This window comes from Primulina eburnea, chromosome 4, assembly GCF_022965805.1.
Source record: "Primulina eburnea isolate SZY01 chromosome 4, ASM2296580v1, whole genome shotgun sequence".
Taxonomy (NCBI): Eukaryota; Viridiplantae; Streptophyta; class Magnoliopsida; order Lamiales; family Gesneriaceae; genus Primulina; species Primulina eburnea.
The window spans coordinates 644130-705077 of NC_133104.1; the positions used below are offsets into that span (position 1 = coordinate 644130).

Genomic DNA, 60948 nt, shown 5'->3' on the forward strand with positions numbered 1-60948 from the left:
GCTCTCATACAAGTATCCGGGTAACCGACTACCCGGGCCACCTCGAGAATTGCACCACACTCGAGTATGATTGATACATGCAGTCTAATCTGTCAGAACAACTTGGGCTTGGTGTGTCCTAGAAGCCATCAGAAGCTAGAGTATGGGCAACCGACTTGTCATACTTAGTAGGCGACGCTGGAATCGAGGTAACTACCCATTTTCTACTATAAATAGCATTGTATGCATATCATTTAAGGGGGCTCTGAAATCTTTTAACTCTCAAGCGTTACACATATTTTCTCTCAAATATTGCTTGTGTTCGTCTGAAAACCTGCTGACTTAAGTATTGGAGTGGCTACGCCGGACACCCCTCCGGCGCCCATTCACGAGTTCTTCTCTTGTTTGCAGGTGCTATCACAACCGTTATCTTCACTCAAATTCCCAAGCACTATAAATTATTGATTTGATCTATTGGAGCTTCCTTACCCGGCTCATCCATTTCAACGAGATCACGTCATGTACGTATGTTTTCTTTTTGTGTAATACGTACTTTGCATATTTTAGAATTTGATGAAAATGATCTTATGTTTTCTTTTCCCTTATTTTTATCAGATTTATAGAGTGATTTTACGTTGGAAAAATTGCTTTAATACCTAAACTTTACCTAGCACGGATTTTGTACGTAAATAATTACTTCCAAGTGCACAGATTTCCCACATTAAGCTAAGTGTCATGAGTTCATTTCCCCTGTGGTGATGACATGGTGTGTAATAGTACTTATGGAACTTGGCAAAGTTCTTAGTCCTAGAGATGATCAACATGGTCCTCAAGGTTAGGTCAGACTTAACAACTCCAGAGACTAGGTGAGTGATATAAACCTCTCGAGGGCACAAACTTTGTTCCTAAACTTTGCGCCGCACAAATTTTGGGTGTAAATGACCTTGAGTACACAGGTTTTGCACGGTAAGTGCACATGAGTTCATTGTTTCCAAATTAAACGTTACAACACTCATGATATAGACGACTCATGGCTGGCAATGGGATTGGTGAAGTCAATGGCCACAGAAATCTAACTTCAAATGAGATGGGATCATCAGATTTAAGGCATGAAACTGCTGTTGAGGATGATTTGCCGAAATATGATTGGGAAGATCACAGGGCTCATCAGCTTCAGGCACTCTTGATTAAGAATCTGCATACAACATTCCAAACTGTAGTTAAAAAAAACCGGCCAGTGACTCGACATCTCGCAATGGTGGTGACGTGGTGTCGATTGTACTGATGGATTGAGGAGTTTAGAAAAGTACTTTGTCCTAGAGATGATCAACACGGTCCTCAAGGTTAGATTAGGTCAGGCTTAACAACTGCTAATGAATTTTATGAACCTCTCCCATGGGACATATTTTGTCCCAAAACATTGTCCCACATGAATTTTGCACGTAAATGACCTCAAGTGCACATGTTTTTCACGTTAAGTGCATATGAGTTCATTTTTTATCCCGTGGTGGTGAATAGTACTGATGGATTAAGGAGCTTGGCAAAGTACTTTGTGCTAGAGATGAACAATTTGGTCCTCAAGGTTAGGCTATACTTAACAACCACAAAGGCTATGTGATGTTAGCTGATAATTGACATTAACCTCTCGAGGGCACAAATTTTTTACCTCAACTTTGCACCGAACTGATTTTGCAGGTAAATGACTGGAGTGCACAGATTTTGCAAGTTAAGCGCACATGACTTCAATTTCCTCAAATTAAATGATGCAGCTAGCACCCATAACCTTATCGTGCACTTCCTGAGAAATTTCTCCGCTTCACCGGTGAAGAATTTGCACAAAAAATGCACAGAAATTTCTCTTCTACACCGGTGAAGAATTTGCACAAAAAGTGCACGAGTCCATGTTCTCCAAATTACATGTATGTATTATTTCAACTGGCCGTGTCTCTATTTTTATTATATAAGAATAGGAGATAGAAACGTTAATCTTGAGAAGATATAAGGCATACAATTGTAGAATAATATATTATTTTATATTATTTCAAGAGATTATAGTCTTAGCATGTTCGATTTTGTCATAGGTGCTCTTTCCAACTTTTTTTCTTTGGTTGGTCATCAAAACTGCTAAATTGGTGCATATGGCATACTTAACATGGTCGTCTCATATATGTTTCAAAAGTTGATAAATGTACAAAACCCCATCTATTTTTGAATAAATTAATCCACAAATAAGAACCATTAAACAATTTCGACTTACTATCCCCAAAGCTTAAAACATGATTTCAAAAACACATGGTGTAGCTTAATTTATGCCTAATTTCCATGTTATTTTCATTACGTTGGCATGACCTGATATCTTTTGAGATCCAACGTCTTGTTTCTTCACAACTCGATACGATGGTTCGGTCCAGCTTTTTTTTCCGAATTGTTGTAGGAGATGAGAGCGGTTTATCTAATCTCGACTACTTCTTTGAGCCCTGGACCGAATAGGTTAGCTCGCATATCCAGGATAGACTGACTATTCGTACAAGAACTTGCTTGTCTAAATTGAACTTATTTTGAGTTTGAGTGAAAATGTAGCCTTTTTCTTGGAACATGGTTTTTCGATCATATACATGTCACTTTACGTTTTAGTTATTTATGTTATCAAATTTCAATATTAATGATATATTTTTCGAGTTTTGATATTTTATACGAGTAGTGTTGTTGTAGCACATTGAAAACGTAATTAAAATTGAAAAAAAAAACATAAATGACCAAATTTTGTAGAAGATTTCATAGTCTCATACGAAACAAGATTATTTGAAAACGTAAAAGGCAAATACATATAACAATCAATTTATTGATTATTTAATTTGACATATATAAAAGAAAAGCATCTTATGGTATTTTTACGTATTTAAACAGATATATTACTAAAACTATGGTATAAACTAACAAATCTCGTTCCTTTCTTTTTTTGGGAAGAAAAAATAATTTTAAAAATCTACGAAAAAGCAGACTAACAAATCTCCGAAAAGAAAATCAACAAGTCTTTTATGCATATATTTTAAATTAGTTGTAACACCAATTATTTCAATTTTAATTTAACATCATTATAATGATAATGGCCCTTATTTTATTTAAATTCAGTACTCAAGTACTTTATCAACACACAAATATATTTACACAAATATATTTGAATTGCGAAATAGAAAATTCTTAGTATGAAACTTATCATGAATTACGAAATAGCAAAATCTTATAAAAATAAAGAGTAGGTCTCTTGTGAGACGATCTCACGAATCTTTATCTTTGATACGAGTCAATCCTACCGATATTCACAATAAAAAATAATATTATCAGCATAAAAAGTAATATTTTTTTATGAATGACCCAAATAAGATATTTATTTCACAAAATACGACATGTGATATCGTCTCACACAAGTTTTTGCCACGAATCGTACAATTTTTTTATTTTAATTGATTTATATATTTTTTGCATAATAATCAAATAAGGGTCTTTTCCTCAAATTTATATTCTATGAAAATCCATATTCTTCTATTTTTTACAATTTCGCCGTCTTTTCAAGAAAATCTTCAATTTATTTAGGCTGGTGGGGTAAAGCTTTGCAGCTTTGTCTGGGGAGAGTAACCTTGGACAATTACAATTCAACTTCATGCAGCAAATATAATATAATCTAAAGAAAAAGGAGAAAGAGTACAAAGTAAAAAAATTCAAGCTTTTTGTTCTGTGTAAACAGCCAAATCGTCCGCTTCTGAAAAAAAAAATCCGTCAAGAATCGAGAGCTTCTTGTTCCAGTACGTTGTGCTCTTTTTTTCCTTGCGTCTACCTCTTGTTTCTCTTTTTGTCTGTGTTTCTAAGGGCCATAGTTCAGGAAGTGTCAGTCTCTGTTTTGTGGATAACAAATTCTAAAAGATTTGATTTTTGGCTTCTTGTTGGTTTCTTGCTCAATTTTATCGGTGAATTTTTCTTTTCTGATTTTTGTTTTTCTGCGTTGAGTTTGTCTTTTAATGGGTATCAGTTGTTCATATCGTTTCAGCTACAGGGCTGAGATTAAGTAATATCTTTGAATTTGCTTACTCTTAGATTTTCAAGAAAATTTCTCCCTTGAAACTCCATCTACTGTTAGCCAGCCATTCTTGAAGCTTCCGGGTAGATTTTAAAATTTTTGAGCTTTGGCACATTAATCCCACAGATTATTGTATCTAAAACATCTCGCTATCCAGTTGCAGATGTTGAGTTGAAGTTTCTTTAACGTTTATGTTGTGTATTCCTTTAATCTCATGCGTTCTTTAAATTAAAAAAAAAAATTTGTACATCTTCAATGTTATTCGACTTAAATTTGCTTGCTTTTTCCTGTTAGAGAATCGATTTTCAAGAATGGAGCAGAAAGATAAAGGGAGCATTTATTCCCCTGATTCAGTTCTTGAACAATTCTGGAGAACTGAGGAATCTCAAACAGATTCATCAAAAACAAGTACTTCGGAATCAAAGGAGGCTCAAAATGACGCAAATTCGGTTACACCGCCAACAAGGTTCTGCGCGTTGTTGAGGGATAAATCAAGAAGAAAACTAGCTTCGTTGAATCCCTTGGCAAACTTCAAACTATCAAAGAAATTTAGTGGTAGTATTAGTTCCATGGTTGAATTTACTGGCAGCCCGAATCCCCTAATTGACTCCAGTTTGCTGTACTTCAAGCCTCAATGGAAGAACTTTACATTGTCCCAACTTCAAAAGGCAACCAGCAATTTCTCCCGAGGTTTTGAGTTAGTTTCGCTCAAGAAAAAGAACTGTTCAACATGTCTGGATATGATATAGAAGAAACTTTAACCGACATTTGTTTACACATATTGTTTTTTTCCTTTGAATAGGGAATTTGATTGGAAAGGGTGGTTATGCTGATGTTTACGGGGGACGTTTACCTGGGGGACGTCTTGTAGCTGTTAAACGGTTAACAAGAGGGCCCTTGGGAGAGAGAATGCTCGATTTTCTATCCGAACTCGGGATAATGGGTCATCTGAATCATCCAAACACTGCTAAAATGGTTGGATATGGGATCGAGGGTGGATTATTTCTCATCATGGAGTTATATCCCCGTGGAAGCTTGGCTTCTATGCTTCAGAGTTGGTTCATGATTCTTGGATCAATGCATATTTTTCGTTCTCTTAAGTTTTTTAGCACGCAAGGACTAAATTGGTTTCTCTTCACTGTTTCCAATTTAAATAGGTTCCAAGGAGAAGCTGACATGGGATGTTCGCTACAAGATTGCGCTAGGAGCTGCTGAAGGGTTGCTTTATCTTCATGAGGGTTGTCAAAGAAGGATCATTCATAGAGATATTAAAGCTGCAAACCTATTGCTAGCGGATGATTTTGAACCTCAGGTATATTCCCCAAAATCCAAAGTATGCATACAGTGTAGGCCTAAAAATAGAGAAAATTGCATATTTGAATTAAGTTGTATGAGTGGATTAACATGAGGTTCTTTCATTCTAGATATGTGATTTTGGCCTTGCAAAATGGCTCCCAGAACGATGGACTCACCTTACAGTTTCAAAATTTGAAGGCACTTTTGGGTAATTAGAACCTAAAGTTTTTTCAATTTTGTTTATCCATCTTAGAATAATGATTTAAGATTGCCCATAATCCTTATCTCTGAAGGTATCTGGCACCAGAATTCTTGATGCACGGAATAGTAGATGAAAAAACAGATATTTTTGCCTTTGGAGTGTTACTTTTGGAACTCATCACAGGCCGTCGAGCCCTTGATTATTCAAACCGAAGCCTCCTTATATGGGTATGGCAGTTTAATTTTTTTAAAGGGTTGCTGAATATGTAGTGTTTTTTTTCATGATAATATTCTGATTATTTGCTTCTGCCAGGCAAAACCACTGCTCATGAAGTGCAAAATCCGAGAGCTCGTGGATTCCACACTCTCTAACAACTACAATCCCTCACAGATGAATCTCATGATTTTGACTGCCTCTCTCTGTGTGCAAGAGTCTTCCATTAAACGCCCTCGTATGCGCCAGGCAAGCACATCAGTTTCCCTCGAGTTCTTACAAATGGAAACAACAAGAAACAGAAAAAGCAAATAATCCTAGGATAATCTTCACCATGGTTTCTTGACTATGTTGTCCGAATAGTATTATATCAAACTCGGGCTTGGATAGTTTTAAACTTAGTATTGATTCATCATCTTCGATGTAGGTTTTGCTGCTTTTAAAAGGACGTTGCGGCGACCTGGAGTTGGTCAGAAAATTTAACAAGCTTTCAAGTTGGAAGAAGTATTATGAAGAGCTCTTTAGTGCAGAAAATTTGCAACAATTTGTTTGATTCCTTGTAAATATCGAGAAACTTTGAAATTTATAAAAACAAAGAAGGTTTAAATTATGCATTGGCTCACAATTTCTTTCTTAGAATTCAACATCCCTTTTCAACTGATAAATCTTTAATTTAAAGATAGATAGATAATAGATGGACCAATGGGCTAAATCTTGCACTGATTCCTAGTACTATTTCAAACGGTCGATTTTTCACTTTGGGCAACGGTCCCCGAATCTTTTGGAGTATTTAATTGATCCAAGTCCAAGTAGTTGTGCCAAAAAGTCAAGATTCATGGGTCATGTAGATTGTAGCCCAATAATTTAATTATTAAATAAAATTGAAAATATTATAAATTTAATTTAAAAAGAAATAAAAGACATAAGATTAGGGATAATCAACATCATCAACTAACTTATTGATAACATGAGGTTCACTAATACCCAAATAGATTTTAAATCAACTTCATCTTAAATCATGCAATTTCAAATACAGACCTCACGGGTCGTATTTTGTGAGGCAGATCTCTTATTTGGGTCATCCATGAAAAAGTATTACTTTTTATGCTAAGAGTATTACTTTTTATTGTGAATATCGGTACGGGTGACATGTCTCACAAATAAAAATTCGTGAAACCGTCTCACACAAGACCTACTCATATTATTGTTCCAGTCAATATGATGGATTCTGAATTTCCAAGTCATTTGAAATATCTTTCCAAGTACATGTAAACTGAGGCTCTCACTTGCCATTGAACATCAGCCCAAAACAGTGGTAGTTACTAGTCATGCTTAAGGCCAACATGTTTTAACTAAATGAAATTCGGCCCAGACAACCAAACACCATGGGCTGGATCAAACCAAACCAGGGCTGACTATTCAAAGCCCAAAAATTGGGATGACATTTTCTCCTCTCTTTTATTTATTTATTTATTCAACAAAGTTTTTTATTAATATTTATTATTTGTTTTGGAGTCATTAAATAGTTTACTTTTACAAGTAGTAAGTGTTTGATGTTCCGTCACTCTCTTGTGTAAAAATGGGAAAGCAGGTGTAGGTGTGTATGGCTGGATGAAAGAGACACACATTCGATGTACTACTACATCTATAAGAATCCCCAACTTTTTTTGGACAAGATTAAATAGATAACCATCGACCTCGAGCTTATTCCGTATCTACTCAAGTCGCCTAGTCAGCAAGGTGATCCGATCGATCGTCTTACTAAATCATAAATTTAAAATTAATGATCGTCGATGTATTTTTCCGACATGAGTATAGAACAAAAATATAATGCATTAGAAATTTAGATGAATATTTTGGGTTTTCAATCTTGGTCCATTGGAATGAGATTTCGGCTCTAAATGATAATGGGTTGCTAGGGGGGTTGGAGGGTGGTGCCCTCCACACTTATTCACATGCGATTTATCTCACTCGATAGGACCATGTTAGACAAATGTAATATAAATTTATAATTATCCCTCTTTTATTAATTATTAGTTGTGTTAAATGTACATAATAATATAATATAATACATATATATATAATGTAAATATAATGACAAAACCTGAAAACATATTAATGTAAAAAAGTTAATATTCAAATTCAACTTTTATTTAAAAGAAATTTTGAAAAGAAAAGGATATTTAGAATATATATATATATATATATATATATATATATATTATATTATATTAATTTCTTTCTTTAGATTTTTTCTATAAATAAAATGGAGAGTATTTATCTTCGTTCATTAAAATGACCAAAGTGATTTTTTAAAGAGTCCATGCATTATTGTGTAAGAATTATTTCGAGGTGTTCGAGTTGGTGGAATAACTAAGTGCTTAGCTAATAATTAATTATGAGTTTAATTCTTCTTACAAACATTTATCGGGCACTCCTGTTGCATAAAGTTTGTCAAATGCAATTTCCTTGACTATCGTGGTTTGCAAACTTGGTGCTTTAGTTTAGATATTTACCTAGTGTGTATCAAAGAGCGAGTTCCATCGTCATAAAAAAATATATTTTGCTTGAATATATATTTTTGTCTAGATATATTAAAACATGAAAATTAGTATTTGGATGGAACAGAAGACTTCTATTGGAAGTCACGGAGTATGTGTCATAGTATGAAGCAAAAAATATTTGATTAACTATTTTGATATGTAGTAGCAACATAGTAACATCGACTAAATCCAAACATATGATATTTACATTATACATGTGATCCGAAATTCAAATGTGTTATTTCCGACTACATGAAAATGCAAACAATCAAATGGATCTAAAACCGTAGGTATGCACACACACACATACATAGAAAATTGATTTTTTCTCGAAATCTTCCAATTAAACCCGGACGAAAAATCGATTTTGATCGAGATATTCTTTAATATCCAAAACATAGCTTACCACAAGATCAAAGAAAACTAATAAGTTATTAATAGATGGTATATGATAATTTGATATAATTTTGAATGATTGATCTTATTAAGCAAAAATTTTTGTGAGACGGTCTCACGGGTCATATTTTGTGAGACAGATAACTTATTTGGGTCATTCATTAAAAGTATTACTTTTTATGCTAAGATTATTACTTTTTATTGTGAATATTGATATGATTGACTCGTCTCACAGATAAAAATTCGTGAGATCATTTCACAACTGTATAACCACCAATTAAACTGTTAATAAATACTGACCGGACTGAAATCGCAACCATTGATTCTGCCTGCTTTCACACGCTATCATAATTATCCACCTATTATAGTCACTCTTTTTCTGTACTTATTTATTTGGGAAGCCACCTCTTTACTTTTTCTTTTTTTTTTTGGGAGAAAAATAACACAAATCAAGTAATATTAAATATCAAGGATAAATAATAATCGATCATAATTATATATATATATAAGCGATTATAATTTTAAAATAATTAATGAAATATTAATATATTGAACTGATGTTGCCACCTGAATTGATGATTATGGCTAACTTGCCAGACTGAAAGGTAAAGAATTAAACAGTAAGGAACGAAGGAGTGATGATCATGAGTTTTTTTTTTAAAAATAATTTCTTATATGAATTAATATTTAATTGATTTATTTATCACAGTAATTTTTGAATGATTAAATTTTGATAAAAAAATTTCCCTTTTGTAAACATGAATTATCCCCGATTTTTCATACTTTTTGTTGATGTTGATGACAATTAGTTTTGTCCATGTATCGCTCGGAAGAGAAAAGATTTTGAGAAGAATAAAGATAAGGCAAAAACTTGTGTGAGACGGTCTTACGGGTCATATAGTGAGACGGATCTATTATTTGGGTTATCTATGAAAAGGTATTATTTTTTATGCTAAAAATATTACTTTTTATTGTTAATATAAGTAGGATTGATCTATGATCCGTGAGACGGTCTCACATGAGACTCACTCGAAAGATAAATATGCTAAAGAAACGATTAAGATAAATGTATCAAAATCATTATTATATATTCAACTCAACTACACATGAAAAAATTAAATATTATAAACAATATGATTCCCCATACAAAAAACTAACTTATTGCATGCTCAAGCATTAAATTAAGAAATCTTCTCAATCTATTTTATTTAATCTCATAGACGTACACATTTTGCTTTATTCTTGGGTGGGTGGAAATTGGAAAGTTGATTAATTAATTGGCAAAAAAAAAAATTTATAGTTCACCAACATTTTACTATAAAATCTAATTGATGTGACCACTAGTTACACTTTGTAATACATCTTCGTCAAGCACAAAATAATACATTATCAATTATTTAAATTCTAGGCATGCAAATTTGTCAGCAAACCTTGTGTAATGTAGCTATTGTTTTGTGGTGGGTGGTTTTTTAAATGTGTCAATTTTATAAGATAAATATTTTATTTTATTATGAAAAAAAAAATTTCCCATAAAATATTACTTATTATGATAAATATAGGTAAGATGAACTCGTCTCCCGGATGTACATATATATATATATAGAATTGACTGATCTAATGGATATATGTGTGCGTGTGTGTGATCGCCGGCTTGTTATATACACTAGCACTCAAACTCAAGCACATATATTGTGTATTTATTGGGTGCAAAATAATAAAGTATAAATTCATATGTGATAATTTAATTCTTAATATTTAATCTCTAATTAATGTCAACAAAAAATATTTTTCTATGATAGGAATCAAATTAAAAGATGATGAATATGATTAAATAAGAGTAAAAATTAGTTTTTAATATTTGTTTTTTGTACTTTTTTACAATTAATGATATGGAAAATTTTAACTATAATTTTTTAGTAAGTTTTAAATAAAGAGTAGGTCTCTTGTGAGACGGTTTCACAAATTTTTATATGTGAAACGTGTCAACCCTACCGATATTCATAATAAAAAATAATATTCTTAGCATAAAAAGTAATATTTTTTCATTGATAACTCAAATAAGAGATCTATCTCATAAAATAGAATCTGTGATACCGTCTCACACAAGTTTTTGCCTTAAATGAATTATGTTATGAATTGAAACTTCATTAAAATCATGTGTTTTTCATAAAAAAAAATTGTAGTGTAAACTACACTTTCTTACCCACACACATTAAATAAAAATTAATAATTATTAAGATGTTGTTTCTTTAAAATTGCTTAAAATATATTTATATGAAAATCTTATAAATTGTAATGTATCAGTTTTTCAAACTTGTTAAAATGTAATCTGATAAGTCATTTTTTTTACTTCCTACCAATGAAAATTTATCATTATCTTTTATGAATAGGAATTTAAATATTTAAAATACATATGTAATTTTTTACTACATACTAAATTATACCAAATTATTTGGATTTTGCTTCGAAATTAAAGGTTTACAAAAACCTAAACAAAACACCCGATTACATATTTATAATTATTTGTGTTTTAATTCAATAACAGATAAATAAATAAATAATCCACCTACCAAATAGAGACACCGGGTTTTGTCTCGTGGTTGCCAGCAGAGCAACCAAAGCGTCAAAAGGCAGCCTCGTACGCTTCCACATAGGTTCGGACAACCGTTTGCCCACCCTAACCTCGAAGTTTACAAAACTCCAAGAAAAAATTAATGAATAACACGTTCACCTTCGTATCACAATCACTATCTTCCCCCACACAGTAAAGGACCCAAACGCTTCTTGCCATTGTCAATTTCCCCATTTTTCTTCACCTTCTCCCACAAGCCACACGAGCCCAATAAAAGAAATCATATTCTTGATCTTCAGCTATCGCTTTTTCTTGTTGTTTGCTGCTTTCATATGAAGTTTCTTTACTGCATTTTCTGTATGTTCTGCAACTTTTGATGCTGTCTCGTTTAAAGCTCTCACGTCTCCTCTTCACGATAAAGGACCACTTTCAGAATTCTTTTATAAGTCCCTCCGAATATTCTTCTCAACAGTGCCTGAATCTGCAAGAATGAAGTGTTTTCAGAGTGGAAATGGCTGCTTCTGGTTCATGTTTTTGGCCAATTTGGTTTTCGTTCTGAAATGCGGTCTTCTCGCGCATGCAATGTTGAACCCGATCGATTTCTTGGCGCTGCAGAACATTCGCAAAAGCTTGGAAGATTTGCCGGGGTCGAATTATTTTGCTTCCTGGGATTTCACTTCGGACCCGTGTGGTTTCGCCGGTGTATATTGTGACGGAGATAAGGTGGTTGCTCTCAATCTCGGCGATCCCAGAGCCGGGTCGCCGGGTCTGACGGGTAGACTTGACCCGGAGATTGGGAAACTCTCATCGATGACAGAGTTGACCGTTGTACCCGGTCGGGTCTTCGGCTCTCTGCCGGATACCCTGTCTCAGCTGAAGAACCTGCGGTTTCTAGCCGTCAGCCAGAACTTCATCACCGGAGAATTTCCGGCGAGTCTCGGCCAGCTCCAGGGACTTCAAACCCTTGACCTGAGCTTCAATCAGCTCACCGGGAGTATCCCATATTCCATCGGAGCCCTTCCGGCGTTATCCAACATCATCCTCTGCCACAACAAGCTATCCGGTTCAATCCCACCTTTCGTCTCCCAGTCGCTAACTCGAATCGACCTCAAACACAACGATTTATCCGGTTCGATTTCTCCAACCGGACTCCCTCCTTCCCTCCAACACCTTTCGCTGTCGTGGAACCAGCTGACCGGGCCGGTCGACGTGCTTCTGACCCGATTAAACCAGCTGAACTACATCGACCTCAGTAAGAACCGGTTCATCGGCCCCATTCCCACCGAGCTATTCACCTTCCCGATCGCCAACCTCCAACTCCAGCGAAACCAATTCTCCGGCCAAGTTCGTCCCACCAATCTGGTCACCATCCCGACCATTGATCTCAGCTTCAACCGCCTCTCCGGCGAAATTTCACCGATGTTCTCCACGGTTCAGAACCTGTACCTGAACAATAACGAGTTCATGGGCCACGTCCCGGCCAGCTTCGTAGACCGGCTATTGGCTTCCAACATACAGCTACTCTATCTGCAGCACAATTACCTAACCGGAATCGAGATTAGTCCGACGGTGGAGATTCCTGTAAGCAGCTCTTTGTGTTTACAGTATAATTGTATGGTGCTGCCCTTGCAGACCGCCTGCCCGCTGAAAGCCGGGAAGCAGAAAACAAGGCCAACATCTCAATGCATCGAGTGGAAAGGGTGAGTGGGCAATTTAGTCTTTTAACACCGGAGGTGGTATATGTTTTTGTTTTTTGGGTTAATTGATTATTATTTGTTCTTACATATATGGCTTACTTTCTGTAATTAAGTCTCTTTTATCAATCTCAACGTTACAATACATACATTTTATTAAATGTAGAATTTGAGTAGTCAGTCAGGACAATAACTTCTTTCCCCCAAAATCACGTAATTTGCTTTCTCACCCTTCACCTTGTTCTCGGATTTGATAATGTATTCGTATAATTGTAGAGAAAAGATTTGTAGTAATTGAGTCCCAAATCTAAAATTTTACGGCTAATTTTAAGTTTTTGATACCAAGTGAGCTAAATTCGTCGACACCAAAGTGTATACAGCTTTATAATATAATATCATAAAGCATGGATCTCTTGTAGAAACTATTTTGGTTCTTTTATGTAAAAATCCAAAAATATCCTCAATTTCATTCGTTATTAAATGAATACATTACTTCTTGTTTCCAATGATATTACCGAATATCATATATGTGTCTGGCCACAAGGACATTCGCGAGTTGTCCAAAGTTATTTTTAAATCTGTAAATTTAATTTATTTTTTTTGGAGCCAACAAGTTGACAGCGCAATTCTTTCATTACAAATATAACACTATCATTCTTTGAAGGAGTTAGGTTCATTGGCTTGTATACCAAAATTGTTTCATCACAAATATAACACACTATCTTTCTTTCACTCATAGAAGGAGGGAGCCCTATGTTATAATTTTTCTTGTTTCTACGTATTGATTAATATGATAAACCTTCTAATTACTCCAAACCTTCTCGTAGATGATGTATTTTTGTTTCTTATGAGGTGTGTGTGTTTAAACTTTAAAGAACTCAATCCATGGTATTTATAAGCCTCTCATATCATCATTCATCAATGAGTGATCGCGGGATCTCGAGAGTCAAAAATTGGGCGCATCTGCGTCTCAAATTTCAAAATTTGAGGTGGCGTATGCACAATTTGTCAAAAAGTGTAGTCTATGACCGTCTCCGCTGCCGACACGATTGATTTTCCCTTGTTTTATTGTGTGTGAGTCGCAATTTGATTTGTTCAAATTCAAATCTTTATTATATTCTCTCACTTAGACCATACACATCTCATTCATCATAAGATAACCAAATACATGAATCATGATTATAAGTCTTCTAAAAACGAGTATTCTTCCATGTATTACAATACATCATATATCTCAAATCTATATGACTTAATGAATAGACCTTATGTTTATTCGAGGTCCAAATTTATTAATATTTATCAAATCAATGAATGCGTACACAACAAATATGATAAATATCACATTAGAGTTTTTTAATTTGTTCTTACGAAAAATTACATAAAAGAACGCAATTTCATATATCCTTTCTGTAAGATACTTAAATTTCAATGGTGGCATGTTAGTCGAATGATCTACAATTATCAATTCAGTGCTAATGTGTTCGATAATTATTTTCTTATATTTAACATGTTCTCGTATGACTAAATATTCAATGTCGATGTGCTTGTTTCAACTATCACTTTTGTTATTTTTATCCATAAAACAATAGCTGAATTGATTTAATATATTCTTAATAGTACAGATATAGAATTCATAATTCTAAACATCGAAATGAAACTCTTCAACTATACACCACGTGAGGTTGTCTCAAAACAAGCTACGGACCTAACTTCCATAGTGGAAGTAGCGGTCAATGTATGTTTTGCACTTCTTCAAGATACATCTTCACCAGGTAGCATGAAAAATATATCATGAAGTAGATTTTCGTGAATCAATGCAGCCAGCGTAGTCTGAATCAAAGTAACCAATTACTTCCAAATTCTCAATTTGTTTGAACATAATCATATAATCTTTGGTCCCTTGAAGGTACATTGTCACTGTCTTTGCAGCTTTCCACTGGTCTAAACCTTATTACTCTGACATCTTCCGAACACCACAACAATAAATGCAATGTCAAGTCTAGTGAAAACATGAGAATATATCAAACTTTCGACAGAAGAAGCATAATGATTGTTTTTCATTTGTTTCCACTCTAGATCATTCTTTGGGCATTGACTTAAATTGAACTCATCGCCTTTTACAATGAGATCCATACTTGGTGAACAATCTTTCATCCGATATCTGTCTAAAACCTTGTTGATATAGGTTTTGTGAGACAGACCTAGAATATCTCGAATTTTGTCTTCATGTATTTTAATGTCAATGACACGAGATTCTTCGCACATATATTTCATATCAAAGTTTTTAGAGAGAAATTGTTATACTTCATATAACAAACCCATGTCATTAGTTGTAAGTAATCTATCATCCACATATAGAATAAGGAAATAAATCTTACCCTCACTGAGCTTCTGGTAGTTACATTGATCCATGATATTCTCTACGAATCCGAATAAAGAAATAACATAATGAAATTTAAAATACCGTTGACGGGAAGATTTGAACTTACATACCAAGTGTTCACCAGTACTTGAGAATAATCATTCAGGTTGTTTCATATCAACTTCTTTTTTTAGCTCTCGTTGAGAAAAGTCGTTTTCGCATCCATTTGTTGTAAATCTAAGTCAAAATGTGCAACTAATGCTAGAATGATACAGAGAGGATCTTTCATAGATACAGGAGAAAAAGTTTCCTTGTAGTCGATTCCTTCCTCTTGAGTGAATAATTTTGCAACGAGTCTTTCTTTATATCTTTCAATGTTGCTTAATAAGTCTTTCTTTGTTTTGAAGAATCATTGACATCCAATGAATTTTACACCGTCAGGAAATTGAACAATATATCATACTCCATTAAATGTCATAGAATCCATCTCTTCTTTCGTAGCACCATACCATAGTTTTGACTGATTTCAACTCATGGCTGGTAAAAACGTTCTAGGATAATTTTCGGCTCCATGTTAAAATTCGATTTTTGTAAATACATGAAATAATCACTAGATATCGCTAGTCTTACTATTCTAGTAGATCTCATTAGTTTGTTTGTTTGATCAACAATTTCTTGTTGTTCCTCCGTCATGACCCATATAATAAAAAATTAATATTTTTATATCAAAAATATTGATTTTCATGGTATATATTGGTCGGATAGACTCGTTTCATTGATATAAACATGCAAGACGGTCTGAGAAGAGATATACTCTTTTATTTTACAACATCTCGAGGTTAATTGATATCTTATTAATTCCATAATTACCCTTATTAATCTACAAAAAACTCCTCAAATCACTCCATATTTTACATAGAAAAAAATCTGAACAATAATTTCGTTTTAAATCGAACAATTATTCTAAACTAAAAATAATTTCGTGTTAATTGTTTATAATTATTGATCAAATTAGAAATAATAATAACACATGCAAAGCATGAACATTTTTTACTAGTATATATATGTGTGTGCGCGCTTGAATAGTTCAAACGCGGACCCGACCTGTGTAATGTAATGGATTAGGTTTACTCCTTCCAACTTAGAAATGCATTACTTCGCCAGCACAAAGTAGGAGCTGTGTTACCGCCACCCACCTGATACTCGCCGCTTCCTGTGATCTGGATCGAAGCGATGGACGATGCGGCAACGAAGAAGAATTATGTTTCTATTTCGTGGACTAAAATTGATTGATTTATTTTCTCGGATTCTTCTTCTTTTGTGTTATATTTTAGCTCTGGATTTTCTTCCTTTCTCCATTTCGCCACCAATACATGTTCTTTATTTTTCCATTTTATTTTTCATCCATCTTTCTACTGCCCAAGTTTAAATCTTTGTTTTTTTGTTAGTTCTCTATTCAGAATGTTCACACTTCGTTTTTTTACTTGTTAGCTCAGGCTTAGTTGGTTCTTTTGTACAACTGCACAGGTGGCTGGGATTTGGAATTTGGAATTTGGAATATGTAACACGATTAAAGATTCAAGCGGTTGATCGAATTTCTTGTGGATAAACTGAGAATTTTCCGTTGTAATCCAGAAACACCGTCATGAGGAATAAACATTTTCGCGCATCGAGGTGATTTAGCTGGACTTGAATCTCTCGGTTAAGTGTAAGTGAGCAATTAGTCAGTGCTAGGAATCATTTGATTCGGCAAGTGCAGTATATCTTTAGTAAATCATTGAATATTGGTTTTGCCTTTCCGGATTCAGCTTTGATGGTCTGTTACCTGTTTTAGAACTGTCCGAATCCTATGGCACAAAGAAGAATAAGAGAAACAGAGCCAATTGTTGAAAGTATTATCGAATTCAAGTCGAACTCCAATATGTTCGAATTTTTTGTAAGTCGAACTCGAACTCAAATTATTTTGTTTGGTAGTTCGCGAGCCTCTCATTAGTCTTGTTTTCGAGCAATAGTTCGAATTATTCGCGAACATGTTCGAATATTTCGAACCGAACTCGGGCTTTAATTTGAACCAAATTCGAGCCAAAAGTTGTAAAACTTTCGAATTGAGCTCGACGAATTCAAGTCTTCAAATTTTCTTCATATTCAACTCGATTCGGTTCTTTTTGATCTCCAATCTCTAATGAAGTCTACACCATTTTTATATTACTTGAATTAACATGTGTACCCCATGAGCGTACGTAACTGGTGCACATGATCTCTACCCGAAAATAAAGGCTTACGCTCCATTAATTCCATGAAGATGCACCACAATGATCCAACATCAATAACAGCGGTGTAATCAGATGAATTTAGCAACAGTTCAGGAGGTCGATACCACTTTGTTTGTCCATTAAATCGATAAAGCAGGGAATTCTTGTCAACTAAGTTGCATTTAGAACATAATACAAACACCTACAGTGCAAGCCTTAAGAACATAATACAAAGTACAAACACCATAATACAAACACCAGTGCAAGTTTGCAACCATATTTCTAATGAAACCCATAATTTCAAGAAATACAATCCCAATACACAATCACACATTGAAAGCTTAGTAGTTAAACTGATAATGTAATCCAAGAGATAACTTACTTCGAATTGATTCAACAAATAATCGTCAAAGAATCCATGTTCCAATTACCTATATGAATGCGAGAAACACCAGATTTCAATTAGATTTCAGATTTCATTGAGATTGACGCTAATAGATTTACGATACGAACTCAAGAAATCGGAGAAAAAGAATGCCGGTAGATTTTTAATAAAGTAGTAGATAATTGACCATTCTCAATTTCAATACAGTAAAAGGAAATCGAAGTGTCCAAATTAGTGTGGTATTTCAAATTCTCAAAGTCTTGAACAAATACAAATCAAGCATCGACAATATAATAAACAAATCATTATATTTATTCTTACAAAAATTTCATACCTGATTTCAATCGTCGCCAACTTCGTTTTCATTGTCGTCATCTTCATTTTCATTGTCGTCGGCTCCATTTTCATTTTGAAAATACACATTTTCCTATATATTATTATTATTATTATTATTATTATCATTAAAAAAGATGCACATAAAGATTGACTCAGAAAATATGATTATCATCAAGGACTTGCTTGAATTTGATTACAAGAAATAATTTTTGTCCAAATAAATATAATAATTTGTTTCGACAATCTTGCTGATAATCACTCTCTGAGCCAATCTTTATGGTCGATTTTTTTGATTATATATATTTAATAATGATAATAATAAAATGTAGGAAAATGTATACTTCCAAAATGAAAACGAAGCTGACAACAACTAGAATCAGATATTAAATTTTTTTTGCAAATAAATATATTAATTTATTTATGATCTTGTCGATACTTGCTTTGTCTTTGTTCAAAACTTTGTTTGAGAATTTGAAATATTGCTCTAATTTGGACACTTAAGTACCATTTTATTGTATTTTTTACTTGAAAACATGTGTTTAATTATAACTTGCATGTCTTCTTATAGTCTATCGCATGTACTCATATTCAACAAAAGTATTTATTTGTTTATTATTGTGTCAGTACAAAATTTGAATTTGATTAAAATACTACATTAGGTTGGAGGAGACATATCATTTCTTGTAATCAAATTCCATCAAGTCCTTGCTGATAATCACTCTCTGGTAGAAGTACATTATCCATGCACTTTATGACCTAAATGAAATCTTGAATTGTGAAAACTTTTTAAATATTGATCACTCTCGTGAAATGTTAAAATTTAAATTCTCTGTTTTTTTGCATTTAATATTTGCCTTCCAAATTATTGTTTGATTAATATATGTTTATTTGCTTTTGATATAGGATAATGAGATTGCTGGTAGAAAAAGGAAAAAGAGACATGTTAAACGAGTGTACAGACACACGGCACACCAGATTTTCATTTAAATATTTCCACTTTTGTTGAAATAAGTTAGGTTGCATTTTCTATTTGATGTATGTATTTGTTGGTAAAGATTTCAAATTAAAAATTTACAAATTGACATGAGAACATGAATCATACTTCTCGTTGTATTCTTATTCTAATTTTTGGTTCCCAGACGTTCTGTTTGGTGCAGCAGAAAAGAGGAAGAAGGCATCTGACGAAACTTCGGAATTGTCTAAATTGAGGTATAATTAAATTTTTGTCAGTGATTTTGAAAATGATATAATATTTTACTTATATAAATATATATTATTTTTTTATCAGAGTTGAAATCAAGAACAAAGATAGGATTATAAGAAAGAAGAATATAGAAATCAGAGCAGAAAAGAGAAATATGTATTCAGGGATACCAGATTTATATAAATTTGCCAAGATGATTACAACAATGAAATTAGTTTTGGCAAAGCTACATCTGCAAAGCAAGCCAATGAAGTTGATAGAACTTCACTAAAAAGGCAGAAAATGGTGTGAAAAATTTACTGGGTGTGCTTGATGATGCTACTCTTGGTGTTGACCAAAAAATTATAGATAGCATGGTTAACATATTTTTTCTACAAATGGATGAATTGTTCTTGAAGCACACAGATGAAAAAGTTTTTATCTTCTCTCGAGATGCTGAGTAAATATTTATCTAAAACTTTTCTAATAAATTTTTTTATATTACCTCATACTTGGTATTTTTATTTGTGCAATTGGAGAAACTACGAACGGATTTGGAACAACACTGCACGGAAAAGAAGGCACTGATAATATTATCATAATATTTAATATTATCATTTTAGAACTAATTATGAAATTAAATAAATTATATTTTATTTTCTTCTCTACTAATTCAGGAAAACAGATTGAAGAAAATTGTACAAAACTGATAGATAAGCGCTGAAGCTAAAGAGGACAATGCCTTTATTTGAACTCCCTCTCTTATGCGTTAAGCTCAGACTATTGTAGTTTTTTAATCCTTCCATATAGACTTACAAGTTTTAAAGACATTGCTAGAATATTATGGGACTATTGAATACATTGTGTTGTGTTGGCTTTACCGAAACATTTTCGAAATGGGAGTAATCTGACCTTGCGTTCTTCATCTTCACTAACAAATTTGGTAAAGCCAACACAATGTATTCAATAGTCCCGTAATATACTAGCAATGTCTTTAAAACTTGTAAAGTTTTTATGGAAAGACTAAAAAATACAATAGTCTGAGCTTAATGCATAAGGGAGAAAGTTCAAATAAAGACATTGTCCTCTTTAGCTTAAACACTTATCTATCAGTTTTGCACAATTTCATTCAATCTGTTTTCCAGAGAATAATATATAATAAAATTTATTTAACATCATAATTAGTTTTCAAAATGATAATATTAAAGAAAATGATAATATCACCAGTACCTCTTTTTTTGCGCGGAGTTGTTTCAGGATCGTTCGTAGTTTCACCAATTGTAGAAAAAAGAGCACCGTAGGAATAATAAAAATAATAACAAATTAGAACTAAGTATGAGGTAATATAAAAAAAATTTGCTAGAAAAATTTTAGATAAATATTTACTGAGCATCTCGAGAGAAGATAAAAACTTCTTCATCTTTGTGCTTCAAGAACAATTCATCCCTTTGTAGAAAAAATATGTTAACCATGATATCTATAATTTTCTGGTCAACACAAACATGAGCATCAACATGACCTCAATAAATTTTTCACATCATTTTTTGCCTCTTTGTGAAGTTCTATCAACTTCATTGGCTTGCGTTGCAGATGTAGCTTTGACAAAACTAATTTCATTGTTGTAATCATCTTGGCAAATTTATATAAATCTGATATCTCTGAATACATATTTCTTTTTTTTGCTCTAATCTCTATATTCTTCTTTCTTCTAATCCTATCTTTGTTCTTGATTTCAACTCTGATAAAAAAATAATATATATTTATATAAATAAAATATTATATCCTTTTCAAAATCATTGACAAAAATTTAATTATACCTCAATTCAGACAATTCCGAAGTTTCGCCAGATGCCTTCTTCATCTTTTCTGATGTACCAAACAGAAAGTTTGGGAACCAAAAATTAGAATAAGAATACAACGAGAAGTATGAATCAGGTTCTCATGTCAATTTGTAAATTTTTAATTTGAAATCTTTACCTACAAATACATACATAAAATAAAATGCAACCTAACTTATTTCAACAAAAGTAGAAATATTTAAATGAAAATCTGGTGTGCCGTGTGTCTGTACACTCGTTTAACATGTCTCTTTTTCCTTTTTCTACGAACAATCTCATTATCTTATATCAAAATCAAATAAACATATATTAAGCAAACAATAACTTGGAAGACAAAAATTAAATGCAACAAAACAGAGAATTTAGGTTTTAACATTTCACGAGAGTGGTCAATATTTAAAACGTTTTAACAGTTCGAGATTTCATTTAGGTCATAAAAGTGCATGGATAATGTACTTCCACCAGAGAGTGATTATCAACAAGGACTTGATGGAATTTGATTACAAGAAATGATATGTCTCCTCCAACCTAATATAGTATTTTAATCAAATTCAACTTTTGTACTGACACAATCATAAACAAATCAATACTTTTGCTTGAATATGATTACATGCGATAGACTATAAGAAGACATCCAAGTTATAATTGAACACATGTTTTCAAATAAAAAATACAATAAAAAGGTACTTAAGTGTCCAAATTAGAGCAATATTTCAAATCCTCAAACAAAGTTTTGAACAAAGACAGATCAAGCATCGACAAGATCATAAATAAATTAATATATTTATTTGCAAAAAAAATTAATATCTGATTCTGGTTGTTGTCAGCTTTGTTTTTATTTTGGAAATACGCATTTTCCTACATATTATTATTATTATTATTATTATTATTATTATTATTAAATAATTATTATTATTATTAAATATATATAATCAAAAAAATTGAACATAAAGATTGACTCAATCTCAAGAGAGTGATTATCAGCAAGATTGTCCAAACAAGTTATTATATTTATTTGGACAAAAATTATTTCTTATAATCAAATTCAAGCATGTCCTTGATGATATAATCATACTCTCAGAGTCAAATTTTATGTGCAACTTTTTGATGATAATAATAATAATAATAATAATAATAATAATAATATATAGAAGATGAGTATTTCCAAAGTGAAAATGAAGATGAAGACAATGAAAACGAAGTTGGCGACAATTGAAATCAGGTATAAAATTTTTGTAAGAATAAATATAATGATTTGTTTATTATATTGTCGATGCTAGATTTGTATTTGTTCAAAACTTTGAAAAATTGAAATATCACACTAATTTGGACACTTCGGTTTCCTTCTACTGTATTTTAATTGAGAACATATGGTCAATTATCTACTACTTTATTAAAAATCTACGGGCTATACAAACCGCTTGAGGACACCAAGTTTCTTCCCACTTTTACCCTTTTCTTCACCACAAACACCGAGATTCTTGCCACTTTTACCCTTTTCTTCACCACAAATTCGATGAGAATATTTTGTTCCCTCAAAATCATTCAACACAATTTCATTGTTATAATTATCTGATATCTATGTATACATATTTCTCTTCTATGATAGGATCTTTAGATTCTTCTTCCTTATAATCATGTCTTTGTTCTTGATTTTCAACTATGATAAAAAAATAATATATATTTAAATAAGTAAAATATCATACCTTTTCAAAATTACTGACAAAAATACAATTGTACCTCAATTCATACAATTCCGAAGTTTTGCCAGATGTCCTTCTTCATCATTTATGTTGCACCAAACAGAATATTTGGGAACCAAAAATTAGAATACAAATACAACGAAAAGATAAGTATGATTTCGATTCTCATATCAATTAGTAGATTTTTTATTTTAAATTTGAAATCTTTACCTACAAATTCATCAAATAAAAAATGATGCCTAACTTAATTCAACAAAAGTGAAAATATTAAAATGAAAACCTGGCGAGCCGTTTGTCTGTACACTTGTTTAACACGTCTCTTATCCACTTGTCTACCAACAATCTCATTACCTATATCAAAAACATATATTAAACAAAAAATAACTTGGAAAACAAAAATTAAATGCAAAAAAACATAGAATGTATGTATAAACATTTCACGAGGGTGATCGACGTTTAAGAAGCATTCACAATTCAAGATTTCATTTAGGTCATAAAATGCATGGACAATATACATACTTACCATATATATTACACACAATTATGTAAATATGAAGACATCAAAAATTAATTATGTTGTTTTTGGGTAGATTATTAAGATGAATTTATCCACCACTAATGGTTTGTTTCCTTCCCCCAAAGAGTTGATTATCATAAAAAACTTGCTCCAACCTAATATAATATTTTAATCAAATTCAACTTTTGTACTGACACAATCATAAACATATAAATAATTTTGCTTGGATATTAGTACATGAGATAGACTATACAAAGACATCCAAATTATAATTGAGCACATGTTTTCAAGTAAAAAATACAATAAAATGGTACATAAGTGTCAAAATTATAGCAATATTTAAAATTCTCAAACAAAATTTTGAACAAAGACAAATCAAGCATCGACAATATCTTACACAAATTAGTATAGTTATTTGCACAAAAAATTAATACCTGATTTCGATTGTCGACAGCTTCAATTTCATTTTAGAAGTATACACATTCTCTTGCATTTATTATTATTATTATTATTATTAATAAAAAATGAACATAAAGAATGGCTCAGAGAGTGATTATCAGCAAAAACTTGCTTGAATTTGATTACAAGAAATTGTATGTCTCCACCCAACTAATATAGAATTTTAAGCACTCAAATTAAATATTGAATGAATGGAACTTTTGGAACGACACAATCATAAACAAATCAATAATTTAACTCGAATATGGTTACAAAAAGATAGACTATACAAAGACATCCAAATTATAACTGAACACGTATTTTAATTAAAAAAAATACAATAAAAAGAGGCATACGTGTCCAAATGAGTGTAGCGTTTCAAATCCTCAAACAAGGTTTTGAACAAATACAACTCAAGCATCGACAAGATCATAAACAAATTATTATATTTATTTGCATAAAAATTTCATACCTGATTCCGGTTGTCGCCAGCTTCGTTTTCATTTTGGAAGTTTACACATTCTCCTGCATGTTATTACTATTATTATTTAATATATATATAATCAAAAAAATGAACATAAAGAATGAGTCAGATAGTGATTATCAGCGACAACTTGCTTGAATTTGATTACAAGAAATGATATGTCTCCACCTAAATTATATAGAATTTTAAGCACTAAAAATTAAATATTGAATTAATGGAATTTTCATATTTACACAATCATAAACAAATCAATAATTTAGCTTGAATATGGTTAAAAAAATAAATGAACACATGTTTTAAAGTAAAAAATTATAATAAAAATGGACCTAAGTGTCCAAATTAGTGCAGCATTTCAAATCCTCAAATAAGACTTGAACAAATAAAATCAAACATCGACGATATCACAAACAAATTATTATATTTATTTGCACAAAATTTCATACCTGACACGGATTTTCGTCAGCTTCGTTTTCATTTTCGAAGTAATTTGATTTTAAGAAATGGTATTTCACCTCCAAACTAGGGGTGTAAACGAACCAAATCGGTTCGCGAGTTTTTCGAGCCCACTCTTTGATTTGTATTTGAGCTTATCGAATTCGTGTTGAACTCGAACATGTTCGAGCTTCTTTCAAGTCAAACTCGAGCCCATATTATTGTGTTCGATAGTTCGCAAGTCTCAATATTTTATTAATACAGTATAATTATATATTAAAAAAATAAACCAATTTTGAGTACTTATTATCGAGTAATAGTTCGAATAATTCGCAAATATGCACGAATATTTCGAGCCGAACTCGAACTCAGGCTTTAATTCGAACTAAATTCGAGCTAAAAGTTTTAAAACTTTCTAATTGAGCTCAACGAATTCGAATCTTCAAATTTTAGTCATATTTGACTTGATTCGGTTTGTTTACAACAATATTCTCAACTAAAATAGTATTTTAATCACTTTAACAAAAATTTGATCAAATCATATTTTTGTACGAACACAATCATAAACAAATCGATTATTAACCTTGAATATGATTAAAAAAATAAACTATACAGAGATATTCAAATTATAACTAACCACAAGTTCTTAATTAAAAAATACAGTAAAATGAAACTTAAGTGTCCAAATTAATACAGTATTTCAAATCTTCAAAATTTTGAACAAATATAAATCAAGTGTCGACAAAATCATAAACAAATAATTATATTTATTTTTTACAAAAATTTTATACCAGATTCGGGTTTGTCCGCCAGCTTCGTTTTCATTGTCCCCATCGTCATTTTTTAGACACCAACTGCGAAAAAATCAATAGAGTTTCGCTACTATCAGAGAAGAAAGGCGAAAATCGCGTGAAGAAAATGTTCGCGAATGACGGTATATATAGAATAATAGCGACGGTTTTGCGTAAACCCGTCGCAATTAGCGACTGTTTTAAAATAAACTGTCGCCAATAGCGACAGTTTTTGACAAATGTCGCCGATTGCGATCGACGACGTTGTATTTAACCGTCGCTAGTGGCGACAGTAATAAAAACCGTCGCTAATAGCGACAGTTGTTTGTCAAACCGATCTGTGACGGTTTCTAATAGCGACGGATTATCCTATAACCGTCGCTAATTCAACCGTTTTTAGTTTATTATTATTATTAAAAATGTTTATATATCTTAATTTTTATTATTGTTTTAGGATCCGGTTTTTACCCTTTTTTCAAAATTATATTTAATGGATCACTGTTCAACTCAAGTATTTTAAATCATATAATAGCCCAAACACTATGTATCGATTTCTTTCATATATATAGCATTAGCATTACTAAAAGTGCGTGATCGACATATTCAAATAGAAAAACGACTATGAAAATGATCATAGCTGCTTAATCCTTATAATTACGGTCTATTCTCGGATTTCGGCAACAAAGAGAAAGGTTTGATTTATCGAAAATTCACGAAAAATTGTTTCTTATTTTAACTAATTCACACGATTTTTCATATTCACCTTTTGTTTGATGAAAATTATCATTTTAAACTAAAAACATCTAATTGTTCTATTATGTATTCATAAATCACCGTAAAAGAAACGCAGGAGAGAAAAAACTTATGCGACGACAAATAAAGTTAATGGTTATCTACTCACTTTTTTATTTCCTTTATTGTTATTAATTTTGTTTTGGTTTATAGGTTTAAATGCAAATGGTTTGCAAAAGAATCGTAGATTTAAGACTTCCTTGCAATTCATCTATTTTGGTATTATAGCTATTTGATTTATTGATGTTGTGCAAGGTTTCCCGTTTTATAATAATGGTTTTTGATGATATGCAAAGTTTGCACCAGTTGACACAAAAATAATTGAATTAAATAAAAATAAATGAGAAGTTGTAGAATTGTCGTTCTCTTTGAAATTTAACAAAAAAAATTTAGAAAAAACAAGCTTCAAACAAATTCTAAATAATATCTTAATTATCTTTTTAGTATTCAAGCAATTTCGTCAAATAATGTAAATTTTTTGTTCCTTTCACTTTGGGAATGGGATACGGGCTTCTACATTCACACATTATAATTTTTATTCCTTTGTGATTCTGCATAATTTTGGTTTGGATTTGTAACTCAATGTTCTCTTATGCCTTTTCAATACTTGAATGTAATATTCAACCAAAAAAAAAATATACTACGCTAATATAATGATTTCATTTGTTTTTGTTGTTTTGTTTTGAGGTATGAGATGTGTGAGCTTTTTCTTTTACAAAATGATAGACAACTACCACCCTCATTTAATTTTAAACTGATTTTTATCAAATTTTGAATTGGATCCAGAGTATAATGTTGTCATTATGTATTTTTTTTATTTAAACTTCCGAAATAAGGTTGGTAATCTTTACTTCTTATTTTTGATGATATTAACAAAATAATGTATGGTAATATGATGATATAATATTTTAGACTTATTGTATTTTACATTTTATAAAAAAAAAATATGTATTTTGAATTAAAAAAAATGATTTGTATGAGACTAACCTCTCATCTCAAATCTTATTCATGTTTCCACAATAGTTTATCCAATTAAAACATGTTACCATCTTCTGTTCAACTTTCTTCAATGTATATCGATGTAAATAAATATGTAATGCTGGTATATTCATGTTTCTTGGTAAATCTGTTATTGGATTTCTTGAATTATTGAAACTTAAACATGTCATAAATAAAAGTTTCTAAAATCCTTAAATGGAAAAATTAAAGTAAGGTTCTTTAAAAAAATTTCGAAAAATAATAATTACGAGTAGAAACAACGATTGAAATCAAAAATTTTTTCATTTAAGGATTTTAGAAACGTTTATTTAAGGATTTTAGAAATGTTTATTTATTTAGCGAAAACTTTGTAGTAGTTTACATTTTGTTCTGTTTCTAGACCCTTACCGCCTGGTCCACCAACCCAAATGGAGTGGTCTATTGCCCAAGCCAGAACTTACAGGTACTCCAAGATCTTATTCATGAGTTTGAAAGAAACCAGCAAATGAATATTCAAGTTTAAATTAAAATATTATTATTATTTTTAACTTTTTCCATTAATTTTTTTTAAAAAATTTAAACAAATTTTAAAAAAATAAATAAAATTCGGGTTAGACGGGTTGAGTCGGGTTATGCGGGTTCGTGTTTGGGTTGGGGGTTTTCGGGATGCTTCGAGTTCAGGTTGGGTTCGGGTTGAAAAAAAATAAAAAAATTTCGCGGGTTGACCCGAAACCCGACCCAACACACCCGATTGACACCCCTAGATGTAATGCTGGTATATTCATGTTTTTTGGTAAATATGTTATTGCATTTCTTGAATTATTTAAACTTAAACATGTCATAAATAAAAGTTTCTAAGATCCTTAAATGGAAAAATTAAAGTAAGGTTCTTCAAAAAAATTTCGAAAAATAATAATTATGAGTAGAAACAACGATTGAAATCAAAGATTTTTTCATTTAAGAATTTTAGAAACGTTTATTTAAGGATTTTAGAAATGTTAATTTATTTACCGTGTATTTAGCGAAAACTTTATAGTAGTTTACATTTTGTTCTGTCATTGTATATTTTAGAAATTTTGTTCTGTTTCTAGACCCTTACCACCTGGTCAACCACCCCAAATGGAGTGGTCTATTGCCCAAGCCAGAACTTACAGATACTCCAAGATCTTATTCATGAGTTTGAAAGAAACCAACAAATGAATATTCAATGCATCAAATATTTATCAAGGAACTACACTTGAAAGTGTGTTACAGGTGGAACCTGACATCAAATGCAGCTTGGCCAAACCCTTCGGGTTCTTTCCATTAAGGGAAAATAAACTTTTCTAAAATGTTTATTTATTTACCATGTATTTAGCGAAATCTTTGCAGTAGTTTCTATTTTGTTCTGTCATATTGATTTTTATAGCACGCTTTAATAGATTATTTTATTTATTTAGTATGTTTAGGTTGAACTATAGAATGATTCGATAAAATGAATATTTTCTTATTACGCTTGACTATAAAGAGTTTAGCTTATGCATTAAATGCTTAAGGATATCTACAACTTAAATATTTTTTTTTTCAATTTATGGTGAATGTAGAAAACAAATTTTGGAAACAAATTTTAGGTTTTTATATTCAATAAATTTTAGTGTAATGATATTCTCATATTTTTTTAGACAATTTTTTGACTATTTGTTTAATTCTTTTACATCGAAATTTATCATTATTTTCCATGATATGATATTACTGCTTCAAAACAATATTATTTTTTAAAATAAACACATATATCATGTGATGTAACAAATTAAGTTTTGCATATTTATTTAAGTTTTGTATATTCTCGAAAGCTCTTTTCACTAAACTTGATTATTGAAGTACTCCCACCAATTTGCTTAATCAATACATAATATATATGTATCATGAAAAAGATTATAAAATGTTTGTTCATCTATGAGCAAAAAACTATGGTTTACACTTTTAATATTTTTTTAATGAAAAAGAAATATGAAATAAATGCTCTTTGTTACACTAACTTGGTGTCTTTTGGTAGTTTACTAATAATATATTTTTATATTCACAATTGGATTATAAAATGTACAACAAGAAACAAAAAAATATAGTCCCCATTTTGTGTTACCTCATAGTGAATGAAATTGTTTAAGAAAAAAATAATATTCTTGGTCCAATAACTTGTCTAATTTTTTTGTTTGCGTAAATTAATTTTCAAAGTTTTGTTTCGATATATTAAATTTTAATTTTCGTTTATTTTGGTACAATTTTTGTATGACATCTACAAGTCAACATTTTTCTAATTTACTAAGAATTTTAAATGATATGTCGATATTTTTTAATGATAGGATGCGAACCCCGGTATATATAGAATTATAGCGACGATTTTTAAAAAACCGTCGTCATTAGCGACATTTTTAATAAACCGTCACCAATAGCAACGGTTTTTTACATAGTCGATCGGCGACGGTTTGCACAACCGTCGCTAATAGTGACCAATAATGAAAAACCCGTCGCCTAATATGGCGACAGACTTAAATATAAACGTCGCCAAAGGCGACGGTGAAAAAACCCCTCGCAAAAAATGACGACGGGTTTGTTCGAACAGTAGCAATATTGATGATGGTTTTTGATAAACCATCGCCTACTTTAATAGGTGACGGTTTCTAAAAAAACCGTCGCTATTAAAGCGGCGTTTTATCAAAAACCGTCGCTATGTTTACCATAAAACCGTCACTAATTCCACCGTTTTTTTGTAGTGACAATCGTAATTTCTAAGGACGGTCTCACGGGTCGTATTTATGAGACATCTTTTATTTGGGTCATCCATTAAAAAGTATTACTTTTTATGTTAAGAGTATTACTTTTTATTATGAATATGGGTAAGGTTGATCCGTCTCACAGATTATGATCCGTGAGACGATCTCACATGAGACCCACTCAATTTCTAATTAAGTCCATCTACCGTCTTTATCTCATATTCATGTCTGGCTGCTGAGTGAAGATATACTTGAGGAGTTGAGGTTGTCTGATTGATTGCGCCCGTCAAATCTAATTCAAATCATTTATGGATAAACATATTTTTCTTTATTTATTGTTTTAAAATCATGTAAAAATTTATCATTACGTTTTGTTGTGAGCCACACGAAGATGTGTTGACAAAAGAAACGTGACAAGACTAGACATATCTAATTTAGAGAGTAGACAAAAATGGTATGTTGCCATAGACGGTCCAATGAAAATTATGAAGGTCAATTAATAATGTTGTTATATTTGAGGGTGCACATCAAATTGTAGAAAAACACCAGTCATATTAGACCACATAAGACAAAAAAAAAAAAACCCACCATCGACAGAGATATTCTTTATAAAAATTTCGATAAAAACAAGTTTAATAAAAATAAAATGTGCAACGCAACATGAAATAGTTGATTATATTTGAAATTTCATGTCACACCACTTGTCATCATTATGTGCGCCAAGTGTGTATATATAAGAATTTTCCAATAATCATAATCTTCTTTAGAGAATATAAAGATATTTTTTTTAATGATGTTGTTATGTATGTATATACAAATATTAGAGTTCAAGAAAGACCTTATCTTATATCATTTGTTAGGATCGAAAATTAGTTCAAAATGAAAGGTTTAATAAACTGTTTAACATTTTATTTTAAACTTGAGCTGATCTTAACTACTGTGAATTTATGTGTCCTCAATGACTACAAATAAAAGAATTTAATAGTGCGAACTTTGTATGTAATCGCAGTAATTCAAATATTGTTGCTAAACAAGTTAAATTCGGTTTGCTCGTTTGTATTCTCAGTTCATTCAACGTGAATTTTCATAGATAATTTGGGAATTTTGATAGTAAAATTCAGATAATTACTTCGTTTTTTACGCGAGCTAAGTTATGACATTTAAAATAAGACGTGGCCGAGAAGATTCTAGTGCTGACACAAAAGCAGAAGCAAAATTGGCAAGATTACCAGCTCTTAAGGACATCCGCATTGGTGGGTATTATAACACCCACCACCTCATCAAAAATCGTAGAGTTCACATGCCACATACACATTATATTAACACATCTATTCTACCACATTCATTTTAACATTCACACCCATTATTTGTAGGTCCCGCTGTCCACTCATTCATCTTACTCTTACTTTAAATTAAATATATTCACATTCAAATTTTTTAAGAAATTCGAATTGTTATTATTTTATATTAATAATAATATATTTTTAATTTAACATTATTTTTTAATTTATTTTAATTTTCGAAATTTTTTTAAAACATACAAATTTGAAATTTAAGCCAATACATTAAATAAGGAAAATTGTGTGTGGGATCCGCGTTCAGCGACGGATTGAGCGACGGTAACAAACCGTCGCTAATTATCGAATTTTTTTTTTAAAAAAACTGACACAGGGGCGTTCATACATTTGAACGCCCCACACTCTCTCTCATGTGAGTGGGCGTTATAACGCTAACGCCCACTCACATTGGAGAGTGTGTGTTAAAGGGTGTTATAACACCCCTTTAACATACAATGTAGATGCTTTAATGAAGAAATTGATGTCTTTAAATATTAAAAATATACACATGTAGTTGAACAGCAAGAAGGGGGATGTAGCTCAAATGGTAGAGCGCTCGCTTTGCATGCGAGAGGCACGGGGTTCGATCCCCCGCATCTCCAATGTCTTTTTCTTTTTTTTTTTTATTTTGCTAGGGACCTAAAAAACGCGAGTCAAAATATTGTCTTGTTCGTGGAGTGAGCAGCTTTAGAACTTTATCCGTCTTTTCGAACCCAATTCCATCCATGGCGGTTCCTCTTTTCAATCTCACTTCCGACTTGGTTGTTTCAAGACTCTGCTTAGGTTTCATATAATTTCGATTTCTGCTTCTTTGTGTGTTTTTTGGGCAAGAACTGTTTACATTTTTGTTCTTGCGCTGCTTCAGGGACGATGACTTTTGGTGAGCAGAACTCATTGGCGCAGTCTTTTCAGCTTCTGGATAAAGCCTTCCATTCTCGTATCAATTTCTTTGACTCGGCCGAAATGTATGATTGTACTTTGCTTTCAGTATTTGTACATTCACACGTTTCCTGTTCGTCACCTCAATTGGCTTTCCTTGTCGAAGGTATCCGGTTCCGCAGCGGGCAGAAACCCAGGGGAGAAGTGAGGAATATCTCGGCCGTTGGATTCGAACCCGGAAAATTCCCCGCGATCAAGTTGTACTTGCAACAAAGGTTTTGAGGCGCAATTTGCTGTTATGCATTACTTGATCAAATGCTTTATTTTCTTCCAGCTAGAAGATTTGATTTAGTGATAAACTTTATGTGATGAATAGTCTGAAAACTCTTGCCATTAAGCTGAAAATTTGGATTGTGGGCTTTGTTCAAGTGTTGGTTTGACTTTTTTCAAGGGATGCTGCAAGTGCTGATATTATTGATAAAATAAATATAACCTAATTGGTTGATCGCTGGAGTTTGCTGCCTAGACAAACTTTGCTAAAATTTTATTGAACTGTACGGAGACAGGTTAGCGGGCCATCTGGACAAATGGGTTGGATTCGAGGTGGACCAGGAAGTCTTGATGCCTGGAATATAACTGAAGCCATTGACGGCAGGTCTGACCCGTTTCATGCGCTCGTTTTTATTCCATTCCATTTTTGAATTTAACCACAGTTATTTATTTTTCATGCTGGCTTCTTCTTGCACTTGAATGTTTAATGTTGTCTGACAATATAATGTGCTTTTGCAGTTTGACGCGCTTACAAACTGACTGCATTGATTTGTATCAAATTCATTGGCCTGATCGGTTAGTATATCAGCTCTATTTTATAACATGATCCAAATTTAGATATGTATGCCTAAATATGTTGCTTCATTCCCCAAGAGACACAAAAGCAATTTACTGATCACTTTTTTCGACACGCCTTTGTTCCAGCTATGTGCCAATGTTTGGAGAAATTGAGTATGATCCCACTAGAATTTTTTCTTCTGTTAGTATTGAGGAACAACTTTCTGCTCTACAAAAAGCTATTGGTGCCGGTAAGGTTGGTGGTTGTATTACAGCAAAACTTTTTGAAGCCGTGTTCTTTCTAATGTAATTAGCATGTCACTTGCAGATAAGATATGTTGGGCTAAGCAATGAAACACCTTATGGTCTCATGAAGTTCCTTCATGCTGCTGAACGTATCTCTATCCATGTTAGAATAGTATCTTTGCAGGTGTTATATGATTCCCAACTCTATTTGAAAGTAATGAGAATTCTTTTCTTTTTTCTTCGGTATTAACCCCTCCTCTTTCTCGCATTTGATGATAACTTAACTGACCAATCTGAGACATTTTTGTTTTCAGAACTGTTATAATCTTCTTTGCCGAAATTTTGATTCGGGGTTGGCAGAATGCTGTAGTCATGAAAGGTGTGTTTGCACAATGTTGTTTGCACAATGTTGATGATTATTAATCACACAATTCATGCAAATTTTTCTTTAGCCTGAAATAATCGATTTCATTTAGTTCATGTAACTAAGTGTATGTCATATATAGCATCACGACACCTATACCTCAATTTTTCACCATTTAGTTATTGTAATGAAATTTTATATTGAGATCTATTTCCTTTTGACTTAACTTTTATTAGTGAACCTCATGTTTGACCTCTACAGATGCAGTACTATTTCTATGCATTACAAGAAACAAACATGATGTAATGACTCGAATCTTTATTTTGAATAAAGTAATAATTAAGACATTATTAAAGAGTTGTTAAATAATCATTAGTAGGAAATTCATAAACCGAGTATCAAAATGTCAGGATCCACCGAATTTAAAATGTATCACCCAATCTACTTCAGATTTTATTATCCCGAGGTTAATTTCCGGTAATAACCTGTCAAACCTAGAAAACTTCTTACCTCTTGAGCTGATTCTGGTTATGTCCAATTCAACACCGCTTTTAGTACTTCATTCAAAATAAGAATTCTAGTAATTACATATAGCCTTATTAGGATGGGACATTTTTAAATATGGTTAGCATTTTTTACTTATTCTTTAGGGTATGCTTGCTGGCATACAGCCCTTTGGCGATGGGCATTCTCTCTGGGAAATATCTCTCTCTTGGTGGAGGTCCAGATGATGCTCGTATGAATCTTTTCAGAGGTTTGTTTCCTACCTTTTTTGTGGGATTGTGTAACTGCTAATATGTTTCTGATAATATCGGATGTGTCTCATTAGGGAGGTATGCTGAAGGGGAGTCAAGATACAGCCTTTCAAATTCTACTATTAAAAAAGCTACTGATGTGAGTAAAATTTGACAAATTGCTTCCTCATTTACATGGAAAAACATAAGCTAGAAAAAATAGCGCATTATTGCTATAAATTTGGCTGGGATTCAATTAGTTTTCTGCCCATTTTCAAAAATTAAGAATCGTCGAGGGTGGAGTTTCTGCAATGGGATTATGTCTCCCAATTGTCAGGATAATTTTAGGCATGTACTAAATGCTTAATAAATAAACAGTAATACTACTGGAGTTTCGTGCAGACTTCATTGTATCACTGTTTTCCCTCATTAGTCTGTTAATGGCAGAGTGCAAAGATTTCCACAAGTCTCTACTAATTGAGATCTCGAACCATGTCACAGCTGTATGTCAAAATCGCCAAGAAATATGGCATTCATCCTGTATCTCTCGCAATAGGTAAGTAATATTTTTAGTATGACATTTATCTTTCATATTTTATGGTTCTTATAGTTATCTCGTTATTTATGCGCTAAAACACTAACATTTACTCGTTACACTTCCATCTTAATAATTTGGTCTTTCTTGAATATAAGACCTATTATTGACAGATGATGTAGCATCCTGATGAGTTCCAGAGATCTTTAATGTTATAACCAAGAGTCGTTTTTACTCTGTAGACGTTTGAGTTATTTATTATATATTAGTGTTAATTTTAAAAAATATAGAAGAAAAGTTGCGAGAACACTAGGGTACATGAGGGTTTTTGACGATAAACCTTCGAATGGAGTGAAATGATGGGTATCAATTTTAGCACTTGGAAGCAATGCAAGTTTGTACAAATCATTTATTATTTTAAAAGGAAAATAAAAAGTTTTAGAAATTGTAGCTGTCAATAAAGTGTAAATTTAATATTTTTAACAGTCAAGTATTACAAATATCTTGCCGTGCAACTTGTGTAGAGATTTTCAAATTCGGTGGAGAGAAATCACTCTCCAGTTAATTCAAACTGTAAGTAGTCTGGGCAGTATGCATATGCTTTGTACATACTAGCAGCATGTTTCCTGTTTCCTCATTTGTTGATAATGTTGTCCAAGAATTGTAGTAGTCAAATTAACGTGCATGACTCATGCCTATAGCGTATATGCCTACACGCTATACACTGAATTCTAACGTTTTAAAGAATCTGCAGCCTTTGTTTTGCGACACCCTCTCGTGGCCAGTGCTGTGTTTGGTGCTACTAAGCTCTGGCAACTCCAAGAGGTACTTGACGGTTGTGAGGTGGAGCTTATTCCGGAAATAGTCACCGAAATTAACAGGGTTCATTCGGCATTTCCGAATCCATGTCCATGAAAGACATCTGAACTTTTTGGGACCATCAACCCCATTTTCCCCACTTCCATTATCAGTTGTCTGTCACATAGCCACAAAAAATGGGGCAAGAAAGAGCTCCAAGTTCATTCAATGAGCTAAGACGATGACTTGTTGGTGCCCGAATGCAATTATGCAAAGCCGATATTTAATGCCTAGAGTCATGTTGTGTTCAAGTTTAACAATAAACGTTACTGCCCATAAAAGCTCGCAGTTAATGAAGGGATACCGTTTTGGTTACCGACAATCAACCAATCAATACCTGACTATGTAATGATTTTTATTTTTTATTTATTTTTTGAGTTGATAGAGTGATTAAATTTTTTGTTCGGAAACATGCTTTTTTTTTAAAATTTTGTTACTGCTATTCTCGATTTCTTTGTTCAATATGTAATCAGTCAGTCCAAGGTAAAACCACTGAAAAATCCCATTTTCATTTCTACACTGGCATCCACTTCCGGAGCAAAAGGCTCCACCAACTTCTGAATCCCACTCTGTATTTCTTGAAGAATCATTTCTAAGTTGTTTGATTCCTTTTCTGAAGTTTTTCGTCGAAATCTTTGCCGATTTGGAGAAATTAAGGTCCAATTGTTGTTGATATTTCGAGCAACTTTTCTGCGAGTGGTGTGTTTTTGAATGGGATCCAAGCCGTGGCTGTATCCGCTCCCATCTACCGACCCTTAGAAACTTACTGGGATAATGATGAAGACGCGCCTGGGCCGCGTTGTAGACACACGCTCACTGCCGTAGCTGCCACCAAGACTCATGGTCCTTGCCTCATCCTATTCGGAGGCTCTACCGCCGTCGAGGACGGCAATGGAGGCGCCGCTGGCATCCGTAATTTCATATCTTCCTTTGCTTGTTCCTGTTCACTATTGGATCTTCAACTTTTGAATTCTGGGATTTGTTGAGTGTGGTCTTTTTTTTATTATTATTATTATTTTTATCATTTGGCCTTTTCAGGTTTAGCTGGAGTGACGAATTCCATTCATTCTTATGATGTACTAACTAGAAAATGGACCAGGCATTTCTTCAGTCTTAAAAATTCTACTGTTTGCCACTTAGATTCGATTGGTGAATGCTCATTATTTTGCTTTTATTTTCTTGTCAACTTCACCGAATGATTGAAGCAGACTTCGGCCTGCCGGAGAACCACCTTCGCCTAGGGCTGCACATGCAGCTGCTGCTGTAGGCACAATGGTTGTGTTTCAGGTAATTAGCGTGTCTTTAAATCAAATATGGAGTAAATATTTGGTTTTGTTGTTTTAAGTAATCAGATGGATGAATGCCGCTTTCCTAGGGCGGGACAGGCCCTGCTGGACATTCAACCGATGACCTATATGTTCTGGACATGGCGAATGACAAGTTCAAGTGGCATCGGTATGCTCCTAGAAATTGCATTGCATATCCTTGTTTCTTTTTGCGGGATCAATATTTTTGCTAATTTTCAACTTGACTGTGTTTTTTGTTTTTGGAGCTCAGGGTTGTAGTTCAAGGGCAAGGCCCAGGGCCTAGATATGGTCATGCCATGGACCTAGTTGCACAAAGATACCTTGTTACTGTTAGTGGCAATGATGGTGAGAGTAATTCTTATCTCTCTGTTTTATTTTACTGACCAATGCTTTTATTTACAAGTGGAGGGTATCATGTGAAGTATTGTTTTGAAATTGTTACGACGTTGGTAGTATGTAACGACCAAAGAAAGTAGAGTCTTTTTAAGTTGAAGATTCAATAGAAGTCTTGATCACATTTTTGACGTTTATGATGACAGCTGTAATTACTGGAGATGTGTTATATTTGCATGAAAGTAGTCTATTACTTGTGCCACAGCTTCAATTTATGGAGACAAAAGGTTGTTTCTCCCTAGAACTTTTATTTTACCCCGGAAGGTGCAGCCCCATGCTTTCTTCATTAAACTTCAGTTGTTATGCAGGACAATTTGTTTTATATTTGGGCCTTTGTAGGAGAGAGAGAGAGAGAGACGGTTTGGTTAACTGTACTTGAACTGAATTCGCGAAGTAAAAAGTGTCAACTCTGAAATGGCCCTCTTGGTGCTATTGCAATAACTTGCTTTCTATTTTATCATAGAATGGTTTGGGTTGGAAGATTTCTATAGCTGATTGCAGTAGCTGCTTCTCTGCCTCATCAATAGGAGTGTGTGACTAATTTTTTTTTATAAATTAACATTTATGATATTGGTGACTTGTACTTGGCCCTAACTGAGAGAAAGGATTTTCTGCAGGTAAAAGAGTGCTATCAGATGCTTGGGCTTTGGATACTGCACAGAAACCGTATGCATGACAGAAGCTTAATCCAGAAGGTGACAAACCTTCTGCTAGAATGTGAGCGACATTGACCATTTTAATTAGGACAGTTGATTTTTTTGAGATTACTTCCCAGACTCGCCAAGCAGAAGCATGTTCCCCATAGGGAGCTCTTTTCTTTGTCATTGGACTTCGTTTTTGGATGATGTCATAAGTTTCATAAGAAAAAAATAATCTTTTTTATCCCTGATAACCGCTATGCTGAGTTCGTTCATTTTTCGCATATGAGATGGAATCATTCTTGTTCTATAAAGATGGCAACTATCCTCATCGCTATGAAAGGCTGCATTCAAACTAATTTGCTACCATACTAATTAGTCAAAGTCAGTTGGTTCTATACTTCCAGTTCCTTAGACGAAGTTGATTTGTTTAATTTTGTTGAAGCATGGATTTTTCTTTGTGTATGCAATTTCTCTTTCAGATAGATTCGAGCAGTCTATAGACCAGCCTTTCTCCCTTACCAAAAATTTATCTTTTTGTTTTGTCCTTGTGTTGGTGCATCTTTTTCTCCTTCTCAGTGTAAGAACTTGATCACTGATGTTGGTTTAATGATATCCCACTTTCTCAATCTTACTTTTAGAATTCACACATGGCGGTGTTAATGCTCGAGTGCTCTTGAGAAAATATGCATCATGAAATCCATTGCTTGAGATTCCTGAAATTTTGCGTCCTTCAAAATTTTCGTCTGTTCGTTACACTTTGATGAAAGAGTTATATGGGCATTTTTGCAGGTATGCAACGGCTAGTGCCCGGTCTGATGGCATTCTTTTGCTTTGTGGTGGAAGAGACAGTTCAGGCATGGTATGATTTACCTCTCCCGTGGAGTTCAAATATTTAAGGATGACCTGTATTTTGTGTAGCAATTGATCTTGTAATACGAAAGGGACTCCAATTAAGCTTCTAGATTCTTCAAAGTGAAATGTTTCTTGTCAGTGGATGTACTGATTTGTTTCCCTCTTTGATTTGTCTTGGACTTGATTCTTGAAGTTGATTATAAGATGCTTACCACTTGTTTTGTAAAGTTCATATAAATTATAAAGTAAAGCTAATGATGCAAGGGATACCATGATATGGGATATTTATATATTAAGTTAAGCTTATAAAACTATCTTATTCATTTGATATTGCTTCTTTGATAAGCTTACTCTGTTGAATGATTTGCAATTAATTATTTGCCTCGCCCTTTTTCATACACTTTGAACTATTTCAATTGGGGCCATCTTTAGGGAATGTCTTGATTAATGAAATTATTTGACGCTGTGCTCCCTTCTGTAGCCACTAGCTGATGCCCGTGGATTACTCATGCATCAGAATGGCCAGTGGGAGTGGACTCTTGCACCAGGAGTGTCACCTTCACCAAGATATCAGCATGCTGCAGTAAGTAGTAGATTCAAAGATTGATTACATCCGCAGCGGTTGTCTAAATTTGTTTTCTTATTATCCCGGTGAAGTATTTGTGTTTCCTACACTGATCAACAATTTCTTGTTGTTCCTCACTAACAACTTGATTTACTGGATTTTCATCAATGATTTGTGAAACTTCAGTAACCGCGCTTGTCTAACACCTGCTTGATTATGAGGGTTGTAAATAATGACAAATCTATCACTTGAATAAGATGTTTGTGCATTAATGTGATATTTCTCAAAAAATATGTCATTTATATGATCAAACAAAAAGACTGAAATAAAATTTTTAATTTCAAAAACACTCTTAATTTTGTGACACAGTTCTCCAACTCGACCCATATAATGAAAAATTATTATTTTTTATGCCAAAATTATTAATTTTCATGGTATATATTGATCAGATTGACTCGTTTCTTTGATATAAACATGTAAGATGGTCTGAAAAGAGATATACTCTTTTAATTTATAACATCTCGAGTTTAATTGATATCTTTTTGCTTGATAGATTATTTTGATAATTACACAATGAATAAATATATTAGTTAATGTTGGAAGCATGTGTGTGTGTGTGTGTGAGTAGTAAGTAGACCCGACCCGTGTAAGGTAAATGCATTCAGTGGCTGTGTTACCGCCACCCACCCGATACTCGGCGCTTCCCGTGGTCTGGATCGAAGCGATGGACGATGCGGCAACGAAGAAGAATTATGTTTCTATTTCCCGGACTAAAATTAAGGTTGATTGATTTGTTTTCTCCGATTCTTCTTCTTTTGTGTTATATTTTAGCTCTGGATTTTCTTCCTTTCTCCATTTCGCCACCAATACATGTTCTTTATTCTTCCATTTTATTTTTCTTCCATCATTCTTCTGCCCAAGTTTAAATCTTTGTTTTTTGCTAGTTCTTTATTTTGAAAAGATTATAAAATGTTTTCACTTCGTTTTTTTACTCGTTACCTCACCGTCAAATCTCCCTTTCTTGCATAATGTGTTGCCAGTTTTATGATTATTGTTCGGATTACTCTGCGAGTTGTTTGCCACTACATTTATTTAGTTGAATTGCAGTGAAAAGGAGGATATTTTTATCTTAGGCTCAGTATGGTTCTTCTGTACAACTGCACAGGTGGCTGGTCTGAATAGTGAGTCCAACAACCCTTGCTATTGTTGCAAGAGGTGTGCAAAGAAGAGAAAAACGAGTTGTCTTCCTCAAGAAATTGTTTTTAAAATTCTTTTACATTTTCCAGCTCAAATTGTACATGATGTGATGAGGCATGTTTGCAAAGAATGGAACTTTATGATCCGTTCCAAAAGTTTCATCTACGACCATCTTCGGAATTCAACTCGTGGAGTTATACTTGAGAATTGGAATGAGCCTCGTCATGGGATTTACGTGGAAATGCAACGAGGTTGTCTTGAGATTCGTAGGTTTGAAACCGGGTTCGAACATGTAGTGGGGAGTAGCTGTAATGGATTAGTGTTGGGCGTTGGTTTCTTAGACAGACCAATTCTTTTTGTTATTAATCCCTTGACAAAGCAGAGGGCTATTCTTCCATCTTTGGTTATGAAAGGATACCATAGAGATTTTTCTTTAGCATTTGTTGAGGCTTCCATGAAGTATAAAGTGGTGCACACACATGGCAAGACACCACATGGTGTGAAGACTCAAATTGCAGTGCTAACCATTCGAGTTGATAAAGTTTGGAGGCATATTGACATACAACACATCTCTCTCCCGGGCCCCGGCTAGGGAAGCTTTGATGTCTTCTCCATTGGTTACTGGAGGCTATATGAACTGGATTTGCGGTACTTATATTTTGACAATGAATGTGGAGACTGAATTCATTTACCAGCTTCCTATTCCTCCATTGCCAGAATATTCTTGAAGATATCTACCAATGGGCTGTAATCTATCCTTTATTTATAAATCCAGCAGAGGGATGTCTGGGAACTGAATCCAGAAACTGGAGAGTGGACCGTGTTGTTCAAATTTGATTTAGAACCTCTAAGTTACAAATTTAAGGACTTGCGTTTTAAAGATGAGGAAGCAGTTATCCCCTTAGGTTGGTTAGCTGGTGGGGAGGTGTTCCTCTTCAGTTGTCTTCAGAGAATTTGTATAACTTATAAAGTCCGGACCAGAGAAACTCAGTCGTTTGAGTTGGAGAATTACCATTACGAACCCCATTCCCAACCTCATGTGAACAGTCTCGTTTGGCTGGAATGAGAGGGATTATTCCATCCTACCCCTACGGACAGTGAATGAGAGGGATTATTCCATCCTACCCCTGCAGGCACTGCCTGCAGGGGTACATCCAAGGGCCGGAATTTTTTCTGGCCCAATTTTTTTTTTTTTTTAACTTTTTTTTTCCCCATGAAATGGAATCCCAACCATTCATATGGGATGTGGGCATTGGCCCACACCCAGGATCGAACGAACCGAATGAGAGGGAATTCCAATGTCAAGGCTGAGTCTCTTCATTAACTTGATTGTTGGTTTGCCTGACTTATGGTTCATGAAAGTATGTATTTAATGCTACATGTTTGTTTGATTTGTTTTTTTCTCAATTCATGTGATGATACATTTGAGAAAAAAATTATAAATTAAGAAGCATTTATGCTTGAACTTGAATGTCTCGAACCAATGAAAAGATTTAAGCAGAGTTCTAATCAAGGAATGGTATTCTAGCTTTCTGTTGAAATGAATTTGAAACGTCCTAACTCTAATTTTAAATAAATAACACACGGTTTTTTTTTCACAATTCGTGAAAACACTATTCACAAGAAAAATATTTGAAACCTCGGTTTGATAAAATTTTAATGAAATATTAAATTGATACCGCATTTAAATAAAAATTCTAAGTTTCCAAAACTATCCGGATAACGCATAAATATCAATGATATTTAAATGAGGATTTGAACTGAGGTTCTAAATACTAAATAGGCAATAAAATTCCACAAATAAAAAAAAAGTTTTGACTATGTTAATTAAAAATTCTCTCGTCAACGTTCGCTAAATTTTAAATTATAGTGGAATGTAAGGTCTTCGAGAGTGTACTGCTTTTGGTCTGAATTTGCTCAGTAGTCAGCTCTTCATGTCTCAACATCATCCTCACATGCACACATTCAAGCTTAGTTAGTCTAATGACTCAAGTACTCAACACATTCTAACCATTATAACAAGTAATATATATGTACAATCACATGGATTTAAAAAATTAGATTAACTGAAAATACTTTTAGCTTTTAAATCAAATGGATCCACATCATTTTTAAACCTTAAAAATAATTTTTGTTTATAACATAAACCTCTCCTCATAAATATCTTTGAAGTTTGTTCATTAAAAGTGACTCTTCTATTTTATTGATCAATTTATAAATCGTTGTACCAGACTGACATAGTTCGACGATCCCGTTATCGTCGAATTCCTCTAACCATCATATGATAAGTTCACTTGATAAGTTCATTGTTCTCGTTATCAACGGATCCATTACCCATGTGAGATCCCCATCTCACGCGTTGATTTTCTAAGATAGTTGAAACAAATCATTATATGAATCATCAGAAACTTGAAAGGTAATTGTTTTCCTTTTGTCTTTCTTCTGTTAATCCAGATTCATCTCAAAGGTTTTGATAGAACTAATCAGATTGTCCAAATTGAGCTTGGTGATGTCTCTAGCTTCATCGATTGCACAAATCTTAATGCTGAAACGTTCTGGTAGTGATCTTAACACCTTGCTGACTAATCTCTCATTAAAGATCAGGTCACGAAGACTAAAAGCTTCGTTGTCAATGTCTCGCACTTGCCGATCATAAGCAGTAATAGGACTCTGATTCTCCCATCCTCATATTTTCAAAATTTGAGGTTAAGATCCTTAGCTTGGTTTTTCGCGCGCTTTTAGATCCTTCACAATGCCTTTGAAGGATATCCTAGCATCCTTGACAGAGACACAGTTAGTGATGAGGCTGAACATATTGATGTCAACGGAAGTGAAGATAGCATTGAGTGTCTTTGAATTAACATTCAAAATCTAGACTTCATCGGTCGTCCATGCACTTTAACCAAAATGTCACCATCTTCATCAATAATCTTTGGTGGAGTCCAACTATCTATAACACATTTCCACAACCTTTCTTCAATGGATTTGATGTAGACTCTCATTTTGAATTTCCAAATAGCATAGTTGGATCTATCCAGAAATGGTTGTCGAAGTAAAGTGTTAACAAACGGCACATCCATATTATTTTTCTCTTGCTAAACAAAAACAACCAGAATCACACTTAGTACGCCAATAGTTGGTTCTGATAGCACTTGTAAGGGTGGTTGTTTAATAAATAGACTGTGTGTTTCAGAGTTAAGTGTTGTGTGCGGTGTTGTACCACCTAACATAATATGCAACGGAATATTTCAAAACACAAAACTTTACGTAAATAAAATAAGACACAAAAAATTATTCACAAGTGAACACACTTGTACGATACCTCATAGCAAAAGATTCACTACAAATACTTTCGGTTTGCACAAAAACAATACTGGTGAATAAAAGAAAATATAACTCTCTTAACAAACTGAGAGAGCAAAAGTGCATCGTTTGTGAACCAAAACAACGACGAGCTACAATGATTCTCATTTCTTCTTTGATCTCTCTTTTTCTCTCGTCGTCTAAAAACTTTTTTCCCTTCGACTGTTTTCTTCTATTTACATACTTTCTTTGCTCTGGAGTTTATCCATAAAAAGAATTCTACAAAATATGAAAACACAAGTTTTATAATAAATAAATTCTTTTAAACAATAATATCATATCTAGAGTTCTTGTCATAAATATCTATGGTATAGAAAAACAAAACTTTATTATTTAATAAACACAATTTTATCGAAAAAAAATTTAAATAAAAAATAAATTATATTCCTTTCATAGTGTAAGTGTGATGTCATCTCATTAAGTGTTTAGAAAGAAATTTCATTCTTTCAAGTGCTTTTGCGACTTATGTTGCACAAGCACAACGTACATTCGTTTAAATACAGCTCCATATCATTTTAATTATGCATCTACAAGTTCAAACCCAACCCACACATCCATCTTAGTTCTTAGAGTTATCATCTCAGCATGCAGCTGCTCATGCGCTCGATCGCTCTAGCCACTCTTTTGTCAAACTACGTAATAATTTAGAAAAAACGGACCCCTTCTTGAGGCTGCCTGGCCGGCCACCCTCCCTGTCCCCTGAGACACCTAACATACATACTATTTCAGTCATCTATATATATATATATATATATATATATATATATATATATATATATATATATATATATATATATATATATATATATATTTTACGATTTTAGGGCGTGACGTCAATTCTTATCAAGATAAAGAAAATTTTCAATATTTTGTTCTGAATTTTATCCGAAAAAACATATGTAGGTCATGCAAAAATATTTTTTGCGTTAATCAATGACTATAATATTTTTTTGGTATGACATAAATGGAACACAAATACAATTATAATGATGAGATTTTAAAACTAGTCTATTAGAAAGAATAGGGTGTTGCCATTATAAATTTTTTTATTTGATAAAAAATAAATCGATCCAACTTGACTAAAGACTACAAAATTTGTGTGAGGGGTGGGTCTACTTTGAATCCTGCTGCTTTCCACCCATTGGCATTTTATGTTAACAAAACAGTAGCCGTGAATTAAAGGCAAAAAAATAATAATAATAGCCTACGACGTCGTTTAGCGAGGGAGGTAGATAACATCTCCAACCTCGTGAAATCAAGGGCTTTTTTTTAAAAATATTATAAATTTAAAAAGTGTTTTTAAAAATATTGCAATGTGAGGAGGTTTATAAAACTAGTGTAATCCGGAGAAGACTACAACGGATTCTACAGCGACGGTTCGACGGCTTCAAAACCCGTCGCCCGTAGCGACGGTTTCATAATCTGTCGCTATTTGCGACGGTTATTAACCGTCGCTGTTCGACTCCGTGCCCCCTTTCCTTCTTTTTTTTGTTTTAAATAAGTCTGAATCCGGTGCAGTGAAATGCGGATTGTACTAGTTTTATAAACACTTTCATTTTACAACATTTTTATAATGTTTTATTTAATTTATAATATTTCTAAAAAAATCGACAAAATATTGCATGATATTACTGTGAATAATAATATTGACGACGTATGATTAATGTACGTCGTTAATGTCTAGACACCATTTTTTTAAAATCTTTTACTATTAACAACAGCGCATATAAACATGTACACTGTTAATAATACTATTAACGGCGTGTCTTTATTGTGCGCTGCGAAAATTGCATATGTTATTAACAGCACACATAAATATATTCTGCCGATATTACTATTCGCAGCGAGCTTTTAATGCACGCCGTTATTTCTGTCAAGTGCACACCGTTAAAAGTAATATGTACAGCGTGATTGTATATGACAGAAATAACGGCGTGCATTAAAAACGCGCCGCGGATAGTAATATCCGTAGAATGCATTTATGTGTGCTGTTAAAATAACATATGCAATTTTCGCAGCGCACAATAAAGACACGCCGTTAATAGTATTATTAACAGTGTGCATGTTTATATGCGCTGTTGTTAATAGTAAAATATTTTAAAAAAATGGTGTCTAGACATTAACGGCGTACATTAATCGCACGACGTCAATATTATTATTCACAGTAATATCATGCAATATTTTGTCGGTTTTTTTAGAAATATTATAAATTAAAGAAAACATTATAAAAATGTTGTAAAATGAAAGTGTTTATAAAACTTGTACAATCCGCATTTCACTGCACCGGATTCAGACTTATTTAAACAAAATAAAAAGAAAATAAAAAGGAAAGGGGGCACGGAGAATCTGGAAAAAACTGCACCGGATTCTAATAGCGACGGTTTGATAACCGTCGCTAGGCGACCGGTTTTGAAGCCGTCGCTATGAGCGACGGAGCAAAAAACCGTCGCTAATTGCGACGGCTATAAACCGTCGCTGTAGAATCCGGTGCAGTCTTCTCCGGATTATACTAGTTTTATAAACCTTCTCACATTGCAATATTTTTAAAAACACTTTTTAAATTTATAATATTTTTTAAAAAAGGCCTGAAATCAAGGCCTCTACTTTTTTTATTCCTATATACCCCGGCCACTGCTACCTTAACACGTGTCAGAGAGGCAGTACTACAAATGGGGAGGCTCCTCCCAGTTAGTTCGATCCTGGGTGTGGGGACAGTGTCCACACCCCATATGAATGGTTGTGATTTCACTTCATGGGAAAAAAGAAATTAAAAAAAAATATTGGGCCAGAAAAAATTCCAGCCCTTGATTATACCCGTAGGATGGAATAATCCGGCTCTGCTCCCCGTTCCTCAATCATCCATTCGTAGCACCATCACGGGCTAGCCTCCTCACCTCTCGTCGCTGTTTCTCAGGTAGATTGTTACGATTTTCCTTCTGTTTTTTCGGATTTTATGCTTGTTTCCAATGATTCGGTTACTGATTTTATGCTTCACATGATCTTAACTGTTTATTTCAACCGAGGAATTACTCACTTATAAGGTGATTGTATCGATGTTTTTGCATGTTTTGTTTTACGTTTTTAGTTGGTGGAGTCTAATTCTCTGAAGTTAAGTGTGGTCTGCAAGTTGGAGAACTTGACGTTTTAGCTTCCTTTGAGAAGTATGGTTTTAATTTTTAACTTTTTTGAAGTATTTGTGATGCGATCCTAGTGAAATGGGTGAGCTGGGTCGGGTGCTCCACCGGATCGAATCAATAATTTATTTCAGGAAGATGAGCAAAGTAGATGGCTTCGGCTGTCACCTGCACACAATGAAATGAACTCGTGAATGGGCGCCGGAGGGGTGTCCGGCGTGGCCACTCCGATGCTTAAGTCAGCAGGGTACTCAAGCAAGAAACCAATGTAGCCAAGTGATGGCTGTGTGATTGGTGTAAAAATGAATCCCCCTATATGTAAAGAGAGAACCTGGTATTTATAGTAGGAGAAGTAATAATGACCTCGATTTGCGTGTACACCTACCACTCATAGCATTTGATGTTGACTTCCTGTCAAGCTGTCCTATTTTCCCATCGTATCACATCAATAGGATTATGTCGGGTGCGCTTCTCGAGACAAGATCTTATCTTCTGAACCACTTGAATGCGACACTGTAATCGAGGTGCCCGGGTAGAATGCCTTATACAAGAGATTTATACAAGAGCCCGAGCCTATGACTGCCCGGAGAGCAGAGCATGGGCTTCCACCTGCCCGGCTCCAGAAGAATCCACCTGCAGACTTACTCGAATTTGGGAATCCATTTGATATTCTGGGTCATCCATGACCCGGGCTCTTACGGGGGTATCATCACACATCCCTTAAATAGTCGGGCTAGAGTCATACTCGCTGTCCCGATCAGTCATGCTTGGATTCCCAAAGAGATAATCAATCTTGTTCTATAAAAGCATCGGGGGCTTCATGTCTCCTAGAAATGAGAAGAAATGCCGGAGTATCGTGCCTCATGGACTTGAGATAAGATGTCGAGGCCTTTTGTCTCTCGGACTTACTGGATAACTAGGGTACGGAGCCCGGGACTTGGAATGGTCGAGGTGCGGAGCCCCGAGCCAGGGTGTAGTGCCCTGGGCTTATCAATAACCAAGGTGCGGAGCCTTGGGCCGGGGAGCAGGTCCCGGGACTTGGAATGGTCGAGGTGCGGAGCCCCGAGCCAGGGTGTAGTGCCCTGGGCTTATCAATAACCAAGGTGCGGAGCCTTGGGCCGGGGAGCAGGTCCCGGGACTTAATAGATAACCAGAGTGCGGAGCCCTGGCCTTCATAAATGGTCGAGGTACGAAGCCCCGAGCCAGGTTACGGATCCCTGGACTTAATAGATAACCAGAGTGCGGAGCCCTGGCCTTCATAAATGGTCGAGGTACGGAGCCCCGAGCCAGGTTACGGATCCCTGGACTTAATAGATAACTAGGGTGCGGAGCCCCTGCCTTCATAAATGGTCGAGGTACGGAGCCCCGAGCCAGGGTACGGATCCCTGGACTTAATAGATAACCAGGATGCGGAGCCCTGGCCTTCATAAATGGTCGAGGTACGGAGCCCCGAGCCAGGGTACGGATCCCTGGACTTAATAGATAACCAGGATGCGGAGCCCTGGCCTTCATAAATGGTCGAGGTACGGATCTCCAAGCCAGGTTACGGATCCCTGGACTTAATAGATAACCAGAGTGCGGAGCCCTGGCCTTCGTACCTCCGAGACTTAAGAGAATGTGCCGGGGCCTCGTATCTCCCGGACTTAAGAGAATGTGCCGGGGCCTCGTATCTCCCGGACTTAAGAGAATGTGCCGGGGCCTCGTATCTCCCGGACTTAAGATATTCTGCTTCTCACAGCCGTATGCTACTGAGTGCATTGCAAATGCTCTTCCACGCCAATCCAGAATAGCTGCTGAGCTTTGACCCCATATAAAATCCACATATAATATCTGAGTGCCGAGCTGGTCAGACTTGTAGTTTTTCCAAACAGAGTGGGATTTACTGCTAGATTGTATGTTCGAGCTGTAGAAATATCCAAGCCAACATACCAAGGAGTAGGAATCCAATGTAATCACATGGCCCGATATAAGAAATCCATCACCAAACATTCCAGCTCTCATACCGATAAAATCCCAAGCATAAAGAAAGGCTAGTTATGATATATCTTAAACACTTTCAGTTAAAAATTATGACTGAGCATAATTGATAAATACGCATAACACTCGATTTTATTAATTAGATAAAAGGGATGCAACTTATCTTCGTGAAATTGCACCAAAATCAGCAGTAACGAACTGGGAACGAAGGAGCACCTAAGATGTTGAGCTAATACCGAGATATCCAAGAAATAAAGATGATATAACCATGTTTCTCGGCTAATGCCAATTGTGTGTGTCGCAACTCAATGGGGGGAGCTATGGAAGCCATGTAGAGTGGTTGTTGATGCAATTAATGGATCCCAAAGAAGCGCTAGCTGAAATTTCCTCCGTTGATTGTATTAAAATCTACCACAAGTCAGTTGACATACCAGACCCCATCATGGACCGCGAAGTTAGAGGTCCGATGCATTCAAAATCGAGAAAACCAAGCAGTTGTTGCTAATAGATTATCAATAATCGATAATGATCAGTAGAGTAAGCCACTGTCAATTAAATAGAATAATCACCGAGGATAGCAAAATGCACTGAGGCGCTGCACGGAGCTGGAAGTCGAAGTTTCATCTCGAGCTAAAGTGCCCAATAATAAAAGGACATGAGTTATAACCGTAGACAAGGCATGTAGGAAGATATGTAGCGCATCCCGAGCCCGATGTTAACAACCCAAAAAATATAGCAAGTTTGCAAGCATTGAACATCCTTAAGCATATTGATAAGTTAAATATAAGGCGAAAAACAAATGTAATATTAAGATATATAAAGAACAAAGTTTTAAATCTTCCCTGCTACGACATCCATAGATGAAGGTAGTAATGAGTCTTTTCCGATAAACTTGATAAATTCCCAAGGTTGAGAAGTAGAGAAGCTCCAACCTGCCGATCGACAAGAGTACCCATAAAACTCTCCTTTCATTTAGCCCTTTTTACAGAGATGTAGAGGCCTGATAGCCAAGAGGCCCGATAGCAAAGATGGGAGAAATCGTGATGTAGAATCAAGCAAGCAAGACCCAGTTTCGAGATATATGAAACCTTGCAACCAAATGTCACGATCAAGCTTGTGTAATATGAGAATTTGGATTATTTGCTCTTCCTCGTCAGTCCGGAACAACTGCTGAGCTTCGAGCTCATATAAAATTCACATATAAGATCTGAATGCCGAGCTGGTCGGACTTCTATGTTTGCCAAGCAGAGTTGGGCTTACTGTGGTGCTGAGCAAGGTCGGACTCGCTTCGAATGGAAACCATATCTACGTCTTGAGCTCAAGTTCCCACAGACGGCGCCAATGATGCGATCCTAGTGAAATGGGTGAGCTGGGTCGGGTGCTCCACCGGATCGAATCAATAATTTATTTCAGGAAGATGAGCAAAGTAGATGGCTTCGGCTGTCACCTGCACACAATGAAATGAACTCGTGAATGGGCGCCGGAGGGGTGTCCGGCGTGGCCACTCCGATGCTTAAGTCAGCAGGGTACTCAAGCAAGAAACCAATGTAGCCAAGTGATGGCTGTGTGATTGGTGTAAAAATGAATCCCCCTATATGTAAAGAGAGAACCTGGTATTTATAGTAGGAGAAGTAATAATGACCTCGATTTGCGTGTACACCTACCACTCATAGCATTTGATGTTGACTTCCTGTCAAGCTGTCCTATTTTCCCATCGTATCACATCAATAGGATTATGTCGGGTGCGCTTCTCGAGACAAGATCTTATCTTCTGAACCACTTGAATGCGACACTGTAATCGAGGTGCCCGGGTAGAATGCCTTATACAAGAGATTTATACAAGAGCCCGAGCCTATGACTGCCCGGAGAGCAGAGCATGGGCTTCCACCTGCCCGGCTCCAGAAGAATCCACCTGCAGACTTACTCGAATTTGGGAATCCATTTGATATTCCGGGTCATCCATGACCCGGGCTCTTACGGGGGTATCAATTTGCAATTATAATTATCCTCATATGTGTTTTGTTGTTCAGAGTGAGGTGTTAGGGATGGCAGCTGTGACGGCTTCGCACTTTGTGTCACATATAAATGGCGGAGCAACTTCTGTTGATACCAAAACAAACAAACTTGGCCCAGATAGGCCTGAGGAACCAAACTGTGACTCACAATAGGTTGAGATCAGTAAACAAAATTGATATCAGTGGCAACCTCAGTCGACACCAAAGCCACAAACAATCCCACTCCACAGATAATGATTGTTCCCGATGTCTTGTCCGAATAGAGAAGAAAATAAAATATAATTTATTTAACATCATAATTAGTTTCTAAAATGATAATATTAAAGAAAATGATAATATCACCAGAGCCTCCTTTTCTGTGCGGAATTGTTCCACATCGGTTCGTAGTTTCTCCAATTCAAAGGAAAAGGGCACCCTAACACAAATAAAAATAATAATAACAAATTAAAACTAAGTATGAGGTAATATAAGAAATTTTACTAGAAAAATTTTATATAAATATTTACCCAACAAAAGCTTGAGAGGATAAAAAAAACTCCACCATCTTCGTTGTTCAAGAGCAAGTCTTTCATTCGTAGAGAAAATATGTTAACCATGCTATCTATAATGTTCTCATCAACACCAAGAGGAGCATCAGCATGTATACCCAGTAAATTTTTTACATCATTTTCTGCCTCTTTCTGAAGTTCTATCAACTTCATTGGCTTGCTTGCCAGAGGTAGCTCTGCCAACACTAATTTCATTGTGGTAATCATCTTGGCAAATGTATAAAAATCTGTTATCTGGGTATACATTTTTTTCTTTTCTGATCTGATCTCTAGACTCTACTTCCTTATCATCCTATCTTTGTTCTTGATTAAAACTCTGATAAAAAAATATATATTTATATATGTAAAATACTATACTTTTTTCAAAATCACTGACAATAATATAATTGTACCCCAATTCAGACAATTCCGAAGTTTCGCCAGATGGACTTCTTCCTCTCTTCTGCTGCACCAAACAGAATGTTTGGGAACCAAAAATTAGAATAAGAATACAACGAAAAGATAAGTATGATTCAGGTTCTCGTGTCAACTTGTAGATTTTTTATTTTTAATTTGAAATATTTACCTACATATCCATCAAATAAAAAATGCAGCCTGACTTAATTCAACAAAAGTGGAAATATTAAATGAAAACCTGGCATGCCGTGTGTCTGTACACTCGTTTAACATGTCTGTGTCTACCAACAATCTCATTATCCTATATCAAAAACATATATCAAGCAAAAAAATAACTTGGAAGACAAAAATTAAATGCAAAAAAACAGAGAATTTAAATTTAAACATTTGACGGGGTCATCAATGTTTAAAAAGCTTTCACAATTCAAGATTTCATTTAGGTCATAAAGCGCATGGACAATATACATCCTTACATGTGTACATTACACACAATTATGTAAATATCAAGACAGCGAAAAATAATTATGTTGTTTTTGGGTATATTATTAAGATGATTTTATCCAGCACTAATTGTGTGTCTCCTTCCACAGGAGAGTATAATTTTCAGCAAGGACTTGCTGGAATTTGATTACAAGAAATGGTATGTCTCTTCCAACCTAATATGGTATTTTAATTACTCAAATTAAATTTCGATCAAATTCCACTTTTGTACTGACACAATCATAAAAAATCAATACTTTTGTTTGGATATGAGTACATGAGATAGACCATACAAAGACATCCAAATTATAATTGAACACATGTTTTTAAGTAAAAAATACAATAAAAGGATACCTAAGTGTCCAAATTAGAGTAGTATTTCAAATCCTCAAACAAAGTTTTGAACAAAGACAAATAAAACATCGATAAGATCATAAACAAATTAGTATATTTATTTGAACAAAAATTTAATACCTGATTAGGGTTGTCGCCAGCTTTGTTTCATTTTGGAAGTACACGCACTCTTGCATGTTATTATTATTATTATTATTAAAAATATATAATAAAAAAATTGAACATAAAGATTAAAGATTGGCTCAGAGAGTGATTATCAGCAAGGACTTGCTTGAATTTGATTACAAAAAATGGTATGTCTCCACCCAACTAATATAGAATTTTAATCACTCAAATTAAATATCGATCGAATGGAACTTTTGTACTGACACAATCATAAACAAATCAATAATTTAGCTTGAACACGGTTACAAAAAGATAGACTATACAAAGACATCCAAATTATAATTGAACACATGTTTTCAAGTATAAATTACAATAAAAGGGAACATAAATGTCCAAATTAATGCAAGCATTTCAAATTCTCAAATAATGTTTTGAACAAATCCAAATCAAGTATCGACAAGATCATAAACAGATTATTATATTTATTTGCACAAAAATTTCATATCTGATTCAGGTTTTCACCAGCTTCGTTTGCATTTTCAAAATACACATTCTCCTGCATATTATTATTATTATTACATATATATAATCAAAAAATTTGAACATAAAGATTGGCTCAGATATTATAATTATCAAAAAGGACTTGCTTGAATTTGATTACAAGAAATGGTATGTCTCCTCCCAACTAATATAGTATTTTTTAATCACTCGAACTAAATTTTGATCAAATCTAACTTTTGCAGTGATACAATCATAAACAAATCAATACTTTAGCAAGAATATGATTACAAAAAGATAGACTATACAAAGACATTCAAATTATAATTGACCACATGTTGTCAAGTAAACAAAACAGTAAAAAAGGAACCTGAGTGTCCAAATTAGTGCAATGTTTCAAATCCTTAAACAAGGTTTTGAACAAATACAAATCAATCATCGAAAAGATCATAAACAAATCATTATATTTATTCGCACAAAAATTTCATACCCGATTCCGGTTGTTGCCAGCTTCATTTTCATTTTGGAAGACCACATTCTCCCACATGTAATTATTATTATTACATATATGTACATCAAAAAAATTGAACAAAAGTTCAGATCAAGCAAAAAATTATTTTTCTTATGGGTAATGGCACTCTTAACAGACTTGGAACATTTTTAACGTACCATAAACTATGTAGGAATAATAAGTATTAAATAGAAAGCCAACCTTAATTTTAAAAAACTTGGTTCTACACGTTGAAGAATAAAATGAAAAACAATTTATGAAATTTAGTTCGAAGCCTAAAGTGGGGGAGTTTTAAAGAATTGTAGAGAATTAGATGAAAGTAGGAACGTAATTTTTATTTGAAAATTTGTCTGAATATGATGACAAGAAGAGAGTACTCGAGAGATCAAGTTCCTAATTTAAAATGTGTTAGTAATAACATTAAAATGGTTGCCTAAAACTAACCGTGTCCCAACTAATATAGCATTTTAATCACTCAAATTAAATTTTGATCCAATGAACCTTTTCTACTGATAAAATCATAAAAAAATCAACATTTTTGTTTGGATATGATTACAAAAAGATAGACTATACAAAGGCATCCAAATTATAATTGAACACATGTTTTCAAGTAAAAAACAATAAAAGGAAACACATGTTTTCATGTAAAAATAAATAAAATGGGACCTAAATATCTAAATTAATGCAGTATTTCAAATTCTAAAACAAAGTTTTGAACAAATCCAAATCAAGCATCGACAAGATCATAAAAAAATTATTATATTTATTCGCACAAAAATTTCATACCTGATTCATATCGTCGCCAGCTTCATTTGCATTTTCGACATACACGTTCGCTTGCATATTATTATTATTATTATTATTATAATAAAAAATATTAAACATAAAGATTGAATCAGAGAGTATGATTATCAGCTAGGACTTTATTGAATTGATTACAAGAAATGGTATGTCTCCTCCTAACTAATATAATATTTTAATCACTCGAATTTAATTTTGATTAAACGAACTTTTGTTCATAAGTTTGTTTTTGGGATTTGAAATATTGCACTAATTTGGACACTTAGTTCCTTTTATTATTTAGTAAAAACATGTGTTCAATTATTATTTTGGATGTCTTTGTATAGTCTATCTTTTTGTAATCATAATTCATATCCATGCAAAAGTATTGATTTGTTTGTGCCAGTACAAAAGTTCGTTTAATCAAAATAAAATTCGAGTGATTAAAATATTATATTAGTTAGGAGGAGACATACCATTTCATGTAATCAATTCAATAAAGTCATTGCTGATAATCATACTCTCTGAGTCAATCTTTATGCTTAATATTTTTTATAATAATAATAATTATAATATGCAGAAGAATGTGTATGTCGAAAATGCAAACGAAGCTGGCGACGACATTGAATCAGGTATGAAATTTTTGTGTGAATAAATATAATGATTTGGCTATGATCTTGTCGACGCTTGATCTGTTAACTAGATAATAAAATCACTAATTTAACATAATTTGATTGTGAACTCGTGGGCTACTTACGCTTGCTTATCTACGATTCTTTAAAACTCCTCCACTTTAGGTTTTGGACTAAATATCGTAAGTTGTTTTTAATTTTATTCTTCAACATTTAGAACCAATTTTTTAAAAATTAAGGGTTGGCTTTTTATTTAATACACGTACGTTAGAAATGCGCGAGTGCGTTAAGAGTGCCATTACCCATAGGAGAAATAATTTTTTTTTCTTTAGCCTATCTTTGTGTTCAATTTTTCAGATTATATTATATGTAATAATAATAATAATAATAATATGCAAGAGAACGTGTATGTCGAAAATGCAAACGAAGCTGACGACGACATGAATCAGGTATGAAATTTTTGTGCGAATAAATATAATGATTTGGTTATGATCTTGTCGAAGCTTGATTTGTCTTTGCTTAAAAATTTGTTTGAAAATTTGAAATACTGCACAAATTTGGACACTTAGGTCCCCTTTTACTCTATTTTATACTTGAGAACATGTGTTCTGTTATAATTTGAATGTCTTTGTATAGTCTGTCTTTTTGTAATCATATCTAAGCTAAAATATATGATTTGTTTATGATCGAATGGAACTTTTGTACTGACAATCATAAACAAATCAATATTTTAGCTTATATATGATTACAAAAAGACAGACTATACAAAGAGGTTCAAATTATAACAGAACACATGTTTTCATGTAAAAAAAATAAAATGGGACCTAAATGTCTAAATTAATGCAGTATTTCAAATTCTAAAACAAAGTTTTTAACAAATCCAAATCAAGCATCGACAAGATCATAAAAAATTATTATATTTATTTGCACAAAAATTTCATACCTGATTCATGTCGTCGCCAGCTTCGTTTGCATTTTCGACATACACGTTCTCTTGCATATTATTATTATTATTATAATAAAAAATATTAAACATAAAGATTGAATCAGAGAGTATGATTATCAGCAAGGACTTTATTGAATTGATTACAAGAAATGGTATGTCTCCTCCTAACTAATATAATATTTTAATCACTCGAATTTTATTTTGATTAAACGAACTTTTGTTCATAAGTTTGTTTTTGGGATTTGAAATATTACAAAAAGATAGACAATACAAAGACATCCAAAATAATAATTGAACACATGTTTTCAACTAGAAAATACAATATAAAAGGACCTAAGTGTCCAAATTAGTGCAATATTTCAAATCCCAAAAACAAACTTATGAACAAAAGTTCGTTTAATCAAAATTAAATTTGAGTGATTAAAATATTATATTAGTTAGGAGGAGACATACCATTTCTTGTAATCAATTCAATAAAATCCTTGGTGATAATCATACTCTCTGATTCAATCTTTATGTTTAATATTTTTTATTATAATAATAATAATAATATGCAAGAGAACGTGTATGTCGAAAATGCAAACGAAGCTGGCGACGACATGAATCAGGTATGAAATTTTTGTGCCAATAAATATAATAATTTTTTTATGATCTTGTCGATGCTTGATTTGGATTTGTTAAAAACTTTGTTTTAGAATTTGAAATACTGCATTAATTTAGACATTTAGGTCCCATTTTATTTTTTTTACATGAAAATATGTGTTCTGTTATAATTTGAACCTCTTTGTATAGTCTGTCTTTTTGTAATCATATATAAGCTAAAATATTGATTTGTTTATGATTGTCAGTACAAAAGTTCCATTCGATCAAACTTTAAAGACATTCAAATTATAACAGAACACATGTTCTCAAGTAAAAAATAGAGTAAAAGGGGCCCTAAGTGTCCAAATTAGTGCAGTATTTCAAATTTTCAAACAAATTTTTAAGCAAAGACAAATCAAGCTTCGACAAGATCATAACCAAATCATTATATTTATTCGCACAAAAATTTCATACCTGATTCATGTCGTCGCCAGCTTCGTTTGCATTTTCGACATACACGTTCTCTTGCATATTATTATTATTATTATTATTATTACATATAATATAATCTGAAAAATTGAACACAAAGATAGGCTAAAGAAAAAAAAATTATTTCTCCTATGGGTAATGGCACTCTTAACGCACTCGTGCATTTCTAACGTACGTGTATTAAATAAAAAGCCAACCCTTAATTTTTAAAAAATTGGTTCTAAATGTTGAAGAATAAAATTAAAAACAACTTACGATATTTAGTCCAAAACCTAAAGTGGAAGGAGTTTTAAAGAATCGTAGATAAGCAAGCGTAAGTAGCCCACGAGTTCACAACCAAATTATGTTAAATTAGTGATTTTATTATCTAGTTAACAGATCAAGCGTCGACAAGATCATAACCAAATCATTATATTTATTCACACAAAAATTTCATACCTGATTCAAGTCGTCGCCAGCTTCGTTTGCATTTTCGACATACACATTCTTCTGCATATTATAATTATTATTATTATAAAAAAAATATTAAGCATAAAGATTGACTCAGAGAGTATGATTATCAGCAAGGACTTTATTGAATTGATTACAAGAAATGGTATGTCTCCTCCTAACTAATATAATATTTTAATTACTCGAATTTTATTTTGATTAAACGAACTTTTGTACTGGCACAAACAAATCAATACTTTTGCATGGATATGAATTATGATTACAAAAAGATAGACTATACAAAGACATCCAAAATAATAATTGAACACATGTTTTCAACTAGAAAATACAATATAAAAGGAACTAAGTGTCCAAATTAGTGCAATATTTCAAATCCCAAAAACAAACTTATGAACAAAAGTTCGTTTAATCAAAATTAAATTCGAGTGATTAAAATATTATATTAGTTAGGAGGAGACATACCATTTCTTGTAATCAATTCAATAAAGTCCTAGCTGATAATCATACTCTCTGATTCAATCTTTATGTTTAATATTTTTTATTATAATAATAATAATATGCAAGAGAACGTGTATGTCGAAAATGCAAACGAAGCTGGCGACGACATGAATCAGGTATGAAATTTTTGTGCGAATAAATATAATAATTTTTTTATGATCTTGTCGATGCTTGATTTGGATTTGTTCAAAATTTTGTTTTAGAATTTGAAATACTGCATTAATTTAGACATTTAGGTCCCATTTTATTTTATTTTTTGCATGAAAACATGTGTTCTGTTATAATTTGAACGTCTTTGTATAGTCTGTCTTTTTGTAATCATATCTAAGCTAAAATATTGATTTGTTTATGATTGTCAGTACAAAAGTTCCATTCGATCAAACTTTAAATTAAAATTTGATCGAATGGAACTTTTGTCCTGACAATCATAAACAAATCAATATTTTAGCTTAGATATGATTACAAAAAGACAGACTATACAAAGACATTCAAATTATAACAGAACACATGTTCTCAAGTAAAAAATAGAGTAAAAGGGGACCTAAGTGTCCAAATTAGTGCAGTATTTCAAATTTTCAAACAAATTTTTAAGCAAAGACAAATCAAGCGTCGACAAGATCATAACCAAATCATTATATTTATTCGCACAAAAATTTCATACCTGATTCATGTCGTCGCCAGCTTCGTTTGCATTTTCGACATACACGTTCTCTTGCATATTATTATTATTATTATTACATATAATATAATCTGAAAAATTGAACACAAAGATAGCCTCAAGAAAAAAAATTATTTCTCCTATGGGTAATGGCACTCTTAACGCACTCGCGCATTTCTAACGTACATGTATTAAATAAAAAGTCAACCCTTAATTTTTAAAAAATTGGTTCTAAATGTTGAAGAATAAAATTAAAAACAACTTACGATATTTAGTCCAAAACCTAAAGTAGAGGAGTTTTAAAGAATCGTAGACAAGCGAGCGTAAGTAGCCTACGAATTAATACAATCAAATTATGTTAAATTAGTGATTTTATTATCTAGTTAACAGTTCACCACGACATTAAGATTGCATGGTAGAATTTATTAAATTTGTAAAACTAATTTTTATTTTTATAAAGCAAAATGAATAAAAATGTCATGAATTAATCTCAAGATGACAAAAAAGTGATTACACATAACCTCTTGTAAAACGTTTCTTCTTCCACGAGCGTCGACCAGCCCTACTCGAAAGTTCAATTTATTTCCGCTATAATGCAACTCTGCAATGAATATGGATAACATTGAACAGTACACAACTGCACATACACACATATATGCTGCAATTATATGTAGAGGTTTAAGACGACAAGATGATGAAATAACAGAAGACACATACACAATGAATATGCCGAAATTATATGTAATGGTTTTAGATGACAATATGATGAGATAACTACCCAATCTTTCAGGCTTCTTGAGAGATCGTAGGAGAGAATTTGCATGACCGCAGAATCTTCTCCTTTGACTTAAGGTCCATGTCAGAGTATCTCTCTTGAATCTAGCCATTAGTTGGCTATATCTTCTTCTCTTCCGATCCCCAATATCTCTAAGTTCCTCATTTCTTTCTAAGAATGCTGCAATACAGTTTTAGTATATAGAAAATTTAAAAATAAATTCACACTGAGAGAATGTACTTTCAACTCTTCCTCTTCTTTGTGCCATAGATTCGGACAGTTCTATTAACAGGAAGAACACACAATCAAAGTTGAATCAGGAAATGAAAAACCGATATTCAATGATTGATTTACTAAAGAAAAACTGCACTTACCGAATTAAATGATTCCTTGGCCGAGAGATTCAGGTCCAACCAAAGCACCTCGATTCGCGAAAATGTTTATTCCACGGTGCTTCTGGATTACAAGAAGATTCTCAGTTTTATCACAAGAATCCGATCCACCGCTTGAATCTTTAATTGTGTTACATCCAAATTCCTCACCTCATTTATCATTCGCACTACTCGAAGAGAATTTCGAGGGTTTTCTATTTGGGGCAAAATTATTTTATGTTTATATATATTTTATCAAGGACTTGCAAAATTAAATGTATAATACCTTCTAATTAAGTAAATGTTTGTAAATAAACGATAAATATGATTTTCTTTTAAAAAAAAAAAAGAACTTTAGAAAAAAGTTACCTTAAATCAATTATTATAACATAAAAATATTATTTCTCAAAAAAATCCATGCTTATGATATGTATTC

At 33.3% G+C, this 60948-nt stretch overlaps 5 protein-coding genes, 2 long non-coding RNA genes and 1 other non-coding gene across 18 annotated transcripts; 7 read left to right on the top strand and 1 right to left on the bottom strand.

The window, feature by feature from the left end:
- The first annotated feature begins 3590 nt into the window (after positions 1 to 3590).
- On the top strand, positions 3591 to 6390 carry LOC140830411 (receptor-like cytosolic serine/threonine-protein kinase RBK2). Of its 3 annotated transcripts, XM_073193684.1 has the most exons (9): positions 3591 to 3782; positions 4072 to 4137; positions 4349 to 4744; positions 4857 to 5108; positions 5212 to 5366; positions 5479 to 5558; positions 5644 to 5779; positions 5865 to 6014; positions 6193 to 6390. In XM_073193684.1, the coding sequence occupies exons 3-9, from the start codon at positions 4366 to 4368 to the stop codon at positions 6316 to 6318; spliced, it is 1278 nt and encodes a 425-aa protein (XP_073049785.1). In that variant the 5' UTR covers positions 3591 to 3782; positions 4072 to 4137; positions 4349 to 4365; the 3' UTR covers positions 6319 to 6390. The 3 variants fall into 3 exon arrangements, with proteins under 3 accessions (XP_073049785.1, XP_073049784.1, XP_073049786.1); XM_073193683.1 differs by lacking the exon at positions 4072 to 4137; XM_073193685.1 differs by lacking the exons at positions 3591 to 3782; positions 4072 to 4137 and adding an exon at positions 4228 to 4247 and having other exon boundaries at positions 4351 to 4744.
- Positions 6391 to 11192: 4802 nt separating this feature from the next.
- Positions 11193 to 13193, top strand: LOC140829646 (receptor-like kinase TMK4). The gene has a single exon (XM_073192953.1). It carries the CDS (start codon positions 11766 to 11768, stop codon positions 12978 to 12980), a length of 1215 nt encoding a protein of 404 aa, XP_073049054.1. The 5' UTR covers positions 11193 to 11765; the 3' UTR covers positions 12981 to 13193.
- Positions 13194 to 32080: 18887 nt separating this feature from the next.
- TRNAA-UGC (transfer RNA alanine (anticodon UGC)) lies at positions 32081 to 32153 on the top strand. Its single transcript has one exon. It is a non-coding gene; the product is annotated as a tRNA-Ala (tRNA).
- A 28-nt stretch (positions 32154 to 32181) lies between these two features.
- Positions 32182 to 36317, top strand: LOC140830413 (uncharacterized). Of its 5 annotated transcripts, none has more exons than XR_012117616.1 (12): positions 32182 to 32334; positions 32417 to 32516; positions 32597 to 32705; positions 32997 to 33085; positions 33220 to 33276; positions 33406 to 33514; positions 33587 to 33718; positions 33819 to 33883; positions 34519 to 34622; positions 34698 to 34762; positions 35036 to 35158; positions 35892 to 36317. XR_012117616.1 is itself a non-coding variant. In XM_073193687.1 (12 exons), the coding sequence occupies exons 1-12, from the start codon at positions 32277 to 32279 to the stop codon at positions 36050 to 36052; spliced, it is 1104 nt and encodes a 367-aa protein (XP_073049788.1). In that variant the 5' UTR covers positions 32182 to 32276; the 3' UTR covers positions 36053 to 36317. The 5 variants fall into 5 exon arrangements, 3 of the variants coding, with proteins under 3 accessions (XP_073049788.1, XP_073049790.1, XP_073049789.1); XR_012117617.1 differs by having other exon boundaries at positions 35050 to 35158; XM_073193687.1 differs by having other exon boundaries at positions 35104 to 35158.
- Positions 36318 to 37051: 734 nt separating this feature from the next.
- Positions 37052 to 39366, top strand: LOC140830416 (serine/threonine-protein phosphatase BSL1 homolog). 2 transcript variants are annotated; one of them, XM_073193695.1, is made up of 6 exons: positions 37052 to 37071; positions 37204 to 37282; positions 37371 to 37450; positions 37553 to 37647; positions 38313 to 38412; positions 39126 to 39366. In XM_073193695.1, exons 1-5 carry the CDS (start codon positions 37067 to 37069, stop codon positions 38369 to 38371), a joined length of 318 nt encoding a protein of 105 aa, XP_073049796.1. In that variant the 5' UTR covers positions 37052 to 37066; the 3' UTR covers positions 38372 to 38412; positions 39126 to 39366. The 2 variants fall into 2 exon arrangements, with proteins under 2 accessions (XP_073049796.1, XP_073049797.1); XM_073193696.1 differs by having other exon boundaries at positions 38313 to 38390.
- A 411-nt stretch (positions 39367 to 39777) lies between these two features.
- Positions 39778 to 42328, top strand: LOC140830418 (uncharacterized). Its single transcript, XR_012117619.1, has 2 exons — positions 39778 to 40534; positions 40919 to 42328. It is a non-coding gene; the product is annotated as an uncharacterized lncRNA (long non-coding RNA).
- Positions 42329 to 47150: 4822 nt separating this feature from the next.
- LOC140830417 (uncharacterized) lies at positions 47151 to 52073 on the top strand. The gene is made up of 2 exons (XR_012117618.1): positions 47151 to 47227; positions 51455 to 52073. It is a non-coding gene; the product is annotated as an uncharacterized lncRNA (long non-coding RNA).
- Positions 52074 to 52164: 91 nt separating this feature from the next.
- Positions 52165 to 60748, bottom strand: LOC140830415 (uncharacterized). 4 transcript variants are annotated; one of them, XM_073193692.1, is made up of 9 exons: positions 60684 to 60748; positions 60516 to 60597; positions 60382 to 60423; positions 60145 to 60321; positions 59888 to 59967; positions 58199 to 58249; positions 52622 to 52684; positions 52380 to 52429; positions 52165 to 52303 (listed from the first exon to the last, which is right to left on the bottom strand). In XM_073193692.1, exons 3-9 carry the CDS (start codon positions 60407 to 60409, stop codon positions 52264 to 52266), a joined length of 489 nt encoding a protein of 162 aa, XP_073049793.1. In that variant the 5' UTR covers positions 60410 to 60423; positions 60516 to 60597; positions 60684 to 60748; the 3' UTR covers positions 52165 to 52263. The 4 variants fall into 4 exon arrangements, with proteins under 4 accessions (XP_073049793.1, XP_073049791.1, XP_073049794.1 ...); XM_073193690.1 differs by having other exon boundaries at positions 52380 to 52432; XM_073193693.1 differs by lacking the exon at positions 52622 to 52684 and adding an exon at positions 53828 to 53878 and having other exon boundaries at positions 52380 to 52432.
- Between the last annotated feature and the right edge of the window lie 200 nt (positions 60749 to 60948).

Coding starts and splice junctions, on each gene's coding strand:
- LOC140830411 (XM_073193684.1), top strand. CDS start 4,366: ATGGAGCAGAAAGATAAAGGGAGCATTTATTCCCCTGATTCAGTTCTT. Junction 5,559..5,643: donor AAATTTGAAGGCACTTTTGG/GTAATTAGAACC, acceptor TTATCTCTGAAG/GTATCTGGCACCAGAATTCT. Junction 5,780..5,864: donor ACCGAAGCCTCCTTATATGG/GTATGGCAGTTT, acceptor TGCTTCTGCCAG/GCAAAACCACTGCTCATGAA.
- LOC140829646 (XM_073192953.1), top strand. CDS start 11,766: ATGAAGTGTTTTCAGAGTGGAAATGGCTGCTTCTGGTTCATGTTTTTG.
- LOC140830413 (XM_073193687.1), top strand. CDS start 32,277: ATGGCGGTTCCTCTTTTCAATCTCACTTCCGACTTGGTTGTTTCAAGA. Junction 33,086..33,219: donor ACTGAAGCCATTGACGGCAG/GTCTGACCCGTT, acceptor GTGCTTTTGCAG/TTTGACGCGCTTACAAACTG. Junction 33,515..33,586: donor AAGCTATTGGTGCCGGTAAG/GTTGGTGGTTGT, acceptor TGTCACTTGCAG/ATAAGATATGTTGGGCTAAG.
- LOC140830416 (XM_073193695.1), top strand. Junction 37,283..37,370: donor GCACAATGGTTGTGTTTCAG/GTAATTAGCGTG, acceptor CCGCTTTCCTAG/GGCGGGACAGGCCCTGCTGG. Junction 37,451..37,552: donor GACAAGTTCAAGTGGCATCG/GTATGCTCCTAG, acceptor TTTGGAGCTCAG/GGTTGTAGTTCAAGGGCAAG.
- LOC140830415 (XM_073193690.1), bottom strand. CDS start 60,409: ATGGCACAAAGAAGAGGAAGAGTTGAAA. Junction 59,968..60,144: donor CAAGAAGCCTGAAAGATTGG/GTAGTTATCTCA, acceptor TATTCATTGCAG/AGTTGCATTATAGCGGAAAT. Junction 52,433..52,621: donor ACAGACACACGGCATGCCAG/GTTTTCATTTAA, acceptor TGTTTGGTGCAG/CAGAAGAGAGGAAGAAGTCC.